This window comes from Varroa jacobsoni, unplaced genomic scaffold (assembly GCF_002532875.2).
Source record: "Varroa jacobsoni isolate VJ856 unplaced genomic scaffold, vjacob_1.0 contig02019, whole genome shotgun sequence".
NCBI classification, from domain to species: domain Eukaryota; kingdom Metazoa; phylum Arthropoda; class Arachnida; order Mesostigmata; family Varroidae; genus Varroa; species Varroa jacobsoni.
In genome coordinates, this window is record NW_019214738.1 from 1 (window position 1) to 64,675 (window position 64,675).

At 39.7% G+C, this 64,675-nt stretch overlaps 2 long non-coding RNA genes across 2 annotated transcripts; one reads left to right on the forward strand and one right to left on the reverse strand.

Annotated features, from left to right (window-relative positions):
• Nucleotides 1-16,040: 16,040 nt before the first annotated feature.
• LOC111272325 (uncharacterized) lies at nucleotides 16,041-38,203 on the forward strand. Its single transcript, XR_002687467.1, has 6 exons — nucleotides 16,041-16,271; nucleotides 24,602-24,828; nucleotides 31,855-31,945; nucleotides 32,208-32,330; nucleotides 32,615-32,712; nucleotides 37,584-38,203. It is a non-coding gene; the product is annotated as an uncharacterized LOC111272325 (long non-coding RNA).
• Nucleotides 38,204-38,300: 97 nt separating this feature from the next.
• LOC111272324 (uncharacterized) lies at nucleotides 38,301-45,145 on the reverse strand. The gene is made up of 3 exons (XR_002687466.2): nucleotides 44,773-45,145; nucleotides 42,306-42,404; nucleotides 38,301-38,583 (listed from the first exon to the last, which is right to left on the reverse strand). It is a non-coding gene; the product is annotated as an uncharacterized LOC111272324 (long non-coding RNA).
• Nucleotides 45,146-64,675: the final 19,530 nt, after the last annotated feature.

The window sequence follows — 64,675 nt, forward strand, 5'->3', positions numbered from 1 at the left end:
TGTGTGTTGGAAGTATATCATAACAATGTTTATTCGCAATAATAAAATTATAAAAAATTCAGAGGCTTAGCTTCCAATCCTGAATTTTCCTTTCCTTGTCGTTACTTCTAACTTACCCAGTTTTTAAAGGATCAGTCTTTCGGCTCAGATAGTTCTATTTGTATAATCACCTGTTGAGCAAATGCAACCCACGAAACGCCATCTCTACAATTTACTTAAGGATAGAACTTTGGCCCGATTGTTTACGGTGTAAGTAAGTCAGTTGTTTATGTCCTAAGCGGTTAAAGTGGTCATGCCGTCATAGTAAAATACATTTTAGTCATAATTGAATATCAGATTCAGACAGTGAAAGGGCTGAAAGTCAGATAAAAATGATTAGCTCAACCAACCGAAAGTTCCCATTAGTTAAAAACTTCTTTGTTGTGGTCTTATCTTCACTCTATCTCCTTTCCTTTTGAAACTCTTTCCCAAGTAACCATTAAGCCAGAATAATCTACAAAATTATTGAGATGAAATTTGGAGGTGACGCTGTGTCGTAGTGCGAATCAATAACCTTAATTTAACTCTGAGTAGAAATAAAGTCAGATTTTTTCTGCTCTCCATAATGTTATTTTATTAGGTAGAGCAATATATGAGCATTAGATAGGTCTATCGAAATTATATATACACTACTGTATACTTGCTTCTGTATATATATATTGAACAGTCTTCTACCAGATTACATCAATTTAAGCTGGAAAAAGATTAAGCTGACAACTAACTAGAGAATTATAGAAAGTTAACTTTGAAGTTGAAGGTATATTATTATTTTAAAAAATTGGGTAAGGAAATCCGGGTTCACTGATTCCCTCAAAATATCGCAGCGCACTGTCGCCTTTAGGAAACACGACATTGCAACCACGAGCCACAAAATGCTAAATTATAACGATCTGAGAGTAATTTTAAACGAAATCAACAAAGGCGTTGCGATAGAAGATAGTGCAGCTGATAGATATATTAAGGAGATATCGGAGAGCTTTTAAATGGATTTTCTAGGGCCAAGTATTTTCTCAAATTAAATTAAAAGGAATAAATTAAAGAAGTATCCGGAGAGTGGTTGGTCGCAGAGGAAATGTATTTTCCAGAAGAACAGCTTGGCATTTGTGACGATAGAACGGATTGTCAGCATAAAGAAGTAAATCCGAAAGGTAACGGAACAGAACGGAATTTTTTCCTACCAATGTTAGACCTAAGCGACGTGTTCTACAGCGCTTTCAATGCATTTAAAACTGCCTTTCAGAGCCCATGGAAGGGAAACGTTCCGGCGTACTTGCTTAAGATAGTTTCCGGCTGTCTAAGGGACTAGGTCATCTGCAAGAACAACTCGGTGTTCGTTCTGACGGACGAGGTCACACAGGGATGTATTGTAGGCAATATACTTTGAAACACTGTATAAGATTTTGTGTTGCGATTAAGGCTTGAATACCAAAAGAGCTAGGAAGACGTGCAAAAGAGGCCCGATCTACTCCATAGGCATGGAAGTGGTGATGATTCTAAAGAGGACACTTTCCCTGCAGGTAGAAAGTACTGTTCGGAAATTTTACTCAATTTTGGGACAGAGACTATCCCCGTGGTTGAGCACGCGCTGTAAGGAACACCGTACCTTAGAACAGTCACGGCCAAGGTTATGAAAAGATGTTTTTTCGACTACACAAAACTATGATATTTGTTGTGCCTATTACAAAATCGATAGTCCTCTTCGAAACTCTGGTCTGAACTATTATTAGATAAACAGTGTTGCACACGAACAAGCTAATAAAAAGGAAGCGGCGCATGTATATCAAACGAGCATAGGAGCTTGGCAAGTGAAGCGGATGGTTAGAAGTCCGAAAAACTAGGAGCTACTGGATGCTACATCGTCTCAAACTTTTGGAAGTAGATTAAACGATGTCAGAAAGAAAAGAGCTATTTCCTAATGCAGTACTTCACCAGCGGCGGCACCTTTCAGAGTTATATCTTCAGAATCGGCATATGCACCTTCAGCCGCGAGAGTCACAAAGATGACTCTGTTTGAAGAGTCTAATGCGAGGAGCATAACATAGAGGAGAATAAGGCGACCCTGGATAATTACTCCAGTAAGCCCTCATCACTGCTTGAACCAGCCTATGGTGCCAACTGTTAGCGAAAGCTGGGCTAGTACAAAGTGATGCTTAGGAAAACTGCGGTGTATTTATAATGGTTATAAATTTTATTAAGTCGGACCGCCCAAGAAAAGCGTCCGCATCACCTCCGACATCTCACAGTTCATGAAACCCGGTGTCGTGAATTATTTTTCATAATAATACGTAATGGCTAAATTGTTTACATGACAGTTTATTACCGTGCTCTAGTGAAATGATAATATCTATTAAGCATGAGGCATTATACAGTTGTACAATGGTCATAGATATTACCTAATTGGTATAAGGACTTTGTTCTTAGAAACATCGTTTTTCTTAAGTCGTTTACTTAAGTAACGAGCTATCGTACCATAGTTTGCAAAATTAATATTAACTATATTTGCGCGTACGTTCCTTCGTCTACACCGGAAATATTAGACCTTTGCAATATTTTCGCACCGAACTTCTGTCCAATCTTCGTTCAACCATCTCGCTTCTGGCTACCTCTGGCCTAAACGTCTAAATTCGTGGCTATATGGTCTAAGTAAGTGATGGGTCTGAGATTCAACCCAGCCAACTGCATAGCAGCATCTTAAGGATAAAGCAAATCTACGCTGTCGTCCGGGCCTCACGGCGCCAAAGAAGCGCCAGACGGTGGTGACAAGAGTACCGCAGACTAATGGCTGTACGCACATAAATAATAATGTTGTAGATGCTGGCGTTTACCTACCCAGCTTCGATAACAGGCTCTAAGATTTTTTCTCCTTCCCTTAACGGACAACTTTTCAAACAGGAACTGCCTATCGAAGAGTGTTAGTTTCAGAAAAAGTACAAACCGATACATTTACCGGCATTTTAGGGGCTCGTATAGTTATGGCGGGGCTCGGATGTTTCTTGCACTTAATAGCGATTCTTTTATGAATAGAGTAGCGGAATATATATGAATCGACAGCAAATTTATGCTACACAGAATTGGAGTATTCATATTCAGACACCCCCACATCTAGAACGGGCGGGGCTCAGCTTTTCGTCAGGTTTCGGGATGAAGTATATAAAAAATATACTAAATATTATATTTCTGAAGATATTGCATAATGTGGGTCGTCGAATGCAAATAAAGGCCAGTTTAAACTAAACGAGACTTATATCTACTGTATACCATTTTGAAAAAAACTGAGGCCTATTATTATAGCCTTCGTAGTTGCGAAAACTAATAATCTTTGCATAGTTGAGAACTAAAAACCGTTACGTAAGTGAAGCTGAAAAAAAAATGCTTCTCACGGTGTAACTATGCCAAACGTTATCTATTTTACGTGCATGTTTGCGCTGTATTTATGATAAATAGATGAAAATGGACGCCTTTGATTGATGCGAAATCAGTACTCTACCAGTCCAAGTCGACCAGTATCGTGAACCATGAGGGTTAAAGTAACCTGTATATTCCTACTAAATAAAATAACTTTCAAATAAAATCGGGCATTTTTTAGCGTAAAAAATAGATTTTCCAGACAAAAACTGGAACTTTTTTTAAAGATTTGTTTTCGTTTGAATGATATTCGTTTTAATTTTGAAATGACCGTTTTGGTGTGACGATTGTCCTATTTAGAGAGAACATGTTATACATAATTACGGGGTTACAAAACTTCGAAATTTTCATCTTGTCTATTAGTAGAATAGATTTATTGCTAAATCTATAATGATTACTATAGAAACTTCTCAACGTTTAGAATTTTCAGCATTTTCGGCAGACATTTTTTTTGAGCTTAACGTTCCGCAATCCGATATTGGATATTCACTACCGAATTTTGCTTGGATGGTACACTTTCATCGTACATTTGCTACATATTGTTGCTTACTAATATTGCTTTTTTTTAAAAAAAGAAACACTACTTCACTTTTGATGCTTGTCCGATAACCCAATAAGCCTTTGTTATGATCAAAGGTAGCCTGCCAAGTGTTCACCAAGATATTCTTGAAAAATGTTGCCCTGCCTTCTATCGATTTCGCACCGTTCGAACGCGTGATGAGGTTTTTATTAAGTTTATTGACGTTTCGTCAGTAGGCTCTTGCTTTGCCTTGCCCTCCCCTCCCTCCCCCCTTTCGTGGTCTTCAACGGACAGGTTCAGGGCCAATATGAATGAGGTATGTCGTAGGCTTGCCCTATGTTAAATCTAGAGAACTGTTGTTTGCATTAGATCAAGATAGACACTTATCTGAGCGAATTTAGTGCTGATTGATCAAAAGGTACAACATAAACCCGCCATCCCTGCCACCGGCAAGTTTTTCAGCTCGCGGTGCGGAAATCGACTGGCAGCAATAACCGCTTGGTTTGGGTTTGCTTGACGCGTTTCATAAGCTTGTACAATAAAATTTCCTCATAGTAATTCGGGTGTTTGGATCCATCAATGTTTGTTGCTTCAACTATACTTCTTTCTGGTAAAATTTCCATTATTGTTCGAACGTGTTTAATGAAAGTGCGATAAGGATTCTTTATTTGTCGTTATAAATGTACTGCAAGTAATGTCAGACGTACATTTCAAAGCAGACGAGCTCGCCCTACTATAACGGCTTTGCAATAGCGTCGCTGGTTCGCACCGTAATGTGGGTGGTTTGTTGTAATTAAAAGTTCAGCATTATATTCCGTCAATGGATCTCACCGAATCGAATCCATTTCAAAGCTGTCCGCGCTGGAGGAGATATCTTTCCCTTTCGCTTTTGCTTCGTGTTGCTGGTAATGTCTTCGGGAGAGCTCAACGGATGACGATCCTATTTCTAGAGCAATGATGACGACAACACTGGCAACAATGAAATTGTTCGATGCTGGGAAGCATATAATAAAAAAAATATTATCTAAACGTATGTTTATACACATGCAAGGTAACTAACGATATTACCGAAAAGCTAATCTTTCCGTTCTATGCCGTAAATACTCGAGGCACGCTAATGTGCCTCGAGTATTTACGGCATAGAACGAGCATTGTTTAGGCCATTGTAAATTATGGGGATCTAAGCTTGAAAAACCTTTGCTTCATTTTTGTCTTTAGTACGTACCCTTCGCATACTCTCTCTCTACGCACGAATTTTTTTCCTGCAAATAACCTAACCCTATCACCGGTGCGTAATACGCTAACTGACATGCTTAATAGCAACCCTTCATACTGATATCGTTAGGATCTGATATCGATAGGAAAAGCAGGCGGCATTAAGCGGTAGCTTACTCGTCTAATTTTCTTCGTTACGTTTTTATAAGCTCGAACACGCCGTTTACTATGAATTTTCTAATATTATCAATTTCGACTGCGCGTACCGCATGCTGGCATATGGAGAAACCTATGTTATCCAACTCGTTGGTCCTAGATGCGTCCTCTGAAAAAATCGAAAGCAGACAGCCGTAATGAGGCGAGTAGACCTCATCCATCATATGTAGAATGAGGCAGACAGAAGTCCCAAAAATCAAGCGCATACAACATTGTGTACACATGGTTGCGTTGGAGATGTTGCAGTTGTCTGAGACTTTTGTTTTTCTTACTGCCGCTGTAACCTTGCTCATCATTTGGCGTGCGTGGAAAGAGCCATTTGAATTTGTCTTAAATTAAATTTGAGTCCTAAATTTGACCTCCTACTAGAATTAGCTCAAACACCGGCAACCAATGTACTATGATTGTTGGTCATCGCACATCGCCAGATTGCTTAATGTTTTTGTGATCTGTCCTAGGTGTCTCCTCTCCTAAAGAAATCATTACCAACAACTTAGTACTGAGTGTTCGCATGCATAAGTTATGAATCAACAAGCGGATCGACGACGATGTACTTGGACAAGTAATTTACCTACTTTCCAACGACCAGTACGAAAGATGCTTGAGCTAATGAAGCAAGCTTCTATTTACGTATTTAGTGATTGCGTGAAATCGCATAATCATTTCTGAGGTGATGATATGAGAAGGAGGAAGCCGCTAATATTTTACTGATCTTCTACTATTCATCCTTGAACAAACAAATTAACTAGTTCTCACTGTTGAAAGGATCGCCTGTGACCTTCAAGAAGTGAGGTATGAGAAAATACATCAATACTCAGGCGTTAGAATGCAAATGCTAAAGGAGGATGGCTGGAAACAAATGTTAACCGATGCTGATTAGAGTCAACTTAGATCTTTTGAGGCTGGATGCAAACAGCGACCCCGGGACGCTTCAATCTTCAAATAACTCATATGCTTATCACCCGACAGACCTCAATGCTTACTCTTAAAAATTTTACATCTATATAGTTCAACTAAAGTGAGAAACAAACAGGCTTAGAGGAGTAAAATTGCCATAATGGTAATACATTTCGAAATTAAACAAAAGCTCGTCTTTGATTGGCCGTATCTGTTATTTAGAGATAAATACTTAGTAGCTCCTTTGAACCTATTATGGGTAAGCTTGTAAATACCACTGCTTCTGCATCAGTAAACATACCATCAGTCAACATTGAAGATAAATATTCGCAGTTTTCCAGAAAACGTATGAACAGCTTTCAAAAGATCTGATTCTGATTTATTCCCTCCATATTTTCCGATTTCGACGTTCTGGCCTGTCGTATATATATATATATATATATATATTGTATATCCACTATTTGATTGTATAGGGATGAGGTTTAGTCAGTACGTACTATTCGTGCTAAAGTTTTGAGTTATATGATAAAGTGTAATGAAAAGCAACAAAGGGCGTTTAGATGAACAGTGCATGTAGATAGTCCACAACTTACCTTCTGTCATCACCCCTATCAAAGGTATTCCGCAAATTTTACAATAGCAATGGTACGCTTCACGCCTTAGGAGTAACGTAAACTAACGTTCCTTAACCCGGAGGTTAACTACAGCAGATCCGACCAATGAATCCACAAAGAATGCAGGACAGAGTGCACAAACATATAAACATTGTAATACCATTTTCTACAGAAACAAATTTTCAATTCTAATCTACTTGAACCAAATTTCAGCTAACCCAAATTATTTAATGTGACCAGCTAGAGAGTAACACGGTTTTTCTAAAAAATATATAATACACATGTATATAATACACTGCAAAGTAGCGCGTTAGACTTTACAACCGGTTCGAAAGTTGCCAAAAAACTTAAGTGAACAAAGAAAGTTGTTGATATCGTTGTACTCCCGAGCAATAATATGTGTTCTCTATGCGTTCCTCTCGCCTATTGGAGTGATGAATGAATGAAACTGAGTAATGTTATCTCGTTTAAAAATTCGGTCAAGCAATATTGTCTTAATATAAAGCTTGCTGGTGCAGGTAGTGATAGAAGGACTGCATCATGTTTTACCACCAAGCAGGCTTCGCGAGCAGTTCAAGCTTCCTTAGGAAGCTATATTAGAGTACATACTACATTCTGTGATTTAAAATGGATTGCAAGGCAGATTAGGTTAAGTTTATCTCCCGATCAAAGATTACCATTTTCAGGTGACCCTATGTCCAGACAGTGGTTGATCGAAAATGTCTGAGAACGGCAAGCAGCAACCTGTAACAGCGAAGAAAGTTAGGAAAAGTTACCTGACTTATAAAGCTTACGGCAGTCTTTACAGTTCTCGTCTTGCAGCTCTCCTATCAGAGGCATCGGTAAAAGAGGTTTTTGAGCACGTTCGACTACAAAGGTTTTGAAAATACGCTGAAATGCCGAGGACACTGCAGACTAATATTAGCCATTATGAAAGATGCCAAACAAGAAGAGTCCTTTTACAGAGACACGTTATCCATTAGCCAGCACTAGTACATCCGGAGGCGTTTCCGGCACTACGTTCGAGGCCTGAGCGACTTCCGTATACGATACACGAGTGAAGCACGACACATATCTCCCCTATAGGCTAAAACGAGGGGTTAAGAAATCCCGCGCGACTAAAACTAATCGCAGCGATACGGCCGCACACTGGTAATAGCATCCAAAAACACTTGTCGACACACGCACACGTACACAATAACAACCTAAAAAAGGGTGGCTTTCTTTTTATTAATGTTAAAATTATGCAACAAAGCAAATACTCATTTCTAGCTTAGCATTTTGCCATCTATGTATAATCGAACAGTATAGTGCTCGTTTGGCTCTTAGCCTGTTCCTAGCAAAGTATGATTATACACGTGATTACCGGAATTTTTTGCGATTTCCGTCAAAAACACACCATTCTTAGCTTCAACTATGACATTAAGCGAAAGAAAGCTTTGATGATAAACGATAAATTCTCAAATATAATGGTGACTCTCAACATAGTGCAGATCGAAATCTGAAATGTCTTATGGATACCGTACGGTATACGAATGGTCGTTCTAAACGGCTACCGAAGATTTGTGAATCCGAAGCCCCGCGAACACGAATAGTAACACTGAAGGCTACTAGCGAATTTCGGGTCTCCGTAAAAAAAGCAGAGGTGCTTTGTAGCTACAGCAGAGTACGTCATTCATGGTAAAACCACGTAGCAGAGCGTTTACGTGATACCGACAATCACGGATGCCTACATGGGACAAGCTATTGCTGCAAATTCAAAAGGAACAATTCAAGAGTTGCTAGCGCTTAATAATAAATACATAGTAATAAATGAAATGTATACAGTTATTCGTGCTCGTTGCAGTATAATTAATGCCACACGGCAAACGAGTTCATGTTACGTTAACATGCAGATTCGCGGGTAGTCACTGCATGTAGGTCTTAATAATTCTTTATAAATTATATTTGATGACTAGACAATATGGTATTCGATCCTGTGCGTCTATTTTTTTCGAAGAGTTTCTTTAAAAGACAACGTTTAATGGCAATTTCCTGTTGAAAAGCTGAGTAAGCCAATTTTTTTTGTCCTCAGTCACATTCGGACTTCAAATAGGAATAAAGTCCTGTTGTTTGTGAATAAGCGCTCCATAATCGACTGGTAACTGGTCTACACGTAGCCAGCACTGATCTGAACATTGTAAAATAAAAGCCGACGCAACACTAACATGTCTATTTTTCCATAATAATTGGCTTTCAACTTGTGTCCGAAATTCACCTCGGTGATTTACGGCGCCTCCTGTGTTGAATATCTAGATAATCTTCGAAGCTCCAGTAGAAGTTTGATTTGCCTCACGAAGGCGCTTGTAGAGTCCACGGCCGTTCAGGTGCTAGTTTACAGCGAGTGCTGGGAAATCGTTATTGGAAGGAGCTCCGTCAAGATATCTTTTCGCAATAAGAAAAGCCCCATCTATCCAAACGGGAGGTCGACGTCTACTCGTAATTCGACGAGGCCTCATCACCGTATGCCCTCTTGAAACTTATTGTTTTATTCGTCCCTAAAGCAGAATGCTTTTCATATGTAACATATCTTCCAGTGACAATCTAGAGCTATTGTTTTGCAAGTCCTTCGCTGAAGTTCGCTCGCTCGCTCCTCTATGAAACTATATGGCTTCCCATAATAGCGTCTAGCGGCGTCTTCCACGAATTTCGGTGTTCACAATGCCGTTGTAAAGTTTGGCACTTGTGATCCAAGCGGACAGAATATCCAACGACAAGAACAACACAACCATTCCGTGTTTACTACAGTCAGCTACAGCCCTGTCGCTCGATAACCACACGTGGCCCGCCCACTCTGGCTTGCTTGTGAACGGTTTTTATGCATAAAAATCGAAACTGTTTCTGCATAACCTTAAACCTTTGTTCCAACGCAAGTAGATCATCTTGTAGCTACTACCAATTAGACAGTGTCTACCTTTTTCCTTTTCCGATCTTACTTTTCAAAAAAAAAACAGACAACCGAGTGGCACTCACGCTCTTGCAAGGCTTCAAACCTTAACAAACAAACAAAGCAACTAATTATCCTTGTTTACATTGCCGATGCCCTTGTTGTGTCCTGTGATGCACACGTGACAACGTCAGCCACGATTATGAAGATGGTCTATGAGGCATATTTCTCCTCTCCAGCCGCAAAAAAAATTTCCCGGTGAGCTTTGGCGTCAGGATCGTTCGACAGGTACGCGATACGTCTCGGCTTATCTTTACAACAAAGACCCTCACACAATCAAAATTATTTACATTAAACAAGAATGGTTTAGGCTGGAAATGATTTAGTTTCGTTGGCGTGACGGAATAGAAATAGCGAAACATAACTAGTCAGCATTGTTCGATTGTTAACATGATTATTAGTTGCAAATTTCACCATGCTTGTATCTAGTGCCGCGTTGTTGGGATGGGGTTTATTTATGTACACTGTAGCTGTTAGTTAGGGTCGATGTTTAAGAGATATGATATGATAGGCCCATGATATTGTTTTGCTTCGCTCTATACGACAACAGTCATTTTTCCCTCCGTTGACCACCATACTTTGTAGAAATTTTACCGCAGTCTCGGCTAATCTCGCAACTTCTTAAAAACCATGACTCCTCGTTTCAAAACTTCAATTTTAATACGTTTTTATTCGTTGTCTTAATCTAATATTTGTCTCATCATCTTCGACGCCAATGGTTTATGTCCGCCGGAGTACCTCTATCGTTCATTGGAACATCAATTCAGCAGGTTACCTATAGAGGATTTCAGACACAAAGTAGAGATTTTTCAGTATACGATTCGCATCAAGTGGTTGACGGACGGGATGTGGGGAACCCTATGCTTGACATAGAAGATATAGACAGCCTTCATTCACCCTATGCAGCATATGCACTTTGATAGTGTGCGCAAGGCAGTACGAGAATCGCAGGTGGAACGTTTACAGTTATCCGTAAGAGTTTACATGTCGGAATCGTTTTCTTCATAGCGTGATAAATACCAAAAGATGTGACTCCTGAATCTACTTTTGGTTAGCAAAGCTACCTAACATCATGCCGGCAACTGCCCAGTTAAAAGTGGGCTATTGTGTATCTGTGCGCAGAGCTAAACCATATATAAACTATTAATGTTTTTGCCTAGAAACTGGTAAAATTAGATGCTATACTTTAACATTCGTTTAAGCTGGTTGACGTCCATGAGTGAATTCATTTCAAGAACATCAACAATGTCCATGTATGATAACGGTGTCCCAAGACGGTGATAACTCTGTGAAACAGCATGGGTACTAGTCTTGGTCACGTCGCAGGACTCTTCAAGAACCCTTAATTGTTGCTCTATAGGTAAGTGGTTTCAATACGATTAGAAGAGATGTTTCTATAGTACATGGCTTACTCATTCTATTTAGACAACGAGAAGATCAAGTGGTTAAAAGATCAGATAACCATTGTGACTTATAGTTTCTAACATCAAATATCGATTTCAGTCTCCAGTCGAAATTCAGTGATTTACTGATTTGTCTTAGATTCTTAAAAGCAATTACCTAGTTTTGACGTTCAAATCCATCATTCGAAAAGGTACCCTTGTTCTCCATAAAGTGTGCATTCGGAGGACTTGCTTCGACTTGCAGGTTTTAACTATAGTAGATATTTCTTTTACTGAGGTGCTTCAACTTAGGGTCGCTCCTTATTGCTATGGCTTTTCGTAAACGTCAGTTTAACAGGCAACCGCATGGCCTGACCCAATTTCTTTCTACAAAGTGGACACGATCTCTTGTTCCAAAAAATCCCAATGGCAATATTGCTCATGTAACAATGGCACTTTGTGCCTCGAAGGTACGAAGCGGGTGATTGTCGGATATCGACAAGGTATTGACACTTAGCATTACAGTTAGTTCTAAATAGCACCTGTAAAGCCATCATTGCTTTGCCGACGTAACTTTCAACTGGCTACATTTAGAAAAACAACGCCTATGAGTCAACTAGGCAAAGGATTGTGTAAGGACGAAGCAAAAAATTATTTCAATTTTAAATACTGGAGTGACTCGTACCATATGCTCGTTGTCGTTGCGGGGCACTCGATTGCGTTCAGGGTGAACGTCTTGCCAGGTACCTATAGGAAATGTTCTGTTACTGCTAATTGCTCTACTTCCGGATAATTTAGTTCTTTATAGATAAAAAAAAAAAAAAAAGTTAATCAAGCGGCTTGACTTTAGCAAAAGATGCGCAACACTTGCCTTATATAATATAAATTAACAAAAATCTGTGGAACATGAAGTGGCCCAGTGGAGAGATTCAATCGTGAACGGTGTTGCCCTTCAAATAGGCATCGTAACTGAAGTAATTTAAGGACGAGGAAGCGATCAATTTAGTGAACGACTGCAACGGGGTATTGACTTGGCGATGGAATGTATCTTTGATTTGCATATGTTGGCTTTCTTTCGTGCACGATCTGTGACGCAATAAATGCAGATGAATGATCGCTATTAATTGGGCCACTGTAGGCATCAAGATGAGACGACTTTGTATCGGAAAACGCTGTCAAAGAGCCAATGAATAAAAATGAAAAAAGTAGAGTAATATACGTGTTATAAGGGTTATATGGTGGTTAGGTCATTGCCGCTTTATCTAGTAAACGGAACTCAAGTCCAGATGCTCCTGTCACAGTAATAACGTAGTTAGATTACATAATCGTGAGCAAGATAAATGCATACGTGGATTATCGCGAAACTCTGTGCGAATTGGCAAATGCCAACATATAAGGTGTTTTTCGTGGCAGGTCATGCGTATAGACGAGTCTGCACCCAAATAGATCAAATTCAAAGAGATCAAGACGATTAGAAGTTACAACTGTGAGCACTGGCTATCTTTGGAAAATCTAGAGGCATTGTTTGAGGCTGACATATTGCGCTGCAAAGTATTTCCAGTATGTACCGTAAATATTTCGTATTTCACGCTGGCAATCGTCTGTAAAGAGCGAAATAATAGTCGATATAAAAAAAAAATTTTAAAGTATCGTTATTATGACTCGTTTGTAAATGATCGTCATCAAAAGTCCAAGTCATCGAAGTCAGCAGGTGCGCGTTTCATGCTTGTTCATGCGCTCAGAGGCCAGCAACCGGCATTTTAAACCTCATCGAAAATTCAGCACTGCCCATATACTCAGCAGAAGAAAAACCTTGCAAGTCGGCCATCTTATTGGTGTTGCCAGCGGCACAAGCGCAGACAGAACCAACCTGCCATGTACACGTATGCACATATTCACTGAAATATGCGACCTGACTCAGGTACAGATTGCACTGCAAGCCTCAAGCTTTTACAGAGAAAAAGTTGGTCCACTTGACACTAACAGCTACTTTGACCGGTAGTCTTGGAAAGCCAGTGTGACATTGCTCTACTATATATCCGTTTATCATGCACTTTCTAAGCCTAAATCAAACTACGGCCTGCCTAGGCAGCTTTTATCGTCTTAGCGCCTGCGGTCATCGGTACGCAGCGCTTGGCGAACTCCTACAAGCTCCGTTCTGGTTCGGTAGGTACTTCTCATAGCAATTTTTTTCAGTAATTGCCAACGAGGTCTCTTCCCTAAAGTGGTAACAGTTTAATGTGATCGTATATAACATGTGTTACCCCAGTAAATTGCAAGTTACACGCGAGCAGTGTTACTTATACCTGTAAAACTAATGCAATTAGCCTGCGTGTTGCGGAGATCTGCGTCAAATATGTATTTCGAGGCAGAAACATCTCTCAACTAGGTTCAGTAATTCGCTGGCCAGAAAGAAAGATTTCTACAGAGTACTTTTCAAATATAGCATTAGACTCTCTAAGCAAAGTGCTTAGAGTTTGCAGAACAAAGTTAGAGAGCGCTGACACTAAATCATACCAAATAATGAAAGTAACTTTTTAAAGAGCGCCATTTTGGTCGATTCTTGATGCCGCGCGATAATTTGTGGATTTTAAAGGCTCATATCTTATTTGTCAAAAAATCCTTTTCCGTTCACGAGTCGCAGGACTCGAAACAGAATCCGCTTCGAAAGGCCTTCTGAAACTGCTGCCGCAATATCATAATTGCAATTTGGGTCTTCTTAATCCAGGTGAGCCTAACAATTCCATGCTGTAATTTTATCGAACGATGAAACTTTGTTAAGCAAAGCTGGTATAAATTTCCAACGGTAGCAGAATAAGTTCGACATGAAGGCAACTTGCGCAGATTATCAGGTTTACGGTGCAGGACTGCCGCTGTTAAGATTGATGACATATTTTTAGCAGTTTTTTCATCTGGGCAGGCCTGACCTTTTATACAGCAAGGAACTTTTCTGCTCGAAAAGGTCGCCTAACATGGATTTGTTAAGCACGTGGGCTTTATTTGTTAGGAGATGTCTAATAAATGGCTATCTGTGTTCTCGTTCAGCATAGCTGGTTGAATTTTGCCGATAAAAATTGATTTTTTGCATACGGCCGCGTTGTTGCGTTCGTGAGGCTGTAAAATGTTTTACTATTGAATTCCGAGTGACGCAGAGAGTACCAACTAGAAGCTGTTCATGTTTTGCTTAATTAACAGGACCTATTGAGCCTGACCGTTACCCGAAGACAGACTATTTTAGATAGAGATAACAAGCTATAAAAAATCAGTTATAACTAAGCTATACGATTATTATAAACCATTTAGTTCGAACGATGAAATCTATTTAGCGTCAACAGCTATTGCCATCGCCACGTTGGACTATCTAACGAAACGGCTGAAATATTTTCCTGAAATATTATTCCAGTTATACACGAAAACGTCTTTTACGTTACATTATTGCACTCTTTTATTAAGCTCTATGGTGAAAGGGTTCGTTTTGTATCAAGGTAAAATATTTAGAATTTGTAACCTAGACACAGTAGCGTCAATAAACCTAAAACATAAAGCAGCATCTACTGCCTTTTTGACTATCTGTACAAACGCCGATATTGTTAGGTTTGGGGTTGATTGCTTTGACAGGGCCTAGCTTTGACCTTATTTCAAGAGGCTGAGAACTGGTACATCTGGTGCCGGGGCATCGGACTGACCGAAAAGAAGTTAAAGGATGGAGCTTGTCCGATGGATTACGATAGGCTTTTACAGACACTCTGAAAACCTAGGCCATGTAGATATCGTCTATGTTGCCATGAGCTTACAATTTTATACTTTTAAGATATTCTAGAATATTTTGACGCATTTACTTTATGAAGCCTCATGAATACGTCTTAGTATTTTAACTTGGTTTCTCAAACGCGGAATTATTGGGTTTGAAAACCTCAGTTTTAGAAATACATACATACTTGCACAGTGCGTATATAGGAAGTTCCTCCGCGTACATAGCCGCCGGCATTTCGCAGTTTCGGATATTTTGGTTAAAGTGTCTTGGAATTTTTGCGATGTGAGAATATTGTAACTGAGTCAAAAACCCAGATGGCCATGCTCGGGGCTAAGAGCGATCGGCGGTCATATCTTGAGGTCACCAATAGTTAAATTAGCATCGAGCCGTTATCTTCAAGGTGCCTTTGACCTTGCTCGTGGATTGACCGTCTTTACGCTGAACGCACTGAAACGACCAAATGGACAGAGACCATCAACAGAACTAAAGGCATCGTGCGCGGTGTCAGAAATCGCGAATTTATCAGTAGTAGCCGAAAAATACATTTTGGCTCGAAAGGTTACTGTCAAATGTTATTCCCAAAGGACACCATACAGGACCAAATTTTACTGTTAACCGTGGCTGTATCAAAGCAGAGCTTATGACCTACAACAGTAGAAGGAGTTTAAATTGATAACCGTTATTCATGGTCTTATCCCTTCTTTCCGGATTTTGCTAGAGAAATCCTTAGAGCACATAAAACTGTTACTGGTATTATCGCAATTGGCTTGCTTAAGTCATTAATCCCCATATACTTTCACTGCATTATGCTTGCTAATGAGTGATTTCGTAAAGCGAAAGGTACCCCAATCTAACTACTTTAGCCTCCTCCCTCACGAGGAAACCTAGAAATGTTTACGAATATGGAGAGGTTGTTGGACCGCCCAGCAGACAACGAAGCCATTGGCAAGGGTAAACCGCCGCTGTCCGAAGGGCGTACGCATTGTCTACCCTGACCACCCGATGAGCTAGCTGAACGATCTGTCGTCTGAATGGTCAGTCGACACACGTGTACATGATGCGCGATTATAGTGACTAATAGCAGCAAAGCTGTTAGTTGCTAAATAGTCTAAGACGTGAAAAACTACTAGGCTTACGGCAAGCGGAGCTGGAAAATTAAACATACCTATACACTGTATTACGACTACAATAACTTTTTTATGGTCGAGCAGCTGTGACAACTCGAAGTGAAGCCTTTAAGATCGTAAGTAATTGACTGCACTCATATTCCGAAGTAATGAGACGCACTGACCAGATCCCGATCACGCACAATTGGCACACTGAAACGTGTTTATCGAAAGACAAATAAGATCCTCTTCGTTTCTGTTATCCAAACTGGTTATCCAAACTGCACCGGCAAACTGCACCGTTGGCGCTATTGCCGGTGCAGTGAGATGTATTTCAGGGGCGTCACCAACCCATCGAATAACTAAGAAAAAAGCTATCGAGTTTTGTCTTTTTATTTGATCCACTCTACGGTATACAACCAAATGGCTAAGACGTAAAATTACCGCAACGTATACACAACTGTCCGCTAATCTAAATAGTGAACCGTTGATAACTTCTATAACCATTTAAAAGCCGATAAATGTCTCCGTTCGCTTATTCATTGTCTTTGTGTTACTGCCGTGCCGCGTAGCGATTTTTCCTTGTCATTAAGTGATACACGATAATGATATGCTGGGTATATAACATATTGTCATTTTTGGACTGATGGAGTTCGTCTCGACTGTCGCTCGTTTTCTCTGCTAGATACCGTTTGCAGCGTCGTCCCATATGCGATTCCTATGCACTAAGTAGTTCTTGAACAGTTTCCGATAGGAATGTTCTTTTAGAGACACGGAGATCCAATATTGGACGCTCTTCTCCCCGCTTCAATCTAATTATACAGAGCGTCATTCGGAAGCCAGCGCGGACTGTTATCCAACCAAGCCTATCCTGAATCCCGATAATCTTTCCAATTCTCTTTTGGAAAAATACACGGACCAAAAAAAGGGCAGCGATACCCCAGATTCGTTCGTGTCACCATTGTCCTTCAGATTTCTTGACCCTTCTGTCAGAGTGGCTCAGTTGCGCATTCCCTGAAACTAAGCCAAATAGTTTTTAGCTGATTATTCGGATGCAAGCTTTGGTGTGAATTAAGCCTCTAAATCTGATTCGGACACAGATACGTTTGGCAAGGTCGCCGGAAGATCTCGAGGCGCACACTGAAAGCCAATCGTTCTCAAATTTAGGCGACTAGAAAATCAGGAATGGAAAACTAGTTAGTGTCTTTAGTGATAAATTCTAGTTCGTGCAGGCGTGGCCGTTGGGTGTCAAAGCTGATACATTGGTCTGACAACACGTATATTTTACAAGGCAACCCAAAATAGCCGGGTTTAGACCTAACAGTGACAGAAATAACCATTTAGTGTGTTTGTCACATGCTTACTAGTTTTGGCAATACATTGCATTAGTTCGAACTATGGCAGAATTCCAGTGCGTATAACGCCATAAATGTCCTATAAATGACGACCAGATCAATTTCTATATGTACCACTCCCGTATTTCAGCATATATTTCTGGTCTTAAAATCTGTTTCGTAATCTATCGAACTGAACCCGAATATTCGTGCTCGTCTGACTTAGAATTTTCACGGCAATATAGGTAATGTAGTTAGCAGTTGTCAAAATAAACATTTGATTGATGTTGCTTGTAATGATAGCATAGCTAAACCTTCCATTGTGATAAGTGCCCTCGAAAGTGTAAGTTCATTTCAATAGAAATGTTCTGCTGTTAGGCTCTATTGTACAGAGGGGTCTGGGTTCTCACTAGAGTCACCCGGGACTCCATGCAGTTGGCCAGGTCGTTCGCAAGTGTGACGAGATGGCTATCAGACTAGAGATAAACCTGCTTAGATAACACTACATATTTCCATCGTCAACCGAATTTCCAGTTGTATAGGCGCAATATACAACCATTACTCCTAAGGTGCTACCGGGTCTATGGTCACTTTGACCGATACCACACAGAACGGGTCGCGCCTACTGATAGTAGGAACATAATTTGATGAGTCCTTCTTTAAGAGCCTACTGAAAGGATAGTCCTTGTCAATACCTAAATTTACTACGTAGCTTCTCAGCCGACTTAGGTATTTGCACCTGAATGGTTTTGTTTAACGAAGCTGAGGCTTTATCAATGTCTATATACATAGTTTATTCCATTCTATTTGTTCGATTAATTATTTCAATAGCTCATGCGTGGCACAACGAAGGTAGCGCGAACGATTACTCGCACATATTCGGGAAAGCTTTATTCATTCTATGACAGAACATTGATTCACAATAGCATTTGAGATCCGCTAGGGGGAAACGTTTCGTTTGTTTGTGTACGTATCGCAGGTCCGATCGCGTTCGTCGATTGCTTGGATCTTTTTTTGCGCTAAGGCTTCATTCCCAGAGTTTGTCTACGAAGGCGTTTTACCGGACATGAAGGCCTGTACCGCATTAGGATAGTTTCTTGCAGACGGTCTGTAAACTTTCGGCACTTTCTGGAACCCTGTTTCAAGTTTTTATCAGTGTATTTTAGTTTCTTTTTATTCAAACTGTTGCATACTTTGGCTTTCTTAGTCCTTCTCTCAATCAGTTAATGTGGTTGCTAGTTATGCTGGAGGGTTCGTTCTCTTCAAGTTGAAACGACACAAACTCAGAACATCGTTCCAGGACCGTATTTCACAGGGCCCCTAGTAACACTGTACAACAAACAGTTCGTAGGAAGCATTCAATCCTATTCCTTCAATCAGCATGATAAAACACAAGACAGACATACTGAAACGTAATCTGGCAATCGTTGCTGCGAATTTTATCCGTTCCGTATAGATGCTTTTCAGCGTAATTGAAGAAAGTGGTATTTATTTTAAATGAGAAACCCTGGCAGCTATGGAACATTTTTTATTACTGCATAGCTGGTGAAATGCGCTTGAGGCTTTATCAGTCAGTAACATATGGTGTCTCTATATAGATAAGGTGAGACTATGAAACTCGCAACGAAAGTTCGTTCAAGGAACATTGTTAGGTGCTCAGGCGTGTAGGCGGAGGAAGCAGATCTAAGAAACGCTTCAAGACCCTCTAAGTCTTTTTGTATTTATTCATCTTCACATAAAGTTTTGCAGTTTTATTAGATATCTAGCTGGTAAATCGGAATCGGCCGTCGTCACGAATCGCTTAATTTTAGCGCTCATATCACAATAAGCTCAGACGCTTTTTTCCCTAATTAAGTTTTTTCCTTGTACAGAACTACGCTGTTACTTTTCATAATAATAATTTGATAATTTTCCTATAACTCTCGTGACGCCATTGCGGTTCCAACATATTGTACTAGAAACTATGTTGATTCTTCACAAAGAACATTTAGGAAAAAGATGCTTTTTTCGGTTCAAACCGTTCGAGCCTTGGAAAATATTCAATATTTTTTTTACCTGTCTTTCAATGGAATGTAGTATGACTTATTGCAACATTATAAATGATACTAATACTAGTAGGCTATATGTGCTGGGTCGTCAACCTGCACCTGCACAAAGTACCTTTCTTTATTTCATATCTTCGTTGCGATTGCATCTCCTGAACGTCGATGGGTAATAGCATTGTCTAAATTATACGCAGATTATTTTTGCTTCTGCATCTCTAAGGCTCGTGCAAATACCTTGTTTTTTGGAATCCTAACATTTATATGAGCGGGCTACATTTGTATGAGGCACTTTAAAAAACGAGAAATAGTTTTTCTTCCTGCGGGCGTTTTTCTTTCTACAAATATAAATCAGAAAAACAATCATTTGACTACGAAGCGAACATGTGCTACATAATCAAAACCAACTGCAGATAGAAGGTTAACCATCACAACCACCATTGGTTCTGATAAAATAATCTGACTCGATCGATCCGGAATCGTTAGCAGTGGCGAACCTCACAGGTCGTTAGGTAGGATCATATGGGCCTGTACATGAAAAGAGGTACATACGATGCGATCGTGTCGACTGATTAGCGAATACATTTAGCTGATTCACCTTTGATGATAAGATTGAGTTTGTCTATCGCTCTAACTGTGCGTTTTGTAATGGTGCTTGCAATAGACCAAGATATTTGGTGACAAAGGTCTGCTTAAGATAGATGGAAATAAATCGATTCATGGTGGACAATAGTGAGTCGGGCCGTTTCGACCTTGTCCGTATTTCGTGTTGGGAAGACTGCTATATTTCTTAGTAATATAGATACAAATAATGCTATAAAGTAATTTTCGAACACTATGTAGTATTTGTGTTGTTGGTGTGTCTAAAAGAAGTAACCTGTTTTTTTTTTTTTTTTTTTTACAACTAAGGCCCTAAACGTCCACGCCTTTAACTCGACAAAATGCAAAAAAATACTTTTAAAACTGCTGATATGATCACTCTGTCGCCTTCTTAATCTGTTGGAGAAATTCTAGATGGGTCGAACAAAACACGTTTTATCAGTCCTCGATAAACGATTCAGATAATTTAAATGTATGGCTTAAGTTCGACTAAGCTGACGAGTATTCAAATTCACTCCAAAAAAATGAAACAATGCGTTACCTTTGATGTGAAAGAAGATAAAAAAAAAAATATCGTCCTGAAATATCGTCCGACGGTCGGGGGTGAGTGATAAGAATGCGCGTCAAATATTTTACTACTACTACTACTGTAGCTCAGTGTAAAACTACTGGGGTTGTACTGCTACCTTTCCGTGCAATTCTTGATTATCGCTAATCTAGCCTATTTAACAAGATGACCTGTCAATCCATAACAATGTTGACCATAATAGTTTAGATGTTTGTCCCTTGAATAAAAAAAAAAATTGAAAATTTTCGGAATTGGGGTGTCCTCCTTCAATTGAAATAAATCAAAAGCGTTTCGCGTTCACGTATTATAATCGCGTAACGTGTGCCACATTTAAGTCCGTTAATACAATCCTGCTTCAAATACTGCAAGTACATTTCACTTGAACTTCGTTTTGAATCGCAAATCAAAAGAGGTGATTGAGGCCTCCATTTTAGTACGATTAAATATTTAGGATCCTCGAAAAAGATGAATGAAACAAATTTTCGCAGTAAATTTAGGAAATGTAAAGGCTCGCCTAGTTTTAGCGCTGAATGAGTTCTTGCTGTAGAGATTCACCATTGGGGAAAATGACTGGAGCATAAAGATGGCCGTTGGACTTAAGGCGGAACGACCAGGGAACATTAGTTCAACTGGGACAGACATATGAAAAAAAACGAAGCCAAAGACAATTATCAGTCATGCTGGAAGAAGTAGAAATCAGAAGCAGCTATGGGAATAAATTTTAATACGAGAAAACCTGAATGAAAAAGAATCGGCTCGTGAAGTTACGGCTGTACGTCACGACAAACGACGCTTTGTAATCAGGTTTAAAGGATGCACGAAAAAGGTTAATCCCTTACGCAGGGAGCTAGCCCGTTTCAGAATGTGAGAACGTCTGACTAAGGTAACTCCTCTCCGGATCGATCAACGATGTTACTAGCGACGCTTTGCCATCAGCCTGTCGTATTATCAGATAAAGTTCTGGGCTGATTCGGTGTAAACCTTGATCGAGGAAGTAAAGTTCGTGAGTAATAGTTTTGATGGAACTACATCCAACGGTCACGGCCGGGAGCCACACCCGATTTACACTTGGTAGACATTCTTTCTAGTTTAGTAATCGTATATAAACTGGGTTAATGAAATTCTCTTTAAAAATAGCGCCATCTAGGGCGTCATTGAATAATTCGCTTAAAGTTATAAGAATAACCTTAATAATAATTAGAAGCAACATATATAGCAAGGAGCAGTAGCTCAATAGACTACTTCATGAATACCTGTGTTGTTCTTCTTCTATTGGAAAACGGATTTTGGCCTTCTCATAGAAACTGTATCGTTCATGTAGAGAGGCGCCCTTCTACATGGTTGATAGTGTCACGTAAATTGTATCCAATATTAGCTTTATCGTGACGCTAGCAATTGAAATAATATATATATATATATCATAATTTTCGTCAGTTGGGCTTATGTACAAAGCCTTGCAAAAAAAAACTTACCCTCCGTATGGCTAAGAGTGTGTTTCACGCCACTGTCGTTGTCTTTATCTGTTGGCAACGATGAACCATGCTACCGTCCGTAGCGTCGACGAAGGTTAAATATCACACCTAACTGAAAGCTGACCAATCTAAGTGCGTGATCTAAGATCCAGGTTTCTAAAAATCACTTACTTTGTGAGATAGAGGAATTACAATCAGGGTGAAGAGGTTCTAAAGCCGATGCAATTCGCTGAAATTTAGCTTACTCCATCCCTCATGTGCGTGCACAGGTCAAGAAATTTATCTTTCTATATAGACTTACAAAAGCATCTGTTACAAAGTATACTTTTGTACCAAAGATACACTCTTACCAGCCCCCATATTACATATGTTTAATAAGCTATTAATATAGTATAAACTGCCTCTAAAATACTGATTCTAAATAAATGCCGACTACTATTTGCATATGAGTGCGATAACATATATTTCTCCGCGTTACTTTTCCACCTTGGCTGCCACGACCCTCACTCGATAGACATGAATACTCGAACAACTCTGACCTCTATTACGATATTGCTGGTGGCCTGGTAAAGCAACAGTGACCGTATTTATCGTGAATATTGCGAATGCCTATTTCCTAGTTTCCTTCCAACGGGCATTCACTATACGCTTAACGATCTGATTGCAACTCGTACCTTGTCGACTTGCCCGCCGTCACCAGCATGCCGTTGCCCTGTACCGTGCTGCCTATTAGAGCCTAACGAGAGCTGGAGATCTAACAAACTGTTGACATTGTAGCGATTAAAAACGTAAAGCGAACACGAAATTGTAGGAAAGGTTTCAACGCCAGCCGCCTGTCGAGCCGCTGGCCTCTACTGGTTTGCGTACGCCGACCCGAACTTTTCATAGCTTTTCGTCTTTATCCCCTCTCGGACCATCCCCCCCCCTACAGGCCTTCTGTCGCATCCTAATGCAATTACAGAGCATCGGATCAAATATTCATTGATGATAGATATAAGGTAAAGTCCATAAGCAAAGAGACATTGTAATATTAACAACGGCGGTAACGGGGCGTCTTCAATATCAGCGATGGTAGCTTGCTGAGCACCGCATGGAAGCATCGGTTGTGATGGTGATCTGGAGACGGAAACGCGCGCTACACGAAACTGCGCGAAGTTGGATTACGCCATTGCCTTTTCCCGGAATATCGACCCCTTTCTTTGCCTAAATATTCTTGCCACCTTGAGAAATCCCGCAACAGCATATGCTGCGCCCATGTCGTATCCCCACAGAACCGAAGTATATCCAACAAGCAAACAGAACATCAATTTGTAGGGAAGCCCACGTCAAGCCCATCTTAGCTTGACATACGGCAGTGCCCACGGACGAAGCCAAGGGCAACAGTTACGGCCGGCAGACAGAGGCCGAAACTGTGAGTAGAGGGCAGCAGCGATGAAAAATAAAAGAATAAAGACGACAGGATGGTATCAAGGAACCTGGCTATGTAATATAGTATATGGTATTTTATACCATAAACGGGTTGGGAATGATGGATGCAAAAGACAATAGTGCCTAAAATCTTTTCAAACTTTTAAAGTCTAATAACTACTGCAAAACGTAGATTGAATTAGTAAACCTTGTGAATCATAATCTCATCGGATAAAAACAACTGCAGACCTATTCATTGTATGAATTTGGTTATTAAAAAATGTTCTATGTAGTGAATAATTTTTTCGCTTTAGTAGAAATACACGAAAGTAAATTTGTCATCGATGAAAGTCTACATATGCGAACTGCTTGCGTTTTTTGTATATATGTCACATTTTCTGGAGATGTTTATCGAACCTCGACAAACTATTGTACCCGTCTGTATCTTAACAATGAGGTCTATCAAATATGTGATACCGTTGTTATATATATTTTAAGTGCCTGTAGTCGCTGAAGGAGTGTTTTATCCTAAGGGAGGGAACTTTATATCAGTTAAAAGAAATCCTACTAAAGACTAACGGAAAACTAAAAATGCATATAATTTTGGTCTACAAAAAGCTACAAAAGCCTGGTAATAATAGCAGTGTTTAAATCGGTGATCTAGTGGATATAGAATACCTATTTCGCTACCATGTTGAAGATGAAAAGTCTTTTCAATAATTATTGAGAATGTTGGACACGCCTTGGGTGATGGTATAACATAATGATTGGTTCGTTTTTCCTATGCGGAATAATGACCAACAGCGGGCGTGTACTTTTTCGTTCATCTCTTACGTTTTGCCAAATCGATCGGCGTCAGTAGCAAAATGCAAGGGACTATTATCAAAGGGCGCAAAATTCTAGAACTTGAACTTCTCGAATGCACCAAAATAACAGCCGCCTCACTCTCATACGCTTAAGTTACCTGAACGCAAATGGAAATGTCGCGACCCTCTTCACAAAGCTAACTCGATTGGTTCATTGTTACATGTGATGCTTCCAAAGCAAAAGACTTGCAACAGACGCAATCGGTACCGTCAAAGCACACGAGAGTGGACGAAGGTGGTACGGGCGACTTCTCGGCTGGGTAAATTTACGGATCAGCGGTTAGGTCAAAGACATCGTGAATCTGGATTGGGTAAATGTAATGTAGTTGATAAAATTAGAAATACGACACTCAGGAGTGACCCTAATCTTACGGAAGGTGAACTGCGGAATCAGCTAGGATCCAGGTGAGTAACGCTGAAAGGAAAATAAGCATAGTTGTGTTGAAGAATTACCTAACCCTCTTTAAATTCATAGCCGATCTTCACTTGAATGTCTGGATGTTCACAGGTATGCCTCAGTCTATGTGTCTAAATAGGCAACAGTAAATGCACGCATGGGTCACCAATGTGACAACAAAAGCCCTGATTTTTAATTACAGTCTTTCTTGGCTTTCATCGTCAAACTTTTTCATTCATTCTTATAACCTGCTGTACCTCTAGTCAATTAATAGTTCCGAATCACGTTGGAAGAGCGTTTTCCGGTAATCTGGCCCCTGTCAAAGATTACTCAAAATTACTAGCTTTGATGGCATGTTAGCCTCGAAAGCTTCAACGAATCTCATGTTTATTATTTTACATATGTATTTTAAATTCGTTTTCCTTTTTTACAATTTTTTTTACTAAAAATACGTCTATCTGTAAAATTTTTAAATATCACAACTAAATTAATGTTAGTCAGTAATCATGATATAGGCACATAATGCCCCGTGCGCACCCAGGTGATTCCGGCCAAATTTCGCGTTGCGTAAGCGAAGGACACTACCATCAACAATCGTCGATGTATTCGTCATCAACAAAAAAATAGCGTTCTATTTATTAGCCACTATGAGTACGATCTTTAAAGGCGTCACGCCTGGTACCATCGCCGCAGATTTATCCGGCGAGTCTACAAGCACACTGTATGGAAACGCGCTCTCTTATCCTTCTAGTGACTGTCCACGGCTTGAGCTAATATCTTGTGTGTCTTAACAACGCAGACGGCCTCTCAGGACAATGACCAGTCCAACGGTCGACCGGATGTTTTAAAACCTAGTACCAAGCCATTTTATGGTTAAGCTCTGGAAAAAACGAGTCATCTGAAAAAGTGGTAGAACGTCATCTGGAAAGAGGTCGAGGGTTTCGCAGGAAACAGAAAAGCTGACATTTTTATTGTCTGCAGGCTGTCCTGAATAAGCGGTTGGCTCGACACCGACCTCGCCTCTAAGGACGTAACTTGTTTTCTGTAGGAACGGAAGTTCGCAGAAATCAAGAACATGTGCCGCTAATTAAACTGTATTGAGCTATGTATGTAATAGGTACTATTATAAATTGAGCATTCAGTGATGGATCAGTACGTGACCTTGTGAAATGTTAAAATGGGGACGCAGGAGGATGAAATAAAGAAAATTGATTTGCGCGCCTTGGTAAGGTTGAGGTCACTAATATGCGAAGCAGATGAGTAACAGGTAGCTTTAGACAAAGGGTTTGATGTTCTAGTCGTCGCATACTCGTGTCAAAGTACATAGATAATCTGAATAATTTCTTACTGACAAGTTTGAATATCTGATTGTAATTTTTCTAAAAATTTGCAGATAAACAATGCGCGTAGTTTTGAAGGTTGATTTTGAGAGTGAAAAAATTCAGTCGAAGAGACATATTTGATACAATAGCTTGACCTATATTCGTTTTACCATACAAACTTGAAAGACGCAATACGAATGGGTTAGGGGTGCATGTGATTGGTACATAGCGTTATCCGGACCGCACTAATCGCTCCTTGAAAACCCAGATCTCTAGTAGCGTCTTTCTGCGCACGCACTCGTGTGCCGCAACCAGTCCCACAAGAGCCGCATCTTACATCGACTTATATCGTTATTTCACGCTGCAACATGGCGAACTACAATGACACCGTACCTTTAAATAACAGCTAATGGAATCGAATTTTCGATATGGATATTATTAGTTTTATATCTAGAATTATGTCGACGAGTTGTTGATAGCAGAAGCTGTTAGAACTTGCTAGCTCGGTTTGGTTACATTGAAATACTTCACGAGTCTTCATTCCATAGATACTTTGTGCAAATCTTCTTTGTATCTGTCAATGGACGAATCCGTATTGTCTAATCATCAAAGGGCATTGTTTTTTTTTTTTCAGTTATGAGGTGGCAAATAAAATTCTTTCTGTTTAAGGACCATTTAATACGCCCTATGCCTTTCATGAGACACTGTAATCACTAGAAAGACTTGGAAGGTTATTTTTGTGACCGTGATGAAGGGAAACACCAGTCTGATATTAATACTCCACTGACAAGCTAACGACAGTGGTACTAGCATCGCCTAACTAAAAGACAAAAGAACTCAGCAAACTGTTTAGAGTAAGTAATTCACTCGCCTGATAAATTAAGCACAGCACTAGAGTAGGCTTAGAGAAATCTTTATGAGAATTAATAGAATTACCCCATTCAATTCATTACCCAACTTATCTATTATGTAGAACTATCAGAATGGGTCCAGTAGACTCAACTCGTCCAGAACAAGACTTGCTCAACAATTGTTTCCATGAACAATTTTGTCGGAAACGCAAATCCCAGCGCACATACGGCAAATTGTGTACAAATTTCAATAAATCACTATAATTTTTTTAATATCGTCTGATAGAAACGCCACATTGGTAACAAGGATAGCAGTGGGGAGACCCAACCTAACTGCTAAAGTTCATAAATCTTATATCCTATCAGAGCTATTTCACTTTATGCCTCAACTATAAAGCCCTTTCCTGAGCTTTAATAGCTCACCAGGTGTGCCGCATCTGTAAAATGTAGACGTACGACGACGCTTGAACTAATTTATTACGCTCAGGTCCGCTGAACTAGAATCGAGACGTCGACGTGTTTTTTTTAGCTCAATATGAAATCACACGAAAAACCATCCGCCACATATGGCGCCTGTTTGCACCGATATCGTGGACGTTGCGCGAGCACCGCAGAGCACTGTTTATAATTAGTCTAATTATTCTAGTTCGTAAAAATTAGAGAAATATACCTTTCACAATAAACATGATTTATTGCAAAAGTTCCACAACGTCCTTCGTGACCCCTCATGCGCAAATCCAATGAACTGTAGTAAAAAGGATGCGTAGGTAATAATTGGTCCAATTATTCCGGTGACGCTACATGAAAATACACGTTCTAAGGAACAAAATACACTAAGTGTTGTATAAATAACTGAATAGGATTATAAGCGTTAAATGTCGTAGTTTTAACAATGGTTACCTGCGCGCTCAGGTTCGCCGCTCAGTACTCTTCCGGAATAATATGGGCCTACCCATCCAGCTTCTGTGACAGTTGTTTAGCCATACGACTAGCCTACGAGCCGTTCGTGGATCGTCCTAGCCATATTTCTTTATCTGTATCGCGCAATGTATTCTAGATCCGTGAGCTCAATAAAAACCTGCTAACGATACCGGTCTCCCTGTAACGTCCGCATATTGCGCGCTTGGAAATTATGACAACACTGTTCTTAATTTGACTCGTATAACAAATTATCGTATTCGTAAAAAGAGTTATTAGCTTTTATTTATGCCACCAACATAGAAAACGATATATTAAGGATTACCTTTCGGAGCACACTGAGGAAATACGACTTCCGGGACATTGTAGGGCTTTTGATATCCTTATAAGCCAACGGGAAAGAAGCTAGATATTCCCTAGTAAACAAGAATATGCGTGAAGACATTTGGATGCTCTTGGAAATTTCTGTTGAATAGATCTATATCCGAAAGCCTTAAACCCGCTTGAACGGAGTTAGTCTGCTACGACAGGCAGGGAACAGAGGGGCCATCTGATCAAAAAACTCGACTTAACGCAATCACTGAAAGCGAGTTGGTATCGAAGCGGGAAAAACATTCCGTTTGCCAAGGTTGTTTCTATCCTCTTTGATGTAAAATAGAACAACATGATTTGTTAATGTCTACGAAAACGTCCGTAAAAACATTTATGAAATTTATCCACACGGCCTGATGAAGTGATGTTACATGAAATAAAGTGAGGATTTAAAACGAAAAAATAAATCATTCTACGACGGAAAGTGAGGCAGACAATGTTTTATAGTTATATTTTACTAAGCTAAGTAAGTTAAAAATCGTATTTCGCCTAGAACTAGGTTTTGTTTAACCAAAAATGAACTCTTCCTACACAGAAAGACACCGGACGTTGAACGCTTCAGATACTGCTACGTCTCAGCTAAGTGAGCTCAATATATGAGGGAAGATTCGAATATCGCGTGCTCTACCCTTTGAAGCCTGCCTGAACACATAGTGTCCCGATATAAAATACTACCCAGGGTTGATTACGATTCTTCATTTCGACTATCTGAAATACGATGCACGTGTCACGTGGTCACAAAAGCAATTACATGTGGCCTGTTGCAGAGAATAAGGCATCCAACGCATCGAGTATAAAAAAAAAACGATATTTTTATTTACCTTTAAATATATATGTGCATTACCTTGAGGTTAAATTGTATTTGGGCTGATGAGCTTGTTTTAATGATTCCGTTGAATTAACATCTTGTATGTGCTCGAAAGGCAGCGGTGCCCATATAGTCCCATCTTGTCCATACAGTCATCAGAATGACTACCTAATACCACTCAATGCTTTTACAAGAATGATGCAAATTTGATAGTACTAATTTCTTAGACCAGCGCTCCTTTGTGAGAAAGGAAGCTAAGTAGCTTCCATACGGTCCTACCGTGTCGATACATAGATAACCTGGAAATAATTAGAGCCTGTGAAGGATAGTGAAGTCTGGGATTGTTTACTATAGCTTAATAGAGTAGCTACAATCTTCGGTTTGATAATGAGCATTAAGTACATTGTCGCTTCGCTTAGATGCGGGTAGTGTAAGTGTCATTAGCAAAGACCATTCCCTTTTCTTGCGGATACGGAGAATATAAACGAACCGTCTTCCACTTTTTATATGCAATCGGGTATCATTGTTGAAGAGAAGCAGCTTCTTTCATTTCAGCCCACACTAATACATAGTAGCCGTGCACAAGGACATCGCCTGTGTCTAAAATGCTGTAGACCTATTTTTGTGCCCGCCTAAAAAAGTGTTTACTAAAATTTGCCTGTTAACTTGGTATTCCTTTGGACTGAAGTAATCTCACCAAACATACCCGTCAAGTTGAGTTTGCGATAGAAAATTAAGTTTGCTCACCGCATAATTGAACGCATATCATGCGAGATTACTGGCCCATAACCCGTATGCAGACGTCCCGCGTCTACAAAACGGTTTAAAAATTGTTTTGTTGCGCTCGGACAGAAAGACTATTCTGACATAGTACCTACTGACGAAATCGTTGTCACGGCAGTGAAGTCATCTAATCCCAAGGCCAAAATTCGACAAAGAAATTAGAAGACATATTGCATTTGAATTACGCAAAAGCAAAGGGGCCCTGATACTAATATTACCGAATAGAAAAGTACAGGAAAACAACAACTAACATGGTCTCGTCAATTTAACTAATCGCGGACATTGAGTACACTGCACTTGGTCGGAAGTGAAGGCATCGTTTGACGCACGACCGTCTTTAGGGCCAGTTTAAATCAGGAACATAGAGCCAATAGCATATATCGAGGACGATGTACCGGTGTAGACTCATATTGCTTGAAGTTAATTTTTTTTTATTCTGGTGTCATTTAACGCAGCAACGGTAGCGTCGTATAAAACGGAACCCTAGAGTAAAGAAACGTTATCAGAAGACTCAAATGGACTTTTGCGTCCATTATATCTGAAATGAAGAAAGAAGCTTAAGTACATTCGAGATTTGCCTCTTCAAGGACAATATCATAAGTACTACCCCCCCCCCCCCCCCCCCAAAAAAAAAAAACCTAAGCTTGGGAAAACCTAACGGAACCATGGGAGTTCTACCATGCCTTACTTTGCGTCCTAAAAGAAGAAGCATTTAAACTGTTTTCTATCAATTTTCTTTGTTTTAGGCAACAGTTAAAGGATTCTCGCCCGCAATACATTGAGGTTGGCGTATCGATAGATACGATTATAAGTGGCATGTTTGACTTTTTCAAAGGATAATATAAACAGTTGAAGAAACACAATTTCGGTTCCATAGCGTGTGAACTTGAGCTTTATGGAAAAGTGTAATATTAACATTGCAATTATGATAATAATTAGAAAAATCGGTTAAACACCTAAGGGTCACAAGGCGTTATGAATTAACTATAGTGGTAAAACCAAATACTGTATATATATATAACTGGCTTTTGTGCTTTAGAGATAATTGCGTCTTTTTGTTAGTTGAACGCAAAGAGTAGGTTTCATTCTATATAGGGTAACCTATTTAATCCGATATATTGATTTTGAACTGTTAAACAACATTAGTTTGTTATTTTTGGCAATGTTCATCATTATGCTTATAACATTAATATTAACACGTCGGGATTTTTTAAAAGATCAAAATGAAACACAGAGTCTTCGGCGATCTTGTCATATAAGTCATTGGCAACTTCTTTTTAGGAATATACTTCCTTAGCCCGCCAACTATACAGGCCTCTACCCGACAAAGTGCTACTTTTCAAAAAAAGGCTCCGCGTTTCATCGGACCGGCCATAATAAGGGTGCGCGAAAGCAAATTCACCAAGCTTTTCTTAAAAAAAAATTCTGTATTTTGAATGCGCAATCGTAAATAGGACCGTCTTGTTGGGAGCCAGTGGTATCAAGATCAAACATATCCAGTTTTTTGAGGACAGAGTACCTTTGAACATATTTCTGTAAAAAGGACCATTATCAGTTAATTAAAAAACGATCCGATTAGTGCTTTTACCTAACGCCCACACGATACAGTTACTTTAGCTCCATATAGTGACTGTCTGCTATATGCAATATATAATAACCAATAAATAAAATAATTTATTGGTTCTATCATACCCTTAAGCGGTACTTTTATTCGTTCATCTGTCCAGTCACGTTAGCGTCTTTGAGGTTATGATTTTCAGTGCTAAATTAGGGTTACGCTGTAGCTGCTCTTCGGCCTTCCCATAGTCTGTGGGCATAAGCTACTGGGTTAACTGAATGTTATAAAACCGAACACCGATGTCTTCGTATAGCATAGCTAGATAGTAGCATATGGATGTACTGCAATCTGCCAGAATCTTAAAGGTTTGGCTTTTCTAACATATCCTCAGTGGCTGTATTAACGACTTTTTTTTTTTACAGATTCCCCGTGGGCGCTTAAGACGTGCGGCAACGGAGACAGAACTACTAGTTTTCAACTTCTCGATAAGGTGACATAAAAATATCCTAGAAGGTACAGCATCTCTACTGTACAGTGTGTGACACTCTCGTGCGAATTGGGCCCTTAAATAACCGTTTTTGTAAAAGAAAAAGACGATAACCGCAATTATTTGTATCAAATCTACGATGAAACAATATATGTCTGGTAAAACGACATTTATGCACGATTTTCACTAGATGGAGAAGTTGGTGAGGATGTTAGTAAGGAGGGACGAGAACTGCTTTCCTAATTGATTACACCTTTTTTAAAACGTATGCTGAAATTAATTTTTCAGGACCACGACCTTTCCACGTTACTTAACCGCTTGTCCATATAGAGCACATGTAATCATATGCACCCTATAAATATGCTGCTTGCATGTTGCAATCTATCGTGTGTGACCTCCTGCTTTCGACAGGTAAAATTTCAGCCAAACTTTCCGGCCACCATTGGCAAAAATTACACAAAGCACCAAAAAATACGAAAGATGTGTCTGTACATAGTTTTTGCTCTCCTTTTCTCGATATGCTTGATACCGCCGTCTAGTGTCGCTTCAGAAGCATATCAGAAGAGGAATAAAATATATATATATATAATTTCTATCTGTGACATATTCATTGTCTTTCCCAGGACACAAATTTTATTATGAAGTCAAAGCATGTCTGCACTAGGACTATTTAAACCGTCTTATGTTTCGCTTAGGTCAATAAACGTGTTACCACTGCAGTATCACGAGTACAAATGAGCTGATTCTAAAAACGTAAAGGAAACCGAATGTCGAAGAAGCATCTTTTCCACAGGTAACATACATTTAACCATTATAAAAAGTGTTGAATGTACTAGCCCAGCATGCCAAATCCCATATCAGATTGAATGAAACAACACATTAAACTAGTATTCTCTCATAATGTTTTTCTGCTATAAGGAAACATAAACAAACGTGTTCGCTAGACCTCTAAAAGCTTATACAATAACATGTAGTTAGAAGATGTGCGCAGAACTTTTTCTTGGCTGAGTGGTTCTAGCTTCTCACACTGCATTTGTTAATAACCTTTGTAGGTTTTTGTCATACGTTATACAATGTCCTCATTTTAAAAGATAAAGGCCAGCGGATATGATTTTACACAATAATGTAATAGGTGTATTTCAGCATCATAATAAAGGAGGCGATTCCACAGAACGGCAATATCTTATATAGTTCATGACAACTGCGAGACGTCAGCATCGCTGGGTCCAGGATCCTTTATATGCTTGACCATAAGACCAAATATACGAACTTCAAGAACCACGATTTGCTTGTTCATCCATTCACTCAAATGAAATTGATGGCATTCCTGCTCCAGGATCAGCAGTGAAAGCCGCTTCAGATCGACACCCCAAACGTCGTTGATGCAGGGCGCTCTTTTTCTTAATAGTTGCTCATTAATACCGTCCCGTGTCTCGATCATAAGTAAATACGTATTTCGAGTTTTACGCCTGAAACTGCACTAGTATCACATAAGAGGTTCACTTCAACCACAGAACACATATTCTCTATTAACTAGCCTTTTTAAAATCGCTATGAATTCCGACAAAAAAAAGACTCATACTAATTTAGTACTTTATGGGTTACAGTTAATAATTATATTGAAAATGAGACATTCGAAACTGCTGGGAGAGAAATTTTATTTGCGTGCGCCAACACCTCTAGAATTCTATTGAGGTAACGTTATGAAAGGCAAAGACTTGGTTCGGTAATGTTCAGGAAGTAAGTTGCATTGTGTAGTATAGTTATTGGAATAAGTTACTTGCCATTAAAACGTTTATTTTTGAAAAATAGCGGGCCAAATAAGGTGTGGTGGTTTTTACGTGCTGTTTTTTCGCCTGATCTAGTTGTGACAATACGCTCTGAATTACAAACACATATACCCTACGGGCACTCATGAGTTTAACAAATTCGTTGTATTCTTTTGCTATATAAAACTGTCTAGAAATTTGTCATGCATGTATAGTGAACTTAGGCGCTTTCTATTCTACATGAAACGTTCAGAAAGAGCCATTAAGTTATAATTAAAACGACGTAGAACGTTGGTGTTGAATTCTAGCTTACTCCCCTTCACCTCTAGCTCTAAGACTATTTATTCCATCATACCCATTTACGCACTCCAAGCTCGTTTTAACTGATCGATAACCCCAAGTATAAAGGTTTTAGCTGTGGTAGGATTTATCTTCGCCTAATTTGAAGTTAAATAATATCCTTTACGAAATACAAATCAGATATAGAGCCGTACTGATTTCACAACAGTACTGATATAGATATGGCTAAGCCACACATGACAATGTACGCGACAAGCAGATAACTTCAGAAGATCCGAGTACTGGTTTCGTCGCGCGAAAATCACTGAAGCAGAATGTCGCTGCGATAAAGATAGAAACAAACTATTTCTAAGTTAGCCTCATACGCATTACTACCCTTTAGACTTATTCACGGTGATCTTTAACCCAGCAAGCCTAATTTTCTTGTTCTCCATAAGATCTGCTTTTTCCCAGCGCCCGTCAGGCGAAACTTTGTTGAAGGTTAGGCCATCTACTTCCGTCAGCAGTACTCGATGCGTAACCGTCTGACCTGTTGCAGGGGATGGCTCAACTATGCGCGATCAGCTTACTATATATTTAAAAATGGCGACAATGTGAACATTACTATGGGAAGGTAAACAAGTACGTTACGTAAAAAAGAATTTTCGAATTGTCTATTGCAGGCGCTCCTTGCTTCTCTGGTTGAAAACAAAAACCTTCCAGCAACATCGTTATGTAGAGAAACAGGAGAGTCTGAAAAGTTTTTTTCATTTTTTTAAAGAACAACGGACTAAATAGAAAGTATGTATCTATTTCCGCTTTGTCACGGTTGCTGGTGACTTGAAGGTCTAAGGTATGAGTATTAACTACGAGGCTTGACTAACTACTCTACAATTTATATATATATGGTCGTATTCTGCTTGCCTATTTGAACATATATATATATATATGTTCAGGGTGTCCAAAAAACGTATAGACCGCTTGAGGGGTTATAACTTTTTTTAGTGTTTTTTGTTTTCAGAGTGTAATAATAATAATAATAACAATAGGAAAATATTAAGTTTTGAGCAAAAAATTTGATTAAAAAAAATGCGGGTGGAAACAAGGAGACAATGCGACAGGAGCACAAGGACAATCTTGTAAAGAGCTTTAAACAGGTCTGCTTACGGATTTTAAAATTAATCGGACAAAAGATAAGTTTGAAGCGGATGGAACTGTTTAGGATGTTCAGGGACGTAAAACGTGAACGAGTTCTACCCACTAATAAAGGCCAGTGCATGGCTCCCTGCTGATATGGCCAATCAATCTTATGCAAAATCTCTCAACTCTGTGAAATAATCGATTTGTGAACTTGATTGACATCAACAACTCAAGTGAAGTCTCTATAGCATTTTAGGATGGTGCAAATGGGAAAGTTATAATACGTAAAGGCTACTTAAGGATCATCCTGACCGAATAAAACAACTTTGCTTATGGCACATGAGAAAGTGTAAACAAAACGCACAGCTTTTTGGGAAAGACTATTTGAAGCGATGGATTTACTGAACAATTGTGAACCTACATGCTATATAGGGACGCCATACAATATTTTGATGAGAATGTTTCCAAAAAGATGGATTCGATATAGAAGTCCCGGAACACTTCAAACAGAATGTGTACGCCAGAAACCCTTGTAGTGACGCAGTGAAAGATTTAAAAGCCGAAGTTGAGATACCACTGACCAAGAGAGAAATCATTTGAAACATCTGTGGTGAAAGGAAAAAAGTTAGATATTTTATGTAAAGTCTTCTGCAAATCAAATATTAATTATATGTAAATAAAAAATGAGGTAAACATGCTTGTGTAGAGGGCCACGTTCTATGTAGATTGGAATTCTAGCATATTATATATATATAGCCAACTTTGTACAAAGTTATAGATATTGCCACCGTTCTTCCTGATGACATGTTCGAAAACAACTATTTACCCTAAACAAGATGCGCAATATCAAATGGGAATTATTTTCTCCGCTTGACCCGGGGTAATATGCTATGTGGACATCTTTGGGGTCATGTCATGGGCGTTTCACTAAAAAACATGTTTTAATTCGACTTCTTGTACTTTATTGAGCTGTAAATATTTGTTCTGCTTGGAAAAATAAATCCGTCTCTTTTTCGAGTTTGATTGGTATCATACCATTGTATACTGTCTACAAACATGTAGAGCTTATCGGATGATATAGGGTGTTGGGAGCAAGCGTAATATATGGGTAAGCAGATTTCAAAGTGGTCCGATTTGGCCATCTAGCGTTTGTTGGACTAAACAGCTACGGGTACATGCCATCGGCTCGACGTCAGTTGTTCTTTGCTGCCTTAACGGTATGCCAACTACGATTTTATATATACTTATTTCGTGGATCCTTCGAAAAAGAGGCTACCAATTTTTTTTTTTAGTAAGCGGCGACCCTTCACTTAAATTCACTGAGCCTTATGAAAAATTGCCTTTGCTTTACTTTGCATAACTTAGAACTACTAATCAAGTTGCGTGATGCCTTCTGGACAAACGTCCCACGCCTCGGGTAGATTTTCATTGTTGCCAATGTGTTTACAGGCAAGTATCCAACTCTTCTTAGGCAATGCGAGCTAATCATGAATATTTATGACAGCAGACAAGTTCGCAATCGATCAACGCGTATACGAGCCTCCATAGTCGAGCTTCACTTAATGGCTTACTTAGAATAGTCGAATTGCATTTACACAGATAGGGGTGTTTGAGGGCACAGGGGTGGCAATATAAATCAAAGATAAAATCCTTGATGAAAACAAATATTTGGTTAGCCGTCCGCCTTGTTTCAGTTACACGCCTGCAGATAGTCGCTTTGAGTAATCTAGTAAAGGCATGTTTCATCCTACAGTATCTTATACAACGTCCAACGTGAATAAATGCCAACTGGCTCGGCTTTTGCTTTTATTAGTACATTTCTCAAAACGCATTTACTTGGATATTTACCCTTTATGATATTAACTATAGGTCGACTCAAAGGCTAGAAAGTTATTGTATGGAACGAAGAAGGGAACATTTTTACAACTGGTTATTATAAGATTAAGCAGGTTATGACAGGAAAAATGGTAACTGCCGTATAGAATTGAGGAGACGAATACCGCTAACTCTGAAAGACAGGCGTTTGGAATGACTTTGGAAGTGTAACCTGAATTATTCGGAGTGCAAGAACCTGTAATTGTAAGAAATGTAACCTGTATCCGAACCTATAATTGGCCGGAGTGCAAGGCGGAGGTCGAGTAGCTGATCGATAACTAGTATTTATTAAGCGTTTTACCCAATAACAAGAACTGTTTTAAGGCGACTTTCCTTGTGAGCCTAACCTAATCGCATGCATTATGAACAATCTACCAGCATGGGCTAACTATATTAATGGTTCTGCTAGTGTTCGACTGCAGTTACTTCTACAACTTACAAACTAAATACTTGGGTTTGGACCTTTTACTGATCGAGAGTTTTTATATTAGTTAGATGTGCTCTGAAAATGACCGCCCTAGATACCTACTCGTGTGGTCACTGAGCCCATATCGTCGAGTTGGTGCGTGTATTAATCTATAACTTCTGCATTTTGTTTCAGGTGAAGTTACGGTGATTGTCCAAGCTATCTCTCGCCACCGCAAGCATGAAGCGCAACACCTTGCCTATTAACTATTTGACAATAATATCGTCAAGCGATTACCAACGTTGTCAACGTACGGCACCGTGGGTCATGTTACCGTCAATGAGAGAATGAACAACTGTCTCCCGAAGCCAAAAACGTTTTGAAGTCTGTATTTTCCTTGTTTCGCTCCAGAATACGTTGAGGTGGCTTTGAGGATTTTGATTCGTATGCTGAGGAAGACTATTAGTGATGGGGTCTCTAACCTTATTAGAGAGTATGCCGCTTTCTGTACTTGACGCTAGCTTTTTTCAAGATTAGACCGCAGCCCATAGACTTGTAAGTTTTTAGGGGGCAAAGGCAAAGGAACAAAATACCACGAAAGACAGCTATTGAAAGCAAACGTTACCTCGTGAAGGAGGTCGCCCAAAGAAGTGTGTACTCCAATGGCCTCTTTGTTGATTAAAGATACTGAGGATCTCTCGAGAAGATGATAACTAAAAATTTCAGCCTTACGAGTTGCGCTAATATGATCCAACAAGAAAACGAATGAACCCTGAAAATGGAAAATGCGATATTAAGGTTATGTCCTGCCTTCGCAGTTCGCTGTTACACACAATTGAAATAATACGACGTATTTGGGTCACCGTATTTAGCTTTGGCGCATTGTATGAATGCTACGGAATAGAACAGACATTTGCTGGTTGTTAACTGTTTACATTTTATTATGTCTTATTTATGTCATTCTATACGTAGGTTATAGAACTTATGTGAACTATTCAGGATCCGTTCTATGTGCGTATCGTTCTTAACACACACAGTTATTGAAATCATTTTCAGTAAATTATAACCTAATAAATGCAACATTGTCTGCTGTATGAGTTATTAAAGGATGCGAAATAGGCGCACATGCCGTATCCTCACGACGGATATTTCTGAAGCCGTAAAGGCCGCCTTGGGTAACGAGCCACGAACAGTTCTGTAAAAACGTAAGAGGGAAATAAACTGAAAAATCATTGTCGATAGGACCGCTATTTTCGGTTGAAGCGAGGATTCTGTTTTAATATGCTATCTTCTAAGTTATTCAACAGTCCGTATTTGTCTGTTTATATTAAGTGTGATATCTGCAAAATGCATTTAACGTTCTAGATAACTAGCTCTCTAATGCATTTGGCGCTTTCGTGATTTTCGTTCCGTAGTGATGATATGTTTGTTCAACGTGAACGTTTCAGTTCCGGATAGAATGAAATGGTTCCATTATTCATTCTGGCGTTCGTTCGGTCGTAGTGTTCGAAATTAAACGACCGGACGATTTCTCCTACTTCGCCTACTTGGAAAGCTTATGTTCCATTGAAGTACTTCGCTATAGTTAATTCGTTTAACAGACACAGCGGCGATGAACATTATTTGTTTATTGGTCCAAGATTTGTTTGTGTATTCAGGCTGTCCAGTTTCAACAAAAACATGCGCTGGCTTAGGTGCACGACGGCCAACTAGGCCAGCCCACTATGTGTACATTAGGTCCACAGCACAGAGAATAGGCATTGGATTAAGTCTGGGCAATATAATCGGTTCTACGATGCAGACAATGCCAACGGACGATTCTCCAAGTGCTTGAGTAGATACAGCTGGAACGCTCGTTACATAATAACAATACGCAGCTTTATGACCATTTCTGTTTGGGAGTTCAAAACAAATGAGGTGTGCTATTATTTACAGCCCCTTTCAGCAACCCATGAGCTGAAGCCGTGTTGTAAGCCGAATGCTATGATCAGTCATAGAAGCAACAGCTTTTTTTCTTTCGGTTTGACTGAATAATCCTTTTTATTCATTATATCCCATCTTTGCTATTCCGAAAGAGGATTAACGCCACGTTATCTCGATCAAGTCACGTAGAGTGTGTTGTTTGAAGTTAAATGGTGAGGGGTATCCCAAAAAATTTTACAGATAGATCATAACCTTTCTGATTATTCTTCCTCATAAAGAATTAGAAATTATAAGTGGACTTTTGAGCAGAAAAAAAAAATTGACATTATAGTAGAAGTACAAATACAGCGTCGGAGGCAGATCGAGCTACAAGGTTTAAAATTAATCAGATAAAAGATAAATTTGAAACGGATGGAATTTTCATAGATGAAGTTACGGAAGATCGAGAACATCAACGGCCTTCACCAGCCAAAAGAGTTCTAGCAAAACATCCGACATAGATGCGAGATAAATAAGTCATAAGCGTGACATCAAAACACCAGTTGTCTGTCTCATTTCAAGACGATGTAAATAAAAGGGTTACGTTCTAGCAATTCGATGTTCGGACCTAATTCGGTTTGAGAAAGATAATCTTGAAGAAGATGTTTAGTAAAATGTGAACAAGACGCAGAGTTATCGGGACAATGATTTAAATTTATCAATTAATGGCGCAAATAATCGGCAGAAGTTGTAGTTACAAAGCTACTTAAATCCACACATTACCGCAGGAAAACCATGTGAATTTGCCAATGCAATCTAAGCGAGATGTTGATGAAACCATTATTTTTCTAGCCATAATTTATCATGAAATTTGTTAGATTACGCACTGCAAAAATTACGAATTTTACTTCCAACAGAGGCACGTGCACACTAGCGACGTCAAACAAAAAAAAAAAAATCCAAATAGATGGGTCGGACCAATAGGTCCCCTAACATATTCTACACCTCATACTAATGGTTTTTTGCCAATGATACACTGTAAGCCGTTCACGCCTTAAGATTAAGAGGCTAAACTTAAATACAACTTTTGTTAAAGTTTATGTCAATCAATAACAACTGTATTGAGCAGAAGGGTGACCTTTAAATGCGTGCGGTAACGGCACTTCATGTAGATTTCCTTGTGATTTAAATGTTGACCATATCAAAATATTGATTTTTTAATTGTTTGAGCTCTGTATACTTTCTTTGGAACACTGCGTTTATATACAGAGCGCAGTACCTAACTTATGGCAGGCCGTCGCAGGCTGTTCGTCGTCACGGGCATGTACGCATCCGCGATTCTTGGTACTAGAGAATCATCGTCGAAAACTGTATGTCATTTGCGATATTTAAACAAATACAATTCTTATCTATTTCTTTCACTTTACCCCACCAATATTAAAAATTGTTTTTACTGAAACTTGACAATTTATGTTATTGCCAGTTTTCCGGCAGATCATGAAAAGTTCGGGGAAGATTTCTGTCACGTAAACCCCTCAATGGGACCCTCAATGTATTTTACATTTAAAGGGCCCGAATATTCACCAAAAAAGCTCAAACGCACACATGAACTTATAAAAATTAAGGCCGTTATATCGAGTTGTAATTGGGTGGCCCAGGTAAGTTTTACAAGGTATTGAGCTTTTGCTCTTCTTGCTTGATTATTTACATTTTTTGTACCTTTCATCTGCTGCCAGCATAAAATTCAATGCCACTAGCATTTTTTTTTTATATAGTATACCTGAACGATACGTAAGCAAGTTCTGTACGTACCAATATCGGTAGACGCAGGCAGGGCTATTGTTGGAAAGTCATTTATGGATTTAAGAAGAAAAATTTTGAAAATGACGGGTTAGCGTTTTAAGACCCAAAAAGAAACCGCTATCTCGATTTAGATACAATCTTAGAAAGTATAAGAAAAAGCACCCTTTTAGGTACCGCACCTTATATATATATATATATATGCCGAGAAGCACGTGAGGTGGTCTAGAGACAGAACGTTGGTACGTTTCGTTTCTTGTTGGAGGGCAGTCTGACTAAAGTTTCACAACAGCACCGGACACAAAATTCGGAACTATTTATATAGAAATGTTTCGGAGCTGCACGTCCTCCTTGTATAGCAACAGCGACAAAAATGCCTAGGATTACCGGTATGGCCCGTGCTCGCGCTGATGGATCGCGGTTAATGGTCATCCCGGGTTTGCTGCAACGACGTTATGTGATTATCCCCAATATTGCCGAGTTGCCATGGTAACTACGCAATACCTGCTCTACTTGCAGATTTATAACCAGATCTATTACAGAATTAACTTCGATTGTTAGGGCTATGTTCGCTGACGCGCACAGGCGCGCATCTCGCTACTTTCTGCAACCGTCCAGTCAAGAAATAGTAGTTTCGATGGCGACTTCCTTTACATTTAACGACACTACCATAGACTTTAGCCTTGCTAGTTGGCCGACCACTCCATCTGTCCTCGAATTAGATAGCCTACCACTCTGACGATCCGCTTTCCTCTCACGGCCGCCAGTGATAATGACGACGTAATAGTACCAACGCAGGAATTCTTTACTTGAGCACGACCTTGTCCCTTTATATAGAAAATTAGTGGTACAGGATATATATATCGCCAGAGTTACGATGAAGCAGAAAACATGCTCAGGTTCACAAGAATTATCAATAAGACGTAATTTTCGTGTAGGTTGATCTATCACAGCAAAGTATAATGAACAAACGGCAAATCATACACAACATCTTCATCTCCAAACCCCCCTCAGAAGAAGACAATCATCAGATGTCATGTTGAAAATGTGACATAGCTGAGGTGTAGCAGCACAGAAAGCATGCATAACACATATTTATTTTATTTCGTTATATTCTACAAAATATTTATAAGCAATTAGAGAGGGTATTATCTGACATATCTATATCATTTATTTGAGTTTAGTTTACTGCAATTCAATGTACGCACTTCCTACCTGATAAAAAAAGGGCAGCTCCGAAGGCAATATTATACGTCCCTGAGATTCCACGGGATTGCGAGTTGCATACAATTTCTCCTCTCCAGGTACAACGTCCTAAAGTTTTATATCGAATAACAACAAAAAAATCAAACTAGTGCTCGAGACCATATCAACTTTTTTGCTAGCTGGCCGATCCGACAGAAAATTAAGTATGCCGACTTAGCATAAACAAATTTTGTGTACTAAGAGTGTAGCAAGTATAGAGTTACTTAAGAAGGCAAAGTACACGGAAGGGCCGGTCGTATTTACTAGACTCCAGGTGTGCTTGGCAGGTGCATGTTAGCGTGGGCGTATTTCGCCTCGAAATCAGAGTCTCGCGGTTCGTGCGAGCAGACGTTCGTGTCGCGGACGCCCAGTAAACAAAATATGCCCTACACTCCGCTATGAAAGGCCGAAAAAGTCTCGGCTAGCAGCTGACGGCAAATGAGGGGAGGCATGGTTTATGTCTCAGCGTTTTTTGCTCATAGCTCTCGTCCTCCTTAGTTAGCACAGCAATTCGGAGTTCTTTACCGTTGTTGTCGTGGGTCGGAGACACGGCTGCAATCTAGTCATGGCTAGAAACTGAAGCCTCCACATACGTACAGGCCTCACACGTAAAAGTGTAACTTCGTAAAAGTCTTCTGTACTTCGCTAGACCACAGAAATATGTGCACGATAGGTATAGAGTTTTTTTTAGAGGAATTTATGAAAATAGTAGAGAATTTACTAAATGAAAAGCGCAGAAGAGATGGTCGGACTTTGCGGATAATTGGGCAGGTATGAAACAAACACTTTTGTGTAATATGGTGTTTTTATAGCACAGGTGACTGGCCATCAGAAAGTGAAGGTTAGCATCCTTTAGGCATCGCTTACTTTGCTTGGGTAAGTATGCCTTAAGCAATTTAGCAGATGTAGCGCGGTCCGCCGCAAATATGTCACCTAACGATCCACAATTTATGTTTTACGTATTGCTAATTGTGAAAATCGAAATACTCTATCATGCTAAAAACTTCCACTTTCGATTCCGTCAATGTCCATTTCCCAATAGGCAAACTAAGCTGTATTTTGTGGAGCAAATATGAGCGATTACCGAACCGATTTCTGATTTTTCCAAACCGTATTTTCAGTTGGCTTCTGACTTCAGTTGGGGTCAAGTTCAATAGATTTTACAGTTTTGCCATGTAGAACCGTATCTGCTGTAAGGGTTTCCCATTATAATACGTGATGGCTGCAATCATAACGCTTGATCATTTTGATTCCTATTCCTTAACCCTCGCAGAATTTCTTACTATGGAAAGATTGTTTGGAAGGATGTTTCATTAAATAGCACGCTTTTTCTAGCTAAATAGCAGTGACTCTTAGGGAGATGAATTAAAATTAGCAGCCTTAGTAATACGATCTTACGAATATTTTAGGATCACTTACTCTACAAAACTTGGACGGCTTCCTAGAAAAAAAAAAAGGAGTAATGAGCAAACTGACTTTAGCGAGACTAGCAAAATTATACGAGTTAAAATAATGATAATTTCCTATAGACGGTCCCTGCGAATCAGAATTTCGATCAGTCAACATGTTTCTCTATAATATAATTCCTAGGTTGTTACACTGAATAATGTAAATTTCTAATTAAAAACAAGTCTCTTTGAAGCTAAGTGCTTAGTCAATTCACATACATTTTTCTTTAGGAAATACTAAGCACAATCTCTATGCGAATGCTGGTGATCTTTTCGTAAGTTAGGTAATTTTAAAAAATTTTAAATGATTAATTTAAAAATTTTAATTTTTTAATTTAAATTTTAGAAAATTCTGCGATACCTCCGATCTTGTATGTCAATCGAGCTCAAATCTGCATGTAGCAGAAAAGCTTTGGCTGTGCAGTGTATTGCCTGTACACTGCAAATTTATTTCGCTAAATTAAATAAGGGAAGCTTTAGTAATAAAAGCTTTTTTTTTGTATAACCGAACAGAAAATGTAGACTTCACATCCACATCTCTGTCTCCCTATTTACGTACTGTCTGCGAAACGGACGATTTTTTCACAGGTAGGCATTGCCAAACAAAACGCAGTTATACTATGAACGTTTTTTTACCGCTCGTCCACCATTCGATTGATCTTTGCGGCGAGTTAGCGCGAAAAACAACAAAAAAAAAAGAAGATAGGAAATTGTTGTAGTCGACACTGATGTGAAGCTTATGTGTTCCAAATAGCCAGAAGCTTCGAGTGGTACACCGTTTGTCACGAAAGCGCCACCTTCCTTTACATAGGTCCCTGATTCAACTTAATGACTCGTCTCTTCTCGTAATCGTTAGATCTTCACGACCTTAGGGCCTTTCGACATTACTGTACCATCAATCAACTCCTTTTGTCGGAAGATTCCACTTCATCAGCGTTGCCACCCATTATCCTTGCTATCGGTGTTATCATCACTCTTGTCGAAATTACCTTTTCGATTTTGGTAGTTTTTTCGTTGAACTTGTGTAAGCCAATTTGGTTTCTGCGATCTTCGCTTGGTTAAACTGCTGTCAAGTTTTTAGAACGATGCGACACTATAGAAACGAGCGAAATCACAGCAACGGTCAGAGCATAACACCGGCCAATTCTTTCGTTGGTTGTACGGCATATTTGCAGTACTATCGCGCTTTTTCAAGCTGGATCTAAATTATCAATGAATGGGTACACTCTAATTTTTCCGCCAGTGATGGCGTCTCTGCCATCACTGCAGATCGATAACAAATGGTCGCGGGCTAGAGATCGTTACGATTTGATAAACTCGCTGATATCTGCAAACAGAGATGCTACAACGTGTTTGATTGAATCATTTTGTTGATTATGATACGACTGACGGATGCGAGCAACAGGAACATTGTGCGGCAGTACAGAGGACGTCATACGTAAGCGCCGACAGGGAAAGGCAAGTACCATGACAAGTGTTCGGTGCCTAAGGGGCTTTAGATAATCATGACGAACAGCTTAAATGCGATACCTTGTGAACCCTAGGACCATTCCAGTACTGCCAGACTATGATTACCTTACACGTGTTTAGGGATACAACGGTGTTAAAGGTCATTGCAGTGCCTAAAAGTTCACCCATCAGGAGATGAATTTTAATGGTAGGGTAAAAAGTAAGTGAGTTGGACCGTTATGATTATACCTTTTTGGAATACCTACGTATACGCTATAAATTCTAATGCACATAGACATATCACTGAATTCTAATTGTTGATTAATCACAAATATTCTACGAAACAAATATGATAGATCTCAAAGGCGCATTTTTTGCAAATACAAGTTACTTTAACACTAAACCTGCGACTAGCAGTAGATTTAGCCGTTTCGCAAAATATTTTGTAAAAGTTTATATACATAAAAAAGCTATCATATCCCCATCGAATTTTTCCTCTTTCATTTGAAAAACAACGTTACTTGATATTCCAAAAACAATATTTTTTAAGTATAGCATACTCTGACCAGGCCCAGCTGGAAGAAGCATACAAGAGACGTTGGCACCTTTGTGTTAAAATACGGTTGAAGAAAAGATGCATCATTCGCTTTCTGTTTCTTTCGCCTCCGTTCCTGGTGCATTTTAAAGGCAACTGTAGTTGTCATTTACCCAACTGTATTTATATTGATTAGCATCTCAAAAGCAACTGGTAAATGCATCTTTTTGACAGGACTAAAGTTCCTTTGCTGGCGCAGTACATATGTCTTGCTGGCTTTGTTGGATACCCAAACACGTGCGATAAACGCAAGTGCATAACGCAGATAGCGTTATAAACCTACAGAGGTGGGCTAGATGTTCCGTCTACCTAACCCTCAACAAAAAGGTCTCTAGCAATTCGGATCAGTATAAATTCAAAAGCTCTTAGTGGTAGCTAGAAAGATCTATGTAGCCACTAGACCGTACGGGGATTCCGCACGACTTTTGTCGTACTGTCCCGAAAAATCTCTAGGGCTGGAAATTATCGAACACTTCTGGGTTGAGGAAAATGTTCAAACGCTGGGGCTATGTTGTGGGGTATCGAATACAAAGTAGTTCACTAAGAATTTTTTGGTATCTACGAAAAAAATAAATGGAATTATTTCAGTATTCTCTTCAGTTATGTTATATTAGCTAAAATGAATAGTATTCATCGATTTCAAAGTTGGGCACACTATAGGGAACTTATAAAGTCCTCCAGATCTAAGTGATGCTAGCGAGGATTTAACCCCTTCGAAAATAACCTTACGTGTTATTTCTAAATGTAAACACAGTTTAGATAGATATGCGCGCCTTGACAAACGAAAAAGCACAAAACATTATGCCAGCGATACGGTTTGAAGCGTTGGTGGGGTGTTGTTTCTTCTTTCATTTGATCTAAAACACACGGCGTTATCCCAGTGTACATCTATGAAAAGAAGAAAAATATTGCATGAGAAGTGGCCGAAGGAAAGCGTCACGTTTGAATTTTCCGATCTTCACAATGGTTATACAATTGCAAACATTTTAAAAGAGCAGCTTAATAACACGCCCTTTATTTACATAGAGAAACGATATGTATTTTATGTGTACCTTTATCGACGATTCTGGTGCATTTTACGGTTTCACCATGGTTGCTGGTGAAACCGTAAAATGAACAAAAAATGCAGAATGGGGCTTGTAGATGTTCTTGCTTACGAGGGCGCGAGATTACAGGAGAGTTACTCTCAATAAGAGAGAAAACGCCTTATGTTTCATTCTATAGCATCACGAGCGATTGATATATGTCTGAGCTCTATGGTTTTACAATTTTGAGCATGTTTGTCTCGTGATTGCGCATCGATATTCAATCACTATGCTCACTTCCGCAGGAGCTTTATGGCCACGTAACATAAGCATGAATCCAAACCACATGGCGTCGTTAATTCAGTTTCTTTAGACGACGCTGTTCATTTGACACATATTGTTACATAACTGACACTCGGCCCAAAGTGTGGTGCTAATTGGTTACGTACCTGGCTTGTAACCGACCATATACAACAAACCTTCCCATTCTGCCCTCACTGGGCTTTCATTTGTCAAACATGTGCGCTAAATTTATTTCTGCCACTACCAGCTCCTTCTCATAGATGGACTGAACTGGGTCTTTGTCTCCACTCCGGTATGTTGGCTGCTGGTTTACCAGGAAGTCCTGTAATGACACTCCACTCACTTTCTCATAACTTCTAGTATTTTGGGGGCGTTGGTGTTATTCGGTCGACAACCAATACTCGCCGTTACTGCTTTTGGAGCTACAGCTACTCCAGTCACCCCCGCGGCTGACACGTTGTAAGAAATGGCCTGCTTGTGGCCCCCTACCCCTCTCAGGCCCTTCTTTCTGTGTGTCCACAAAACTGGCTCTCATATGTCATGATGTGTCAAGACTTTTCAACTTTGCTCATTTCTCATCCCGCGAGTCTTATTTATCCTTCTCTCTTCGTTTATCCTGTCTTATTTTGCCCTGTTTGCTTTCGACCGAGATACATCCTCTCGCTTACTTTTTTTATCCTTGTTCTTTTCATTTTCTTCGATTGGAGTCGTTGTCACTCCCGTGAGCAACGGCTGTGGTGGCAAAATCCTTTGTTGAGGAAATGTATTGCGCTTGACTTGAAGCTTGCTGACGCTACGACGCTCGCTCACTCGCCTGACTGGGCTCGATGCGCTATCTGACATATGAAGTCAGAAAAAAGAAAGAGTTTTGTAACAGAACGCAGTCGCAAGGAGTCATAAACTCGACTTGAACAACACAATGAAAATATTTTAACTGATTAATATATACGTTGGCTACTAGCGTGTAATGCTGTATCGTATGCAGGAAAAACATGTTCCTTAGTGGATATGCGTAGAGATAGTTACTAGGTCAGGAGCGGATATGGGGCATAGCGGCAAAAAAAAGGAGTCGAATTCAGGTTCTGCAATTGCTAAAGCGATACGTTTATATAAAATGATATATCTACACTACCTAAATGTAACATTTCGGCATAACAAGTTGATAGTGTTATAACAGAGGCCCAATTTCATCCAGGTTACATTGACTGAACCGTGAATTGAGCTATAACCTGTTACTATCTTTAAATTAAAACTCGTCTCGAACATGGTAATGTGCAAATACCGATCGTCACTTAGACACGACCGATGTTAGCTGGGCAGTAAATACAACGGTTTCCAACGAATTTTTTGCGAAGCTCGGGGAACGACATTTGCGCTGCTAAATGTCAGTCCCCGAGCTTCACGCTGCTGTAGAGATTCCCGAATCAAGCTTGTCTTCAAATTAAAACATAGTATAGCGCGCATCTCACTAGATAGTTATCCAACATTAGAGTTGGTTTCACGCCTAACACTACCGTGCTTAAGCGGAACCGCTAGCTTTTCGCGTCGCATGTGATGCAAGGGTTACGCTGACGGAAGTAATCATTTCTTCTGCCACCGCCTCTTTTCCTGCAGCTTACCACTACTAGTCTATGAGAAAATGAAAGCATAAAGTAGCAAACTTATGTTGCAAGTGTTAGAGGGTGGCGCAGACAGCTGGACTGTAGAAGTGGCACCTCGGACATGTGTTTATCTAGTCTTTTTGAGCAAAATACGGAATGACTTTGGGGAGCATTGAAGCGCCCTGCTCCGGGTGATTGCAATAAATACTCAGCATGTAGTAAACATATTACATTATTACATTCTTCGCCGAAGTATAGGCTTACCGGTCTACCGAAACCTCTAACTTGTTATCTCCATCAGTAAATCGAATAGGCTGAAAGTGTGCCTAAAGCTAGAAAGCGCTGCTTGTGGCTCATATCTAACACGATATGGTACAAAGTCTATAAGCATAAGCACGGACCGTTCGTGCTCACGACCACGCCTAATGATTGCCTTTTGCTATGCATACTTTAGAGGGAATTTGCCCTGCTGCTCGCTGCTCCTGCAGTGTTTGTGCATGTTCTCGGCTGAGCTTTAAAGGCGTCCGGTCTCGGGTCTACCATCCATACACTTCCGGAGGCACTTTCAGCCAAATGACGAGTCCACATTCGCCAGAAAGGAAGGCATACCGTCGTCAAAGGGTACGGGGCTCAGGGTTAGCTACTTTACCACAAAATGGATATAAGTGAGGGTAAGCGGGGAGTAAAAGGAGGGTATGACAAGGAACCATACTAAAGCGACACTAGAAAGAATGAGGCATAACAACAATACTCGATATTTTGCATAACGATAACAAAGAAACTATTTTTTATAGACGGGCTCTACCCTCGCCACATCTCGACATAGAAAACGGAGGAATTGTGGCGCCTGAACAGTAATGAGGGGTTTTGTGGGAAAATAAAAGCGTAGGCTTTATCGAATTTAGCTCGGCTATTGGATATAACGAATAGATAGCTGTTGTTCCTTGGTTGATTTTTTTAGTGCACCTTTCTATAATCAGTATATCTACTAAAATGTATATAATGTACAGCCCTATTCTATTATATTTTAATAAAAAAATAACCTGACGTAAGTAGGATTGTTATTGAGTATAAACCCGGTATAAACAAATGGTGCTCACATCATCACGTTATTGGGCATTTAAAGCAATGTCATATTACTCGTACGCGTTTTAAAATGTTTTTTATTTTAGGTAATTTAATGTTTCCAAAACAAGAAAGTTTCCCAATGTTGAGCACCCGGTCGACAAGTTAAATGGCCGTTAGCAGATTCTGAAGAGCAATGTTTCTGGATGGTAAGGCTGGCGTTAAAAGAAACCGAAAAAGCTTCTAACGGGTGTACTTGCCTATTCCATGTGTACTCGCCATTTTCCCCCGAAACTATTTTATGAAACGTATGCCGTCCAAATCGTCACATACTAATATCCCCCTCGAAATGACCAACGTGACTCTGATGAAACATCCTTCTACTTTCTTGGTCTGCAACGAAAACCTAAGAGCCTTCATACTTGGTCACATGAACGACATGAGAAATCTTCAAACTTTCAGAAATTTACAAAATCTACAGCCATTACGCCGAACATCGAAGCTGAGTATTATATTTTTGGAATGAATTTTCACGGCCTTGTTTGTATATCGAAAAGGCTTTACATTTTTTTTTTACATAAATCTGGTTTTGATTGAAGGTTTTGTGCCTTCAGGAAAGTTTGTGACTTTCTGATGTTGCTTGCTATATCTGCTCCCATTTGCCTTGTATAATAACAACTGTTATTTTTATGTCGCTTTGGGGTGAGTTTTTGCATACATCAACCACAATCAGCGCGTCATCAATTTTACATAGTCGCCATTTCTCAAGTGTAGTCGACTAATTCAGTTTTCGAAATTCATAAAATCCCTTATAGATACGTGCTTTCGGAACTTGGTAAGCCAAAACGACTAAATAAACGGCAAAGATTACCACCCCTCACTACGAACAGGTCTAACCAATGGTGAATTTCTAACCGAGAACCAAATGAAAAGCTCAGCAGCCAAAGTGATGCGCTAAGCTAGAGAAACGACTGAAGCAAATAATGGGAGAGTACAGCTTCTCAATCTTCCGCTGGTTACATTTAACGGCTTTGTGAACATTTTCTTGCCAGGCACTTTGCGTCGACAATTGAGGGTGTCGGCTTCAACGCCATCGAATAGCGTCTTCGTTGGCGGTTGACTGGCCAAAGAGCTTGAGTCACATGGTAAGTAAGCAGTACGCTAGTCTCAATTTAGTGGCAACGCTGACAATACGTAAAGAAGGGTACAGAGAGAAGTGACCACTGCTTGAACATGAGCTGCTGTTATTGCTGTGAATTTGAGGATTTGCAAGGCGGTGCTAAAGAGAAATGCGGAGGATGAATTACCCTGAGGGAAGTGGGTGCTTTTTTTGAAGGACTGGTATATCTATACCTCTCAACTGCCTGCTGTCGAAGTTGACAGAATAATAAAACTTGCCGAAGAATCATTTTTGGTCTTGCACTAGCGAACGTCACAGGCTACGTTCCTTTAATAAGTTACGAGGGTAACGTCACATATTGAAGAGGTGTCTGGCAAAGTGACGATTCATGAGTAAAACCTTACGTAATACTACAATACTGCTATATTACAATTAATACAGAGCTACTTTGGTATGGTATTAGCTTCTAATGAAGAAAATAGAACGTATAGGAAAGGAAATATAACCTCTCACCAAAAAATAACTAAAAAACGGTCGGTGTCAACAAAGCGGAATTAAGTGTTAGTACTAAAAATAAAATAAATTGTCGACCTCGACAATTTATTTTCCTGGGATATAGTAGCAGTGGCAACGGTAGTGGTAAAAAACGACCGAATCTGTGCCCTACTCACTAGTGCCTTTGCTTCCCTACTAACTTACCAATGCCAAAACAGCGCAGATGCCGAAAGCAGTACCGACCGTAGCAGTTGGCAATGGCGCTCGTTCCAATGTGTCTGAGTGGAGCTGATTAGTGGCTTGCCAACATCGTCAATTCCTATTAGCTCACGGCGACGATGCTGTCGTACGCCTGCTTTAATGGGTTGGCGGGTTCGCACCAACAGCATCACGTTAACAGCAGTAGCATCAGCCAGGCCAACCGTAGACGTCCCTACTGACGAGTGAGAGTTAATAAGAATCGTGAAAACGGATTCGTCTATGCTATAAACGTTACGCAAAATTTTACCAGTGAATACCCCCCCCCCCCCCCAGTTGATTAAAATGACGCTGAAGTTGTACCTTGTGCAGTGGATATGCTAAACCCTCTTGGAAGACGCCGGCTTTTGTGTAGTCGTATCTGTCGAGATCTTGTCTGCGGTAGAAATATCTTATCGCCCCGGTCGACCTCTAGCGAAACAGAATGTCGCTTATGGCAAATGTGGTCATACACGTAAAAATTCACTTGCGTAAAATTGCTGTCTTAAACGTCGACTTGAATACTTGTCAGCGATGCATATTTTGTGGGACTACACATCGTATGTACATATACAAATAAATTGATGAGCAATCGACTTGATCGGTAAACCCATGCCTACAATGTCTGATTTGTTCATACCTACCCCTGGCGATCCAACATGTCCTCCTCCTTATCGACTTATGTACGTCTATGCATTGATAAATTGATTCTGTGCAAGTATTTGCATTATTACCTCCTTCTGGAGTAACAGGTCAAAGCTCAATGGCTATAAGATGTCCACTGAAAGCAGAATTTCGCTTATTATCCAATATCAATAATCAGTTAGACGATCTGCGATGGTTTTCTACAGTACTCATTAACAAGTGACTTCCTAAGATATTAACGAGCGCTCGTCATTGCGGGAGGAGGTAGAGACAGAACAGTGGGTCCCTCTATCTACCCTGATCATTTCTACATCGCCTATCATTCATAAGAGAAGCGTGTAACACTAAATCATAATACAACATACGCTGTAAGGTATGTGCTGATATTGTACCAGTTTACCCAGCATATGTAGGCGTTATTTCGACAACTGAACTTCCAATAAGGAAAAGGTACAATAACCCTACCCGCGACTACGTTCAAAGATTATAGAGAATCTCTTTTTAGGAGAGTTTTCGGGTACTGATGTCGATAGGATACACAGGCCTTTACTGTGCATTGAATGAAGGATGTTAATGTACAGAGTTAAAACGGGATTTGGGAAGTTGAATAGATGAAATAGTGCGCGAAATATTTAGAATTTGTAAGTTTTGATAAGAAAATATTACATATCAGTTTCGATTGTTTTTTTCTATTTGGAAATTGGAAAAATTACTCCAACCAAACGAAATCCCATAGCCTGTAAAAGGTTATAAAACCTTTATAAACCCTTCCTTACAAAACTGGCAGGGTTTTACAGTTGTGTGCTTTACGCTTTTCTGTCTTTGTTGGTATAGTATATTAAAAGAAATAAGCTTTATCTATGGAACAATTAAGGCGTTTCTACGACAATAATTGATCTTGATAAGGTTTTAAGCAAAAGAGAACGACTCAAATACTAACTGGTATCACCAGAATGTTTAATTGTATTTCTCAAGAAGGATTTCATTATACTGTTAACCATTTTCCATTTACCTATATATATTTTTCTCTCCAAAAACATATCGCTTACCGACAGATTGGACGACCGACGCGCAACAAAATCCAGCTCCATAAATTGACACAAGCTTACATTAATGACCTAGTCACTCAAAGAAATTCCACAGAGTAGGTCGTAGACGTACTTTGATTTGTATTAGCTGGAAAAGCTGGCGTCACGTTTTTTCCTACTAACATTTGCACTGCACCCTCTGCTGCTTTGTGACAATATAAATGAGACTCAGGTACGCTTGACTAGTTATATTACCCTTTGCTGTTTGTGCAGACCTGCCTCTCTTAGTAGCTCCGCTTCTTATTGTCACTTTGCAGCGACTTATCGATCGACTAGTCGTCGTTCGTTGAGGGCTACAACGTACACTCTTGCTTATAGGCTCGTATATGCCGTTTTCAGAAAAGCAGAACGAGATGAAGCTCGTCGCGTTTTCATGCCATAGCAGAAAACGGTAGAACGTCGCATAGTAGAGAACGACAATGTCTGGGTTTGCTCCGAAAATCTCCCGACTCGATTTCGCTAGGTTTGTGAGTGTTCCGAGCAACGTAGGGGAAAGGGCGAGAACTGGGCCGTGTAATGTCCTTCCCCGTTCTCGGATCGGTACGCGGTAGAACAGGATGTGGCTGCTTTGCACGCTTACACAGTAGCATACAAGCCACATGCTAAAGGAAAGTGTAGAAAAGTTGAGTCGTCCCGTTGAAGTGTGACGGCAGCATGGTATTGGCATATCATACTTTCTTCGGGTTCGTCCTCAGTTTTCGACTCGTAAGACCCTGGCTTCCAGTTTGACGTGTTACGCTTCACGGGAAGCGGCTCATCCAGATTTCCCTCCCTGGTGTGCCCTTTAGGAGGATAGCACTGCTGAGGTTTTGACCGTTGACGTCGACAACTGGAACCTACCTCCCTAAGGGTGGTCGCGTTCATTAAATTCTCCTCAATTCGACAGATATGCACACCATCACAGGCGGTTCAACACGAACCTAATTTGTACTACACCGTCTGCGGGTGCAGTTCTATTCTCGACTGGTATATCTAGGCGCTTGTAGATAACCATGTAATATATACTAGACGTCAAGAAGTAGAAAAACTGGTCAGAATTTGCACAAGCGGGCGTCGGGCAGGTTGTTTTGGGTAGAAAGTCTAGTCAGCTAGCCAAATAGTCGGGGAAATAGATATGCTTAACGTGCGATGAATGGATCGTTTCCGCGATTGTTGTTCCGATGTATATCGCAGGGCCCAACTCAATGTGGAGAACGGGGATCCAAAAAAGTAAAATTTATCAGATGTACCATAATCGCGGGTGTTTCTTTGATCAAATGGACATAATATAATAGGAACTTAACCCCCACAAGAATCTCGTAACAAAGTTACGCATCCACCAGAACAGGTATTCTAATAAAGCAGGCATTTTTCTTCGCTTCATTTTGCGATCCTATTGGAAGTTTTCAAGTACATTGGCTACTAAATATTGTAAGATACATTGGCGAAACGCATTACAATTAATCATCACACCTTTATGCGAAAAACGTGTTCAAATTCGTAGGACATTTTGTGGGTGGATACTATTCAGAAGTCCTATTTAAATGGTCCAGAAACAAGGACCCTTTTGAACGTGTAGAATAAATCCTTAGTTATTTATCTGGATGTCCACGCAAAGCGGCATTTATGTAGAACAAGAGTATTTATACGGTAAAATTTTTTATGTAGATAATAGACTGAAGAACACACACAGAAGCCTAGCGCATGATTATGCGCTATTGTAGAGAAGAGTTCATTGAATAAAAAGCCTTCACATGTAAAGGAAATCACAGAAAATGTTAGCGAGAAAAAAGCACAGGTGACGAGGGTACAGGGCCTGCAAAATATTTTCAGGTGTTGAAAATAGCTCAATTACTTAAACTATAAATAACCGAACTGTTTTCATATGGTTTATATATTTACGAGTGTTTTTTTCTTTAATTGTACCTCGTACATTATTTAACAAATCCTGAAGCCATAATTCCTGAAGCGTATAAAAAATTATGCGCTGTAAATATCTCGTATAGGCCCAATAATCTAAGATCATCGAAAACTAGCCGCGGATAAATGACAATTTAAATTTAGAAAATTTCATTGAATTTCGCTTAAGTGCCTGTGCGCAGATACCTGTTCTTATATTGGATAGGTTATAAGCCAAATTTTATAATCTAAAATTCGTTCACGCAGTGGCGTGATCAACTACGCACGTTTAGGTTTCCTTCCGAAACCTAAATGGTTACACTTTGTAAATCAATAGAATAAAAATGAGTACGCCGTTACAGGCCCAGATGTCTGTAATTTTCGTAAGGTCCGTGACACATTCTACTGTATATAATATTTATTTTTTTCCAATGCTGTTGCATTTTTATTTATTTTTTAACGTCAGGTTTATAGGAATGTCTGTAACTTGGAAATCACTATCTAAAATTGTCAACGGCTTTATTTGTTTAGGACAATGCGCTTAGGTTATCGTAACATCACGTAGAACAGTAGGTTTGCAGACTTGTCATTTACCCGAAAAGTAGAGCTCAGAAGCCATCATAGCTTGGCGTAAGTCGAATATCGGAAATGTAAACAGCAGGTTTAGCTTTAGCATACATGTTGAAATTCCTTTCACTATTAGCTTATTGGAATGCTAGCGTGATTTCCGCTTATTCAGCTATGTTATGTAGCGCAAAACTATGTCCTATTTCATAGTAAATGTTAAAATCAAGCTCTGGTACAGAGCGTTGATCAAGTAGACACCTTTGCGGCACCTTTGCAGACACCTTATGATACTGTTTAGTTCGAGGCAATTTTCAGAACACCAAAGAGGGACACGACTTCCGAACGCATAAAAGCGGGAGACTTAGGGAGAGTATCATTACTAAAAATCCGTTTATGTATAAAAAAAAAAAAGAATGCTTAAATTTAACCTAGCATATTCACATAGGTACGTTCTCTTCACTTTTTATTTTTCATCTTCCAATTTCTCGCGAGGATTTTTTAACTTCATTCTCAGCAACGAAACTCGTATTGAAGGTCGCGTACCATGTTTACTCTAACCGAGAAAGCATGCTCTGGGCCCGTTTTAGTAGAGGTCACCTTGAGGCCGGGCCTAAGAAAAGCTACAGATCGAACGATGTTTGAAAGGTCAATACATTTTAGCCGAGCCTCAGTGGCTAGCTTTTGGAAAAACAGTTTTTTCCAAACGCTGAGTTGGTTGGCAGTAGCTATATAGGATAGATTCTTTCTGCATACACTGCCAGATACAGTATCTTCTAGTTGCTTCAAACGCATTCAAAAAGTGATTCCGGAAAGAAAGAGCTTCAGGGGGCGCTTATTTAGACGAGGTTCTATCAAATATTACAATATTTATTAATGCCAACTTCATATTTAAGTTGCAGGTAAACGACCCTGTGCCAATCGCACCTAACGTTACAAATGTTCTACGGAGATTAGTACATTTAAAAGGGCATCACAAAGTAAAATCCCTCAGTAGGTTCGGTATTTACTTAACAATATTGAAGAGGAATAGCGATACAGAATTTTGAGAGTGATTTTTAAATTATAGCTATGTCCTATTGAGCACGGTTTAGAGCATCTGTCATCCAGTGACAGTATCTCGTCTGAATTTTACATGTCTAATATGTGATTAATGTTATGTTCTGCACTAATTCCGCTGCACCACTATGTGAAGTTTGTTTTACATACGCAGAAGCTATCTTTCGATATATTCACAGATGTAAATCAGGTACTGATAATTTGCAAAATAAGAAAATAGCGATGAAACTAAGCGGCGTTTGGCATCCATATTTGCTCATCGAGTAATAGAATGCAAAATACACTATAACAAAAAAACATTTCGTTCGGCAGTCGTATTGGTCAATAGTATGATTTCATTTAACTCTAAGAGAGAGACTCACTAGCATAGGAGCGCAAAGTCCTCTGACAGACATAATGAATTAGACTTTGTCCTGTTCCCAAGTGTACAAATTTGATTTAAAGTTATTAATGATGAATTGTTATCAATACGGTGGATCTATGAATCGATCGTTTGAAAAAGCAACTGGATGGAAACATCATCCACTCTTCGGCATCATGTAGACAGATATCTTTAGAAGGATGCTAGTAAATAAGATCTTAGTTACATGGCCTATATGACACCTACGGCTAAAGCGGCGCTGGCACACTAGCGGCTATTTGATTCGTTCTGGCATGCCCGTACGGTAGATTAACATATCTCGACGATCGTACCTTAACAGATCCTACGTCATTCACTCAATATTTCTGTTTTGAACTTCACCCTTACACCCCTCAGCATGGTCAAGAGTAACGGCGGCAACAATATTCTACTGGGCTTGAGAAAATAGACCAAGCAAATGTAGCAGAAGTGAATAATTACTGCTTGATCTATCAGAGCCTTGTTGTTGGTTTTTCCGACAGTTTACCGGTATTGTACGGCGGATGATCAACGTAGGACTGAGTGAGCCGAATCCGGTAACTTTCAATCCGCCATGCTGTTAAATGCACGGCAGCTCCTCAGAAGACGTGACATGCAGATCAGGGATCAGGCTCTTAGCTATATGTTCTGGTACGCTTCATCATAGGACAACGTATTATAAGTTTTTAGCAATAGGGCCGAACGTGATTATAAGCACAATATAGATTATAGGAAACAGTGCTGATTTCTTCTGAGGCACGACACGAAAGCGCTACCTGTTAAGTCAACACGAACGTGAGTTCCACATGAGATTAAAGAATCTCAATTTAATTTTGTTACTCTAATGAAGGTGAATAGAGGTTATTAAATCAATGAGTATTATCGCAAATTGTCTGAAGAACTCTTTCAAATACATTCTTTTGCCATATTTGCATGCCTAATTGCTGACTGAAGATTACGGGGAAGTCAAACATTCGTATTTGGTTTCACATTTTCCATACTTGTAAATATATTGTATCACACTCGCTAGAGCGTTTGAGAAATTACTTGCGGACTACGTTTTTGTCGTCTGCGGAGTTACTAGACGAAGACCAATATAGCTTTACCTGATACAAATCATCGGCCATATAAATGATGTATATGGTCCGGAGGAGCACCTATTCAATAGGAAGCTTACGATTAATTGCGATTGTTTATACGTTAAGTTTCCTAAGACGTTCGACCAAGTAGGATATCTTGGTAGGATTATTATCTTAGGAATTTTCTCAAAATTTGATGGATATATGATCATCTGATAAACGAACCCTTAAACTTGATAGTTATTTTAATAAATAAAGGGCGTGCTCGTCCAGCGTGCCATAAGGCCTTTACCTCAGACAAATTATACGTTCCATTTTCCGATTTTATTTTCCCTCCGGCAAAATTATTCAGATACAACGCTCCCAAATTCACGAGAAAGGACAACCCACCTATACTCCTATAGAGCTCCTATACCACTCTAGCTGCCAATGATATAAAGAAGTCAAATTTTTGTTGCAAGCATCTCGAAAAGACGTATAACGAGACCTGTCCGATCACAGTGTCCCCTGTTACTGGCCTCTGCCCAATAATGTACGATATGTAAGCCAGATTGGCCGGTCTGTAATTGCTATATTCAGTCAACTAAACGATTTGAAGGTTCGGTGAAGTCATAATCATGCACTCTTTCCAGTACTTTGGTTTTCAAAAACCAAATAAGTAAGGACATGGTGACACCCCCGCCCCACCCCAGAAAAGACATCCTTTAGGGAAAACAGGCGAGTATCGCTTGACATGAATCGTTCCAGCACATAATCCGTTTCTCGTCCGGTGAAAATCTGACGTGAGAGATATTTTGTGACGGAAAAAACGTTTCGCCGAATCAGCTCTGTATCCACTCCATATCCCTAGAAAGCTGTTTAGAGATGCGTTCTGTTCCTGCTTTTATTGACACTGTTAAGTGCGTCTCAAGCAGGCCGGTCCAATACGATGCTGGTATCGGTAACGAAAAGCTGATTGTGCCTATCTTGTAAAACTTGGCCGAATGTTTTCGATAAACATTGCCCTCAGAAACTACGAAGCTCAAAACTTCAGTTTATAAACGTGGATGCTCATTGGGCGACAACATTCGTCCCCAATAAACATACATAATCAATAACGACTATAGATATTAGCACATAAACTTAATTGGAAGAAGCACCAGTTCGGGATATGCAGTAGGCACAATTGTAGAAATCACAAAGGCTATCTCAATTAACTGATCAGTGTTCACCAGCACGTTTCTAACCTACAGATAGATACTATAATTTCGTACGAGTAAGAGAGCAATACAAGTTTAACGATTTTAGGCAGTATCATGAACAGCACTGTCGATTAGCTACATCACAACAAGGATTTGTTTAAGACAGGTAAGTTGCCGATTCAAGTTTGAAAAAAAAATTAACTTCATTTAAAGTAAATGAAAAGTAGTTCATATCTGACAAATCGATCAAATATTTCTATAATAAGTGTATCAAGGGTGAGCATACTGATTCACACGAGTTTGGTATGGCACAGGTAGTCGAAGCCGTGTGCCGGTGAGAGCGCAGAAAATCCATGCATATAGTGTAAAACAAAAGCCGATAGGTGAGGATGATTTCAGAGCCGTCACGGAGGTGAAACCCAGCTGGATAAGTATTCATCTTCGAGCTGCAAGATCTCAGCTAACTTTTGGTACGTATACGTGCATTTACTGTGTTTTAAACTTTTTACGATGAACGCAATTCGATTAGCACAAACAATCTTAGATAAATGCGCGGAAAAATCGGGCTTAACAGTCTTCAAGCTTCATGTACTCGAAGAAGTATGGTTACAGTTTAAGAGCATTAGGCCGTAACGAAACGTATGTGCAGGTAACAGTGCTTCGAACGTGTTTATATGTTATAAAATAGTAGCATTACAATAGAGATTATTCAAGTTCGTAATTAATGCAAAACTACGTTTTATTATTATTTATTAATCTGTTCAGCTGTATAATGCAATCTTGAGTTTCTGTTCTGTAACTAATGGTAAATCAGAGACAGAGTTTAGGGAACTGGAGTGCTTTATACGGCATAGGATATACAGCTGCCACAAATACCATTATATTTTTCATAGTTTTTCAAGGAAGGCACACCATATCAGAAAATAAATAATAACGAAAAATTCTGCACCACGGACATTGGCAAAGATCGACGTAATTCTGACTAATCATAAAGTTCATTCTAAGACTATTACACTCTAACTTATTTCACCTACCTATTGCCGCTAGTAATAAGCTGTAGGAAAACATATCTGAACCTTCAAAAAGAAGCCTATTTCAGACGCAAACCCATTATATTTGGTGGCCTGACGAGTACTACTATTTCGCAAGGCAGACACAGTTTATTGCGTTAGGTGCATGGTTTCCCATCTGTAGGATCCGTGTGACTCTATGTATACGCGTAGTATGACGCTCTTACGCATATTTTCTCAAATTTCAGTCCTATAAATGATTATCATTTTGTTTAGGCACTTGTAGGGGTAACTTGCATTTAAGTTTTTTTTTTACCAACCGCCCTTTTCTTCTGTCTTTTTTTCGTTCTATTGTTCCAGCCCTACTTTCCTCCGTCGCTGTCTGTTATCTTCTTTCCTTTATGGACCTGAGTGAGGGTACTCGCCTGTTGTCGCCACGTGAAGTTTGAAGCTTCTCTGCCGTAGCCGCTACTTGGAGCTTCAAGAGTTTGTCCTTCGTAGTGTCCTACTAGGCTGACCCGGCCAGGCCGGCGCCATGGGAGGGCGCATAGCGAAAACACATAGTGGTTGGTGGTGATCCAGTCTTCGCGGTTGTAGTCAGTGGAGAAAGCTCCCAAGTACGGAAATGTGTTCGCAACGTGACGAACGGCTGGGAGTGCCAGCGGCGAGCAGGCGGAAAGAACGGTAAATACGCAGTGGACTTCGGGTACGCTACTGCCATCCGCAGCAGATTCTGGAATAAAAACTTATAGTGGCGTCAGCAATTTAGACAGAAAAACTGGAATAAGGAGACTTCTTTGATGGACTCAATTGCTGCGGCTGCGGTTGGACTGCTTCCATGCCTTCCCAGTGCGATCACTCTCTGTTAGTACCACTGCCTTACAAGCTATGTCTCCACTGATGCCTTGGCCATTTTCAGAAAACAAAGGGAGTGATGGCAGCGAAGACGGTAGCAGCAGTGGTGCGCAGATGACAGAACTGGCCGGCAGTTGTAGCTAAGGAATGCAGCGAGGCTGCACATGCAAACTAAGCATACAGTGCAAAAAAATGCAAGAAAAAAATAGACGAGAAGATAAAGGGGATGAGAGAAAGAACATATGCATAGTCCTGGAAGAAGCTCGGCGGCAACGAAACGGAAGAACGAAGCTAGGTGAACTAAAAGGAAATAGCTACGGCGACAGAAGTGAGCCTCTGAACTCGAGCGTACAGGAAACCTGTACGGTAAAGTTGCCTGTGTCCGGTTTCAACGAGACAATGGGTTATGCAAATTTGGTTGGCACCACAGGATCTTCTATTCTTCTCCTAGCCGCTGGCTTACTCACGAAACGCGGCTTCTCCGAATGGATGTCCAACGAACTGAGACAAGCAGCGGCAGTAGCAGCTGAAGCAGAAGTAGAAGGTGTAGTCGAAGGTTGGGCGAAAAGCCAACGGCAGGTTTCTCTTGCGGCCGCAAAACCGCTATTCCAAGACTGAGTACTGTAGTCTAAAAAGAGAAATAACAGTAAGAGTAAGCAATGCTCTATTGTCGTTCGCTATCGTAGGAAATCGAACCGACTAAATTCGACTGCAGCGAAGAACAACACTTCAACTAGACGAAGCAATTGGGCGAGTTGATTTGGAGTCTCCGTGGGCGAGAGTTGTTTCATCGGAATCAACCGTCGAAAGAACAAACGGGATATGAGCTTAGGTGTAATCCGTCTCACGTCGTTTTCAAATGAGTCTTGAACAGAAGAACAAATTTGGCAAGGCTGAAAGGGGAGAATACTGATGATGGAACGCGCGTAAAATCAGAGATCTCGGCCTGTAATCTATTTAGATCTCCTTTTTCCAGGCCACTGATAGCGTGACGATGATGTAGCGAAAGGATGAGACGGAGCTAAGGTTGCAATAGGCTATGCTCAGTCCAACAGTAATAGGATAAGTATAGCCGAGTGGCAAAAAAAATATGAGACACAATAGAGAATAAGTAGAGTATAGCGGATAAAGATCAGCAACGTGAATTATAAATATACAAACTAAGTGTTTATTTAGGGCGAAACGTTTTCTTTAGTTTGAAGGTGATCTCTATTATTAACAAAAAACATATTCAAGAAACTATTCGCATTACTCTATATATGTATCTATATGGTAATTAGGTTATGTAGGCTAGCTTCAACAATTCACAATTCGCATATATATATATATATATATATATATATATATATATATGTATATATTGCAAAGTTACTTAAGTTCAACTGATCACACTATACAGCTTCTTGAAAAAACGGGGTGGGTCATCTCAGCACGCTTTAAAGTTAGGTCAATTTTTGATATCATTTTTTAGTGGTTATTATACTGACTTCAATATAGTCAATCGCAACACAAAGACAGCCGACATGTGTTAGTATGCTTTCAGTTACATGATATTCACACATGCGTTCAATAAAACACAGCAAAAAGAAGCAGGGCAAAATTTTTTTTTTTTTTTCGTAGAAATGTTTTTTTGAATGTACTTTTTGGAGGGCCCTTCGGAACTCGGTGCACAAGCGTAATCACTTACCTTCTGAGTCGCGCCTTCTCCAACTTATAATAGACACTTCCTTCTACGCCCCGTGTTCGACTATTTGTCTGTCGTTTGCTTCGGCTGAACATGAAACGGGCGAGAAGTTAAGCTTAAAGATACGGACGCTTCGAAAGCAGATTTCTTGCGGCAAGAACGAGACATTCTCCAAATAACATTGCACCAGACACAGGAGTGTTTCTAATTTATACCAATCTGTAATCCTGATCTATTCCGATCGATACTCTGAAAAACCTAGCAAGCACAATAGACTCCTAGTGAAGTTCGTGATTCAGAGTAACGGAAAAAACTTTTAAAAAATTGCCATGATATTCCTCGCCAGATGGATCTATTTAATCAATTCTTACGGACAGCGTTATCGCCATTCCCCCATAATGATACTCCGTTTGAGGTTCCCTCTGATAATGGTGAGGTAGAGTTTACTTCACCGTTATCACAGAGCGAGATAACAAAAGAAATAGTATTACATACAAACTGCTTTCGAGTTTACTGGCCATGAAGCATAACTCTTATTTCGAGGTCTTAAAGGCCATTCGTAGAAGACAATACAACTTTCGTTTGAAAAATGAGACGTACAAAATTTTGATGACCAGCGTCAAGCAAATACTAAGCAATCAATATGCTTCCTGTTTACTGTCTCCGTTGATTTTAGGACAGAATTTAAGTCCAGAAATCGGGTGCTGCATACGTTTGGCAAGCCAGATCAATTTAGAAGTTTACCTACCCCTTAAAGTCTTTTAAAAAGGTCTGATAACCATCGATTACAATGTAATGTTGCTTTACGTTTTCTCTCAAGCAACGGGTCTAGTGCAAAAGATCTTTTCGAAGTAAATTTTTATACCGATCGTTTAGTTTTTCGTGAGTATGATAATGTGAAGAATTTTTATGATAACGTACGTGACAAATAGCATGTGGTTTTATATAACGAAACTGTTAGTCCACCTCACAGCCACCATTACGAACTAGTAGGTTCCGGATTCTAGCCAACCCCACCTAGTGATTGTGAAATTAAAACTAATTGTGGTCTTTTGCGAACGGAGGCAATAAAATACAGCATAACAGCTGAATTTCTGTTCGAAGCTCTTTAAACCTAATCGGCGCGGATTTAACATTTGTCAATGAGTGCTTGTGCTTAGAACTGTTTTTTTTTCCATGAAACAGCCACAGAAACGCAGTGCAGGTCCTTTTGCTAGGTCTGAAGTGCATCTTGGCTTGCTCGACTTACGTAATTTCTAGCAGGTAACCTGTTGTTTGTTGAATGCCTTAAATGTTGTTTCAGACTATTGGAATTTAATGCTTTTTACTTACAGAATTTGGAAACAAATACTCATGTATATTCGTTAATTGGACAATGATGGTACCGCGTATGAAGATCCCTGAGAGGAACTGTTCTAGCAGAAGTAACATTTGATAACTAGCTTCTTGATGTACAGGAAGAGTTTCCAATCAATGGTGAATCTGTAGTAGGTTTGGAGTTAATTTAGATAGGTTTACTTCCTCTAAGTACCTTCAATTAAAAGTTGGGTACATTTCGCTCTAAGCTTGAACTCATTAAA